Raw genomic sequence first — 72,089 nt, forward strand, 5'->3', positions numbered from 1 at the left:
GAGCATATGATGTCTGATTATGTTATTTTGTGTATCTCTGAATCTGCTATATGACCATGCATGTGACGTTATGGCGAAACTGGTTTGCTTTTGTTGAATTTGTGACACACCTGTTCTGCAAAGCATGGAATTCCATGCCTTATGATTTCTATTATTGTACAATTGCATGTATTACATGCTTGTCATTTAGATTTTGTATTTGCATGCCATGTCACATTGCATGGAGATGGGATAATATGGTAAGGAGGATGTTCTGGCACTTTAATGATCTGCACTATTTGGTGGTTTATCCACATTTCTGTCTAATAGCTTGTCTGCAATTAATATAGTGGCTCGACCTGTAACAGCCTAATTTTCAGTGGTATCGGGAATAGAGAATTGAGATCACCAAATCCGACGGTTGAGTTAAAAATTTAATAAATTAATACCTATGAGTCAAATGCGAATATAAAAGCATTTTTGAATTAGTGAATTTGGTGATTTAAAAGAATTAATTAGGTAAATTGGGTCGAGAATGAGGTATCGAGACCTCAACTTCATAAATCGAGCCATAAATATTTTTAGAAATATTTATGGAGTGTTGGTGAGGTAGTATTAAAATTTAGTTAGAAAATTTTTACGTTTGGGTGGTTAATTAAATAAGAAGGACTAAATTGAAAAGGGTGTAAAAGTTGCTAAAAGGATTAAATAGCTCAATTGTCAAACGAGGAAGGACCTAAAGTGAAAATAGTCCTAAAGGAGATATTTTGGGCGGCAATAGCTGAGAAAAATCAGGAAATGGATGAAATAAGGGCAAAATTGGAAAATTGCCAAAATTGGCTAAATAAAAATGGGATTAAATTGGAATATCTAGAATTCTCTTCATTTCTCTTCATATTCATCAGCTGAAAAACAGCCACGGAGGAGGGTTAAAGCTGGTTTTCATACTCTAGCTTCATGTAAGTTTAATTCTTGCTTTCTCCTTGAAATTTTTATGTTTTTGTGACTTTTACAACTAGGTCCACTTGTTGAATTCATTAGTTTTTGATTCTATGAAAGAAATTGAAAGTTGTTATGAATATGTGCTAGAAGTATATGATGATTTGGCATGGAATTAGAGCTTTAAATTATTTATATGCTGATTTTATTGAAAGAATTGAATAGAAAGTGAATGTTTGGGACCTACTTGTAAAAGAGTTTGAAGTTAAAGTTTCATATGGAAATTCTGAATTTAAATAGTTATGAAATAACTTATAATGTCTAGGAAAAGTGTTAATTGAGAAAATTATCTTAATTGAGGGGTTAATTGAGCAAGGACTGAATTGTATGAATTGTGAAATTTGGGACAAAATGGAAATAAACATTTTGCACTAAAACTGTTTTAGACAGCAGCAGTAGTCTAGCTTTGAAAAATCACTAAAAATTATAGAAATCGAATTAGAGGATGAATAAAATATGAAATTAAATCTTATTGAGTCTAGTTTCTTATAAAAGAAATTATGTAAGCAATGAAATTGTAAATCATCAGATACAATAACTTTTGTGAGACAAGGTCAGAATGATTTCGAGTTCCCCTGTTCTGACTTTGGAAAATCATAAAACATTGGATAAAAATAATTAGGGGCTTAAATTTATATTTTTAGAATCCTGAATGAGTCTATTTTCAAGAGAAACAAATGAGGACATTATTCGAATCCTGTACAAGAAGATAATTAATTTTTAGTGAAGAAGGGTCGGAACTGTCAGACAGCAGAACAGGGGAGACTTCAATGAATAAACTGTATTAATTGGCTCAACCAAAAATTATGAAATTTTTATGGTAAGAAGGTATATGAGTCTAGTTTCAGAGAAAATTTGCGGATCTTAATTTGGAGTTTTGTAGCTCAAGATAAAGATAATTTAGTGACTATGACACATATGGACAGCTTGAATATTCACATAAGTAGATAATGAAAATTATGGATAATGTTACTTACAAGTGTGTTGTTTATACTAAGGATGTGGATGGAGAGGAGGAGGAGGAAAAATATACATATATATGAATGACTCGTGTATAAATTGATCACATGCCCGGTTATAATCGATGAGTGTTGGATTAGAAATGATATAATGTTTTATTTGGAATATTTATTATGAAATTATGATTATCGTTATAATACAAAAATTGAACTTGTGAGTTTATATGGCTAAATTTTAGTGATTATTTGTTAATTTTATGAATTTTATGTTGAGTTATTTCATATGTATTGATGATAAAATCGTGAATAATGTAAAAGCATGAAAATTGAATAAATGATCAAATTGAGCATTTCAGTTCAGTGACAAGATGAATTGAAGGAAAAGACCATGGTTGGACCATGGAAACAAGTGATAAGTGATAGCTTCGGCTACACTTATCTGATCAAGGACAAATGAAAGTGATAAGTGATAGCTTCGGCTACACTTATCTGATCAAGGACAAATGAAAGTGATAAGTAATAGCTTCGGCTACACTTATCTGATCAAGGACAAATGAAAGTGATAAGTGATAGCTTCGGCTACACTTATCTGATCAAGGACAAATGAAAGTGATAAGTAATAACTTCGGCTACACTTATCTGATCAAGGACAAGGGAAAGTGATAAGTGATAGCTTCGGCTACATTTATCTGATCAATGGCAAATGACAACTGAAAAGTGGTAGCTTCAGTTACCTGATCAGTGAAAAGTGGTAGCTTCAGCTACCTGATCAGTGAAAAGTGGTAGTTTCTGCTACCTAATCAGTGAAAAGTGCTAGCTTCGGCTACCTGATCAGTGAAAAGTGGTAGTTCCGGCTACCTGATCAGTGAAAATTGGTAGCACCAGCTACCTGATCAGTGAATAGTGGTAGCTTTGGCTACAAATGACAAGTGACAAGTGACAAGTGATTTCTGTATAAGACCATATCTGGGATATGGCATCGGTGTGTTATATGCTACTGTATAAGACCATATCTGGGATATGACATCAGTGAGATATGTGATTACGTGTAAGACCATAGTTGGGCTATGGCATCATTATGTAAAGGTGTGTAAGACCATAGTTGAACTATAGCATCGAAAAAAACGAAGTACTCAATTCCGTAAGATGTTCACTAATTTGAAGAAGTTTGGTAAGTATTACATGGAATTATGTGACATAAGGAAATACGAGTTGATGAGACATGAGCATAAAACTTGGTTGATGGATGAATTCATTTGTGATTATATATTTCTACGCCTTGAGTGTATTATCCGTATGAACTGGTATTCCAAATGAGTTAATGAGAAAACTTCTAGTATGAAATAATCTGAGTTCGAAATGAAATATCATGAAAACGTACTTGAAATACATTGGTATGTATTGTATATGCTATTTGAATTCATAAATGTGGAAAGCAAATGTATGTGGAAATATAAGATGATGATATTTGTACATGGAATTTATTGATGAATACGTACATCAAAATTTATATGATAAATTTTAGTGAACATTGAAATTGGGCTCAATAAGTGATTTGGCAGTTTAAATCGTAATTGGTAGGAAGAGTTAATGAATTGCATATTTATGAATTGTTACACGTATTTGTCTGAAATACGAGGAAGTGATGGTAATTGATACATGGAAATATGAAACTATGACATATATAAAAACATGGAATATGTTTGATAAATGTGTTCATTCATAATTATAGAATTATGTACCTCATGTGTGCTATTTGCATAAAGATGATATTTCAAATACTTTAGTGAATAAAGCTTAAATATGAAATAGTATGAAATCGAAACAAATTGTTATGAAAATGTATTTAAATTATCTGTAAGTGTTTCGTGCTTCTCGGTAATGCCTCGTACTCTATTCCGGCGACAGATACGGGTAGGGGGTGTTACACGACCATACATATATGCTATGGCAGCTTGGTTGCAATATAGTGACGTGACCACATATATTTAATCTGGCAGTTTAACTATAACTCTGGTGGCATTGTCCACAATTATTTGTTGGTGTGTTTTTTGATGGACGAGTTCTAGGAAACTCTAATTTGGTTTGTATCGGAGTTGGGTAGGAAGTTTTTAAAAAAATATGCATTATGTTTTTTTCTAAAAAATACTGCATTGGCATAAACATGCATTTTCAATTTTGCTTAATTGATTGTTATGAAGTTCTCTGCGATACTTTGATCTGATTATTGTGTTATTTGTATTCTCTCTTTGAGTTTGGTTGTACACTTAGCTTTATAACTCACCCATCTCTTTTCACCATTTCAGGTAAACAACAGAATTATGATTAGGCGGCGTTTGAGAACTCGGATTGGTTTTTCGCTAAGATGGTTTGAATTATTTATAACTAAGTTTTCTAGATTTTTTATTTTTGGACTAGGTTTTCAGATTTGATTTTGGTTTTGGAGTTTTGTTATTTGACTTAAGTTTTTTTTTACATGTTTTCTATTAAGTTAAAGGAATGCTTGATTTTTTTTAAATTAAACAAAATATGAATTTTCCATTGCAAATTTGAAATAAGTTTTAGACAAGTTAATAACTAAAGTTTCAGAAAATGCACAATCGGTAAATATACGTTTTCTCTAATCTGAATCACAGTTTTCGAATTAGCTACTCCAAAATTTTCGTCGTAAATCTAAGTATCAAATTAGTCGTTTTTCCGTAAAATAAATAAATTATGCGCATGATTTCATAAAGGACTTGTAAGTGTTTTGCCGAAAATAATATTTCTAGAACTCACGATTTCCAAAGCTAAATTTTGATTTGGATTTTCAATTGGGAAATGTAATACCTCAAAATTTGATCATAACGTTTAAGCCAAGTTTGGAGTATTATAATTTTTTTCGTAATTTAAAAATTCTCATTGTGATTTTTCAAAAAAAAAAAACTAAATACAATATTTATTACATATTTTATAATGAATTGTATAACATGAATTACGATATATATTGCCCAATTACATAATTTCTTATGGCATGCATAATATATTTTGTAAACCCCTCGTAACGTGTTTATGTTGTTAAAATATATATTACCTGTTATAGTATTTATTATTAGCGTAATATGGGATCTATCAATTATTTTTATGATCAAATTAATTAAAATTAAATAAGTTGAAATTATTGAATATTAAATTTCCATTCACCCATAACTAATTAAATATTAAATTAAAACATCCTATAGATTTTTATACTTTCATAAAATTTGAGATTTATTTTTTATATTTAAAAATCAAATTAAATTTTTTATTTAAACATATCAATTTAATAATTAATATTTTTGGTATTTTTGTCAAAAATTACCAATATTGTTGCTATCAATAAGTGTGCTATTATAGTACCTGTACTTTCATAAAAGTTCAATATGGTATTTGGACTATCAATATATGGTTTATTATAATACTTGGTGCTAACACCATTACTAAATTGCTGAACCAACCAATAAAAATTTGACACGTAGAAATTTTTTCCAAACTATTATGACCAGATGGATAATATAACATGTAAGTTTAGTATTCATTTCTTTTTATTAACCATATGTTTAGTTATTTGTTTTTTAATTTAATTTAATTTTTTTTGTTTTATTTGATTTTTCATATAATGCTATATTATCCATGTGGACTACATGTTTTAGAAAAAAAATTCTACGAGTCAAATTTTCATTAATTGGTTTAACAATTTATTAATTGTGTTAACAACAAATACTATAATAAAACACATATTGATAGCTTAAGACCTTAGGTACGATATTAAACATTTTATTAAAGTATAAGTAATAGAATAAAATACATATTAACAGTTCAGGTACCACATTCCCCATTTGCGAAGTTTAATTATCACATTGGATATTTTATAAAAGTATAGGTACCAAATGTGACATTATCCCTTTAAACTTTGACTTTTAAAGTATAAGGACTAAATTAAAAACTTTTGTAAAATTATAGGAACTGACAAGATATTCTAACCTAAATGTGATTAACTTTTAGCTTTCCTTAGGTTATTAACTTTTAAAAAATAGGCGGTTTTCTCGCTATAATTTTTTTTAAATATAATAAATTAAATTAAAAACTCTAACGAGCCTGACTAAGCCATCGAGCGATGGATAGATAACGAAAATTAAAAAAACAAAAAAAAAAACCAGAAAACTTCAGCTCAGGCCTCAAAGTCTCAGACGAAGGAGGAAAAAGCTACGAACTGAAAGTAAAAAATTGAGAAGAAATTTTGAAAAATAAAAGCATTAATCTCTGTTCTTACTGATTATTTGTTTAACATTTGATTACTTAGGTGAACTTTTTTATTAATTCCCATAAGCTCTGCGTTTTTTTTTGTCTATTTATTTGTTTACGCAGTGTTATCGTTGTTATTTACTCTTTTTTTGGTTTTAATTAAGGTTTAGAAGAGGAGAGAAGTGATAATGGAGTCGACAGAGTCATCTTACGTGTCATCTCCGGAGGAAGCGAGGAAGAGATCTTCGCCGCCGCCTAGATCGCCGACTTCCGGTAATTTCTGATCCAATCTTCTTCTTTTTTTCGTCGAAGCTTTTCATACTTGTGTTTTTACTTTTGACTCAATGACGTTAATCTTAATTTTTTGTTTTATGTTTCTAATGTAATGATTGATGTTTGAAATTGTTTGAATTTCGGATTCTTTTCATTTCGCTTATTTATTTACGTAGCAGTTTTCCCCTTATTAACGTGTGAAATTGTTTCAACTTTTCATATTTTCCAAAAAAGGCAAGATCTCATGAACTAAAAGTGATTAATTCTTCTCATTCTTCTTCTTCTGTCAGAAAACGGGGAGAAGGCTACATATATAAGGTTTCTTGTCTCCAATGCTGCAGCTGGTTCTGTAATTGGGAAGGGTGGTTCAACAATTACTGATTTCCAGTCCAGATCAGGAGCTCGAATTCAGTTGTCACGCAATCATGAATTTTTCCCAGGAACATCAGATAGGATTATTATGGTCTCTGGAACAGTTGATGAAGTACTCAAAGTTATGGAACTTATCCTTGGAAAATTATTGAATGAGGTGATCTTTATGATGACTTTTAACTCTATGAGATTTTCTGTCTTTCAGATTATTACAAATGTTGGTTTCCCTTTTGTCAGCTCAATATTGAAGAAAATGATGATGTTGAACCAAGAACAAAGGTGAGGCTAGTTGTTCCCAACAGCTCTTGTGGCAGCTTAATTGGGAAAGGAGGGGCTACCATAAAGTAAGAAGTCTGCATGAACACTCCGATTATTCCAGATGTTTTTGTTGATATGTTTTTGAAAATTCACCTGTGACATAATATTGTTTTGCAGGCTTGAAATTAATGAAAATTCTTTAACATCAATTCTTTAGTTTTTAGTAGTGTCGACAAGCATCCTGAGTAGGCTCAATTATAAAAGTGCAATTTATTCTTCCATTGTTTTGTATATTTCCAGGGGATAAACCTCGTAAAAGTTTTGACCTATAGTTGATTTATAGCATATGCAGATAAGCATTAGTAGTGACTGAAGCACTTTTTGGAATTGGTCATATGTGAGAATGTGTGCAATGAAAGATATATTTGACTGGGTTGTGGATTATTTGGCAATTTTGCACACAAAGAGCTGTTTATGATGAATTTGGGGGATTACTTTCAGGAGACAAGGTCTGGAAAGGACAATTTCTTGGCAATAGGACTAAGTTTAGTAAAAGTTACCCTAGGGATAATTTTGTTGCATCATAGTGAGTTACTTCTGTTGAGTTGTCTATTGAAAGCTTCTATATAAACTTGATGATGATGGCTTTAGGGCATAAACCAGTCAAGTTGCTAGTAGTTTCCCGTCTGGCCGAGGTTCACTCTAGATTGTGGTTAAGTCTTACATGGAGTTGACTTGGATGAGAGTTGAAAATAATTTTATTTCATGAAATGGTTAGTAAAGATTAAAAACTTGAGGTCTAAAATTGTGGACTTAAGGTTTTTGAGAAGAATGCTTTCTAACATGCTGGTCTAGCTGGCATCAATGTCTGAACTGCATGATATTCTGCTATATTTGTCCTCTGTTTTCTATTGATGCACACTTATGTTTTTTGAGATGGACCAACCTCTTAAAAGTAACTTCCATGTCTGGAAATAGTAGGATCGGAGCCCTGTGCTTTTCTGCACTAATATTCTACTTCGCATAAAGTAAGCATGCTGTGACTGAGATGTCGTTCTGATCCAGGAAGTATAACTGCTTCCCCTAATTGGTTTTTGAGATGGACCAACCTCTTAAAAGTAACTTCCATGTCTGGAAATAGTAGTATTGGAGCCTGTGCTTTTCTGCACTAATATTCTACTTCGCATAAAGTAAGCATGTTGTGACTGAGATGTCGTTCTGATGCAGGAAGTATAACTGCTTCCCCTAATTGATTATAGCTACTACTTGTGGTTTGAGCCCTGCAAAAAATTATGACCAAATACTAAAAGCTCAAACAACTTTCACTTCCTTGCGTCCTTGTAAGAAAACTATCATTGTGAAATGTTGTTTTGTGCTAATGAATCTGAGGAAATGAAAAATGAGAATGTAATACAAAAACACATAAAATGATGGTTTTATACATGTGTGGTGTGTGGTCAGTTACTACCGAAGTATTATTGGCTGCCTAAAACAGATATTGCCATTTTTAATTGTTATTTATGCCTTTCTGTAGGTCATTTATTGAAGAATCTCAAGCTGGCATTAAGATATCTCCGCAGGATAATAATTTCAATGGCTTGAATGATAGGCTAGTGACACTGACTGGCACTCTAGACGAGCAGATGCGAGCAATTGAATTAATTCTGTCCAAGCTTAGTGAAGATCCTCACTACTCACAAGCTATGCATGCTCCATTTTCATATGCAGGTGTGTTCTCTTCTTATTTGGCCACTGAGTCTTAAGAGACTTTCACACTGCATCACTTGTTTCTGCTCCATGAACACCACTATTGCTTTTTATATCATCCTTAACAGTTATATTTTAGTCCTGATATGCAAGCACTTTTTTTACATTTCATGTTTGGCTAAGATAGCTTTTTAGCTGTTGTATGATGTTAACTATTAAAGCTTAGCTGTCAGAACATTTTTATTCCCTTTCTTTTATTTTTGTGTCTGGGGTTGTTGGTGGCTGGGGATACACACTTTTTCCTCTTTAATAGTACTAATTTTTACACTATTCCATCTAATATCTGTTACTAAGTCCAAGCCTGGCGGAAATCTTCTATGTCATTAAATCATTTTTCATGTCCTATGAAGTTAAATGTTAAAACTTAGTTGTCATCATGGTGTGTTTCTTTTTGGGGAAACACACTTGTTCTTTAATCTGTAATAATCATTTTTACACGATCCTATCAATCAGTGAATTCAATCCTGTCTATTCTGGGGCATAACTGAACCGAACACAATCTGTGCCTATGTTTAGAGGTAATCATAGAATTTAAGAAAATGAGGCCAAAAGAGCATGACACCTCATTCAAGCTTTGTACATGAGACGGTATGGAATTTTCTTACGTTTGTTTAAAATCCAGTGGCTCGCTTTGATGGTTTTCTGGAATGCTGTTATGAGATACTTTTAGTTCTTCTAGTCAGATTCTTGATCATATTTTATTAGTGAACTGTTCTTAACGTGCGATTGGTATTTTTCCTTTCTGTAATCATTACTATATGCTACAGTAAGATTTCTTCAACTTGAAATTTAGGTGTTCTCTTCTCTGGTTTTCATGGTATTCCACATGCATATGGGCTTCCTTCTATGGCAACAGCGACCTACAATTCAATGAGCTATGCACCAAATGGGGCTGGAGGGAAGTTTTCGAATCCCAAGGTTCATCTCTTTCTATCATGTTTTATCAATAACATGTGATGACTTATGCTATTTACCCTGCTTACTGTTTAGAGAAAATATTTTAATTTGTTTTATTTTGACATCCATATAGTTCTAAAGATCAGTCCTATGCTCATTTTCTCTTCTGTTTGCAGACTCATAGAATTACTTTTTTTAATAACTCATTTCACCCAAATTATATCACATTTCTTCTAGAATTGTTGTATTGCAGTATTTGTAATGTCTAACCCATTTTGATATCTCCTAAACCCTTGTTGTTTCTGAATTAAACTGAATAATGTTTCTTACCCAGGAGGATCGTAGCAACTCCATCACTATCGGTGTTTCAGATGGCCATATTGGACTGGTTCTTGGACGTGGTGGAAGAAATATCATGGAAATTAGTCAGGTTCATAAACGATAAAATATCATTTGGTTCATTTATTTTACTTATATTCTAAACATGAGCGCTTTGTTGTTGCAGGTTAGTGGGGCCAGGATAAAAATATCAGATAGAGGTGATTTCATGTCTGGAACAACCGATAGGTAACGATCACAGCTTTATCCTTATGCTGTCTATGCATCGAGTCTGGTGGTGATTTTTTCCTTATTAAAAACCTTTTCTATCTTTCACCTTTCTTTGGCAGGAAAGTGACAATCACCGGATCCCAGAGAGCAATTCGACAAGCTGAAACCATGATAATGCAGAAGGTAGCTAATACCACTCAAAGGGTAATGGCTTAGTTTTCCAGTTATCAGAACCATTCTTTTTTGAATCTTTCGATGGAACCGCTTAGAACTTCCTCGTATAGTTTGACTAGAAACATATCCTCATTCATTGGCACACTACGAATCGACAATGCCAACAACATGACGTTAGCAACAAGAACAGGAAATTTTTACTCTAGCAGAGCTCTAATCAGGTACTCTTCGGGACACATGGACAAAAATTGTAGATTTTTTAAATTTTTTTTTAAATTTTAAGAAAGAAAAAAGATGATGGAATAGACTTTGGCATGATTACTTGACTGAGAATTGGAATTAGCATAATGTGCTTTGGTTATATAATTGTAACAGATATCCGTGGTTAAACTTCTGGTATAATATGGTTATGCTTCATTAGAAGTTAGAACATCTAAATAATTATAATTTTGAAAAGATACCCTCTTTTTTTACGTTGAATTTATGCAACTTTGCTTATTTATAGATGATTTCATTTTCATCATACCTTAAAAGAACTTGTGGCTTGAAATGTTGCTCGGTGTCTAAGCCTGCTCATGGGCTGGGTGTTTGAAAATAGGAAGGTGGTTCGAAAAATGAGTTTGAGTAACATTGAAGGCTTGATTTTTTTTTTATGTGATTTGGGCATTGGACAAGTTTTTTTACTTGAGCATGGCTCAGCTTGGCCTAAATATATTATGTCATAAAAAAATATTATATTAATTATATATATTTATATTTATATTAAATCACTAATCTAATAATCATTAAACTCATTACTTAAAATCTAAAAAAAGCTTACCCAATTAAGTAATCCAACTTGACTTTTAATATATTAGAAAGTTTTTATTTTAACGCTTTTTTAGTAAATTTAGTAAATTATATTTTAAAAAATATTTTTAAATAAAAATTAATTTAGAAAAATTAAATAAGGGCGGGCCAAGTTAAGTTTACTTTTTATAAATTGGGCCAGGTTTGGATTAAAAACTAAGTTTATTTTTTAGACTAAATTGAATTCGAACTTAAAAAATTAATCTAGATATTTTGCATGGGTTCGATTTAAACCCGGTTTGGCTCAAGAGCACCGGTGTCTTTAATAAATTTTTGGTGTAGAGGTAAATATCAAATCAAGATAGCTGTGGCTGTAAGCTCAACTCAAGGCCGATCACTCCTAGTTAAATTTCACTTCTAAAGCTTGTACTTAATTGTAGATAAAATAAAGTTTTATATACTGAGAATTGATTATACCAACTTAAATCTCTAAACCTATTCAACCCACCATACCACTTTGGGCTTATAATTAATTGCCCAAGTGCTTTTCCTTTTCCTTTTATATTGACTTATAGAATCTCCTCAATTTTTTCCATGCATGTTAATTGCATTATACATCTCTAAATTATTATTTTTATTTTAAATTAATCTCTAAATTTTAAAACATTTTAATTACACCTTTAAACTATTAATGTTATATCAATTAGGTTCTTTTATTATTAAAACCGTTAAATAACATGTCAATCTTATGTAGTATAATTTAAAATAATTTTTAAATAAAGCAAAACTAAAAAAAGAGATTGAACGATAAAACTTTAATAAAAGTTCTGAAAATTTTAAAATTAAGATTCTATTCACTTTCTTTAAAGTTACTGTGTCTGATATCCTAAACTACTTTTATTCTAAGAAAATCCCTACATTAATTAGCTCAAAAGTAAAAGCAGAACTGCTTATGAAACACTTTTAATGTAAGTTTTTTTTATCAAATAAATTGACTTCTTATCTTTTAACTGGACCTACTTTTAATTTTTTGAAAAAAAAAACCTTTTAATATAAAAGTTTTAAAAGCCTTTGTCAACTGTACTATTTTATATTAACCTTTCTTATTTTTCTCTTTGAAAACATTTCACATTTTCAAACGTTTAAGAATATTTAATTTTTCTCAACATTTAAAAATTAGAGAAAAGAAGTAGAAACCACAACAGAAAGTGAAAACCCAAAGCTTTTAATTTTTTTTTTTTGGAACCGTTTCATAAGTAGATCTGGTGTTTTTACTTTTCTTTTCCAAGACTATTTTTTGAACTTCAATTTCCTTTTTCCATTTACTTTATTTTTACCAGTGCAGCCAGTATTCTCCTAAAACACCGACAGCATTATTTAAAAAATAAATTTTTTTGTTCCCTAACGTACCCATCCGGATAGTGGCCTTCCCTTGGAGCGAAGAAGATGATGCCCCAAAGGTATCGAATAAGCTAGCCCCTCATTATTTCAACAGCCGGTTTACTAATTACTACAAGGCGGTGGTAGACTCATTTTCTTACTCATACAGGGTTGTTTTAGGGTAGGCTTATCCTTATTCTAGCACACAAGCGATGGGAAAAATGAGGTGGTGCCTGTGCTGTACGGGCACCGTGCATTTTACCTATTTTCGTCTTTACCATTTAATCTATTCCATTTTGATAATTATTTATTTTATTTCATATTATTTATATAAAAAAGCTGAAAAGTTGAGGAATTACATATATAGAATGGTTCCTATGTAGCATAACATAAGAATAAAAGATGCATCCAAGTGATTTTCATCAAACATCAACATCTCACTTAATTTACACTTACATTATGTTTCTCATCTTCATTTTAAACCATTTCATATAAACTTCAGAGATCACATAAAACAGTGTAATACCATATTTATATGGAGGACTTCAATTTTTGATTAACCAAAGGAAGGGGAAGCTTAAACACAGGTATCAATCAATGACTTTCTCATCTCATCAACAATGGCGCTAGGTTGCGCTTCTCTCAACTTGAACACACTCTCTATCACGGAAAGCTCCGTTGCAGTGGTGTCTGACCCGCAAAAGGCCGTCCAGTCATTTACGGTCATCCCAGCGGCTATCACTTCGCTCCCACGGTTGATAGTGCCAGCTACCAATGGAACCTGAAGAAGCGTTGAAAGTTCATCCAAGTCTTCAATGGATGTATGAGGATGGACCTGCACCATTCAACACCCAAAATCAGAATACAAGTGCGTACAATATGAGGCAACTATATAGCTAAAGGAAGAGATTCAATCTTACCAAGCCACCTCTGTTAGAAAAGGCACAGTAGCTCCCTACAAGAATATTACCAGCAATTGTCTGCCTGAAAACTTCTACGCCGAGAACATCAGCGATTATCTCCTCGGTTTCCTGATTCAAATTGTGGATGAACAGCATTATAAGCATATTGTAACATCTTGAGATACACAAGAAGAATACCCATTTATGCCTGTTTCAACCATCCATGGCATGGAAGCTAAAACAAGGCACTGACTGCAAAAGAAATGCTTTAACAAATACCTAAGATTTATGCTTAGGGATCAATGTCCTGTTTTCTTTTCCTTGATATTCAAGTTATGACATTGAAAAGGGAAATAAATATCGAGGATATTGAGGAACAAACATACAATCATCACGGATTAAAGGATAATTCGAAAGTTCAGATATCATTTCAAACCAAGATGAAAAGACACCACAACCAAGTCATAATCTAGTCAATAATCAGTATCCATAAGGAACTACAACTTATAATCGGACAGCGAAGTCGCAAGTTCAAACATTTTCTTACCCATTCGCAATAAAAACTATTAGTGACATAGAAATTTACCTTGTCTAGATCAGTGTGTGTCAGAGCAACATGGTCATTGCAAGCTATACAGTTGCCAAGAGCAGATAGTTTCTCCTCTATGCGCCGAACAACGACTTGATCCGGTAGACTATTCCGCAAGTGTTGAAGTTCTTCAATAAGAAGGAATAAAAAGAAAATCCAACATCAATGTTAGAAACTGAGTTTAGACTTCAAAACTAGTGAAATATAACAAATGTAACAAATGTACAACATTTTCCTATGGTGACAAGAGAATATGATCAAATAGGTTTTCAGATCTGGCTCAGTAATAAAAATAATAGAAGCAAGTCAAACAACTTTATCATTCTTCCTTTTTCAACATAACTCATAAAATTACCTTGATCGGTCGTGTTGTGGGGTACAAGTAACCCATTCTTATTTCCTGTTAAAACAAGAAAGCTCACATAAGCGAAGTCAGAGGCATCTAACAGGTACAATCAAGAATGTCTTAAAAAAGTTCGCACCAGCACATAGACGTCCTATTATTCTGGTGCCAGCAATAGAGGTCTTAACAACTGGAATGACATCTGCCAGCTCTGACTCAAAAGTACTGCAAGGTGCCATTATAACCTAAGTACATCATCGAAAATAGGAAAGAGAAGAAAACTTTAGAAGACATGCTCACCTATAGAAGTTTTCTGACCCTCCAATTGCAACCAAGCAGTAGGCATTGGTCAGCTTGGAAAAGACACCAACGTCACATGAATTTTCAAATTGAAGCCCTGCAAAAATCCACGATATAAGACTTGTGATTGTAGACCTATTTACTCCAAATGTTGCAAAACTAACAAATAATATGAGTACTGAATTTAAAGAAATTTAACCACAATGGCAATCTATACAAATATAAGAGATACAAGACATAGCAATAGTATGACTACCTTAGTCACATCAAAAGAAGATTAAATATAAACATACTGAAGGCTGAACCGAAACTTACTAGTTGCCATTATCAAGCAGAGACTTGATCAAAAAGATAAGAACAGAAAGGAAGAAGCTCTGCGATAAAGAAGCTGGGTTTAAATCAACCTGACAAAAAAAGAAAAATACAATTCTTAGACTGAAAAAGAAAATCATACTCATCCTACAGTCATGCATAATAATATACTACAAGTCTACAGCAAGTAACCCTTTAACAAAATTTGTGGTCGAATTCAAGCAACAACCTTCTCATCCATTTTTTACCCATGAAAGATGGTGCTATACGAAAACATGTGATCAAATTGAAGGCTCAAAGAGAACTTCTCCAATGAAAAAGTACAATCTAATAAGACATTATACTAATTGTTTCTACTTATCTCAAACCATCTTTCAACAGTTCTATCAAATAACAAAAACATATAAAACTTCTTTCGAAAATCTCATCATACATCACTTCCAGAATCCTATATAACAGAAATACACACACAATTAAAACATTTTTCCTTCACAAAACTTGAACAATGTTTGAACAACAATCTGAACTTCGGTCATCTTCATAAAACCAGCTCACCTATATATGTTAAAAAGGTCTGAAACCTGCTAAAAAGAGATACGTGAGCTTATCATTGGACTAAATGCTTAGCTGAAACTGTATCTCACTAAATCAATTCCTTAGGAATATTAAATAAACACCACTAACAAGCAATTCCAAAGTGAACCTTAAGCATCCATAAACATAAAACGGCAACACAAACACAAATCCGTAAACATGAATAGGATTCATTAAAAGAAGAACATATATATGTGTGTTTTTGTGTGTGTGTATATATATATTTACGGTGTAGTTTTAGTTTTTCCAAGGAAAAAGATAAAAAAGGAACAAATATAAATGGCAACTGAAAGTCTCAAAAACCTTACGTCTCTTATAGAACCAAAGAAACCTGATAAAATAGAATACTAATACGATTGCTTAAATTTCAAAGAGAATGAAGTAGGGTTTCAAATAGCGGTGGCCTAACAGTGCGGCGTTGCTGCCACCACTAAAGACCTCAATAGCAGTGTGAACAAATTCGACATCAATAACAGCAAATCGCGGCGTCATATAGCAATTCAACATAAAATAGCGGTGATAACAGTCCCCTATTTCCGGTAAGCCGATACTTATTTTTTGGAAAAAAAAAACCTTTCTCAACAAAGTAAAACAGAGAGAGAAAGAGAGAGAGAAGCAGTAGGATCATAAAACAGGAAATCAAATAATAGGAAAGTGATGCAAATAACTCAAAAAGTAGAAATCAAATCAAAACTTCAAGTTTAGGTTTCAAAAAATTACCTTATTTGATTTTGCTGCTCTTTTCGGAAGGCAAGAGAGGGATATAACAAGTGGAAGACAAATGGCTCGGTTGGCGGCGGAGGATGTATGTGTGAATCGAAATGAGCGTGGGTCGGGAATTTTTAAAGCAAAATTTATTAAAGAAAACAACTTTTTGATATATATAATACTTGGGGAAGATGCAAAAAAAAAAGCTTGGAGAAGAGGGTTAAAAAAGGATTTATTCATGATTTAGTCCCTAACTTTTCCTCATTTTCATTTTAAAACTTTTTCTAATTTCATTTTGATACTGGAATTAGAATTTGGCATATACTTATTAGATGGAAATAGGAATGATAATTAATTAATTAAAATATTTAAAATATTTTATATTAAATCTTAAAAATTTTGACTCAAAACAATTAATCGTGACTTTCTTACTAAAATCGAATAAGTAAAAAGATTGGTTTAGAAAACTCATTTTTTATAATCTAAAAAACTAAGCTACATCTATTCGAATTTAGTGTCACGAATCAACAGACACCAACTCGTTAAGGAAAAAATAATAAAATCAATAAATTTTATGTGAATATTTAGTACACTAGCAATACACATTTTTAATTTCACAAACAAAGCTATAAATTTATCACCTGTCTCATTAATTAAATAATTTAAATTATATTAATAGTATACCAAATATTTTTCATAAATTTTAAATTAAATAATGAAAATTTGAAAACCTGTACTTGTAGTTTTGATTTTCTTCTTGAAAATTTACCCTTTAAAATATTATCTATTTTTCCAATAACTTTCCATTTTTTAAAGAGAACTCCTCGTGTCTCTTTGAAAAGAGAAAAAAATAACTATATATATTTACAACATTTTATTTTTAAAAAATATATTTATTTACTTGAACATTACCATTTTATTTTTTTTTCAAAAATTATTATTTAGAATATTTTTTACCCTGATCTTATAAATAATTATATAAAAAGAAAAAATAAAATAGAGGAAATGAAAGGAAAGTTAAGAAAATATTATGAATTTTTATTTTGTTTAGATATATAAAATTAGTAAATGAAAATAAAATAAATGATTATTTACAGTTTGATTAAATTGTGAAAGTAAAGGAAATAATCTATTATGATTTTTTTTAATTATGTCATTTTATAAAATAGCTCATATAAAAAACTAATAGGATAAAAATGTAATTTTAAATTTTAAGAATGTGATTGATGGGAAGGTTATTTTACAATTTTTAATATATATCGGGGGCTAGTAGGGCCCGCCTCATAAAATGATTTTTTTTTCATTTAATCCTTTATAATTTACAAAAAATTAAATTAGTAATTGTAAAATTATACTTTATCTCAAAAAATGATAAAAATTTAATTTAATCATTTAAAATTATAAAGATATAAAATATTAAAATAGCTATAATGTATTTTTACTATCATAAAAATGTATAATTTAATTTTGATCCTCCAAAAAAATATTTAGACTTTATTCTACCCCTTAAATCGTAATTCTGGGTTTGCCTTAGTAGAAAAGTATTAATTGAAAAGCCAAATAATTACATTAACATGTTTAGTACACTCAACACTTTCTTGAGAATGTAATGATACTTTAAAAAATTACCCTTATAAAATAAAGGATAATATTCATATATTTTAGCATTTTCAATCATTTTTATTTTTAACAAATACTTGAAATAATCCGCAAGATATTATTTGCTCACGTTTTGGCCTAATCAGTTACATAAATACATTTGAAAAACCACTCCTATATTAACTCAAGATTGTATAGTTGTAAATTTTGTAAAATTTTTCTCACTTTTTACTTTGATTTTCTTTTACTAATAGAATTTTTTTTAATATCAAGTTAACCTATCTAATACATTGGTTCTATAATATTCTGTTATTTATAATTTTGGTTAATTCGGTAAATTATTCAGTTTCAAACTGAATTAATTGTTAACAAAAATTTTAAAAGACCGGATTAGATTTGGTAACCAATCGATTAATCAAAATAATTCGGTTGAATAAGTTAATTTAATTAGAACCAAATTATGCACACCCCTAAAAATTTCTAATAAACACACTTACTATGTTAAGACTTCTTTTTATTGGAAGGAGAATGATGATGACAAAATTTGAACTCTTATCATTTAAGTGCCTAATAAAAGCTCAATAGTGCTCAAAACAAGTGTTGGCAAAACGCTCAACCCTCGTTGGATGTGTGTATACACGAATGATAAATATTGAAATGAAATGGCAACTTCATGCAAGAGGATGTATAGAACGAACTTGATAACCTTCTTCTTTTTCTTTTTGGTTCAAATGAGATGAAATTTACAGCAAAAAGGTCCGATACCCAGAAAGGTGATGAAATTTACAGCAAAAAGGTCCGATACCCAGAAAGGTACAACAAGCAAAGTCCAACCAAACCCACTACCCCACAAGCCAGAGGAGGGAGAGAGCACCGGGAAACAAAAAGAGAGGCTGTTGCACGCCTCTGGTAAAGGCCATGTCACCATGAAGCCCCAAAAAATCAATCCCAAAGTTGCCTTGGCATTTGCTAGACCACCGATAGAGGTGGAGCCAAAGCCGAACATCGGCTACAACAGCCACCAGATGCTAAATCTTCAGATACGATGAAACCCCGGAGAGGTGCCAACATCTTAACTCCATAAGAGCAAGGGAACTTCACCAACCAAAGATAACAGCAAACAGAGTCCATCAAAAAGCAAAGGTCATAACAGAGACTTGGGGCAAACGGACGGCCACAACCATGGGAGGTGAACCCATGTTTATTTGGTTAGATTTAAAATGCAACTAGGGCTTAAAAAATGCAAGAAAGCTACAACATTGTTCAACAACAAACAGAACCAAATGCTAATACCAATTTTACAACTGCGCTGGTGAACTATTATTCAATGCATAAAAATGCGAGTACCAAGGCTTCGCATGCTACCCGTCTCAGTTGCTCCTCTTTAGCTCCTCGTTCTCCTTGCTAAGGGAATCTATTCTTGAATGGAGAATGTTGATCATAGTTTGAGCACTCATCATTTCAAGCTTCAATGACTCCCTCTCAACAGAAATCTTGCGGATCTCTTTCTGCAATTCATTGATAAGTTTCATGCAGCTTGGAGGCACCACAGAGTCTAGATTAGCAATGTCAAATGTTGGTGGAGGAACGCGATGGTTATTCTCTTTCAGTTCTAGAGATTCCATTAGAGAAAATTCCAAGAGTGCAGAAATCGCCGTTGTTGTCGCAGATGATGGCGACGTTGTGGTTGTTGTCGATGAGCAACGATCCTGAGTTGTTCGAGTTGAATTCTCAGAAGCATTTGCATGGTTGGGACCCAAATCAGTATGCCGTCTTCTCTTGTACCGGAGTAGTGGCAAGGATGCTTCCCTGTTAAGCATGCATATGGGAGGGCAATCATCGGGTCTCTCAACCTTGCATGGAGGCAATGGAGGACAGTCATCTGTTTTGTCATTTAGCATCTCTCTTGGGACCTCATCATTAGGCAAAGCATCCTTACCGGCATGTTCAGTCTCCTACATTTTAAAAGAAGCTTTAGAAGCAATCAAGACTTAAGAAAATGAGGCAGATGACTTTTCGATAATACAACTGTATCTGTCCAACTTGCATACAAACAGGAAAGGGAAAAGTAAAATGAAAGATGGAAACACCAAACCTTATACAGAGATGATAAAACTAAACTAATAGTGTCAACTATCTATATTTCTTGCACGATTAGGGTTCCAATTCTACATTTTGTTGCATATAAAACTTTGCATTCGTCATCAGTACTAGAAGGGTAAAAAAAAAAGGGAGACATTGTAACATAGAAATAGAAGTAAATTCACAAGCAAGCATCATTTATCATTTAAGCCAAAAAGGAGAATGTAGAAGACGATATACAAGTGCTGCATGCTACATGAAGAGAAGCAGAACACAATCAATTCTGTCTAAAATACCCAATATCACCACCATTCATTGTAAAGATGCCTCGGACCATGATATAATCAGCTTCTCGTGTTGCATCACTTGCAGGCAATCATACATTATGCTGGCCTTTATAAGTTGGAGAAATTGTTATAGAATACTTTAAAACATGTGAAGTCATCAAAATGAGGATCTAAGGAAAAGTTCAACTGTGAATATGATGAGCACCTATAATAAAGATCAATATTTTAAGAAATGCAATAGCAGAAAAAAAATAAAGCTCAAACCTGCTCAGAACCAATCATATGATCAGCATTGTTTTCAACTGCTGCATTTTCAGTAGTTGCCACATCATTGCCAGCAATCGCAACATTTCCAGCTACACCATCATCCCCAGTATCTACTCCCAGAACCAAAGGAATTGAACCATCATCCCATTCCGCCTCAATAAAAGGTGCATATCGGTTTCCATTGGGTGGTCCTATATTGTTCTTATGAAAAACTCTACATAGCACATACCCCTGCTCCACTCAAAAGATAGAGAAAAGAAAAGCAAAAAAGGAAGAAAAAAAATTTCTTATAATATTAGTTTCCAAGTTATAAACAATAATGTTTGGTTGTAGAGAAATTTCTAGGACCTCAAAAGGTTTCAAAAGTACTAATGGATCCCGTAGAGTAAGGTCTGAATTCTACTTATCTCGAGCTATAAAAAAAAAATCATAATATATGATATCCAGAATCACATTTACCGTCCATTTTCTAAATTGTGTAGCAGCACATATGCAACGAAACAAAAGCAAAAGATTTACAACAATTCAAGCTCATGTTCGCGTTCGTCTTATCCCCTATCTCATATCTTTCCATACAGAAAAATATATATCACAAGCATGTCAGTTCTTCAGTAAAATCAACCAATCCATCACCTAGGGCATAATGTACTAAGTATTTCATGTTAAAATTCGAAATATTTCATCATCTAAAATATAGCTGAAATCTACAGATATCTTTAGCATGCATAAAAGTGTAGGCCATAACATCAATACACACAACCTTATTAACAAATCATAGTCACCATGGAGATCAGTTTATAAGGTCTCTAACCTGTAATGCCCCAATTTTTTCCAATTCTTCTTCAGCAAGCCGATACTCATGCATGACCCAATTGGTTCGCATCCCATCTGGAGCTCTCCCACTATGAAATACAAGCGTCTTTTTCATCCCAATAAGCTGTGTATTGTGTCGGACTTCTCGATCCTTCCCTGTGGCCTTCCAGTACCCTTGGTTTGTAGCCCTATTCATTCTCCCTCCATTCCCATACTTTTTGTCCAATAAACTGAAAAAATACCACTCTTGGTCTCTGGTTTGCAACTTCGCCTTGTCTGAAAAACCAATCACCAAGAAGAAACTTTAGGACCATCTAACGTTGCTCAAGACTTTCACTTTTCTTGACATATCTCGTATCCAACGGGTATATAACCTCCAAGTATCCTCCAAATATATGGAAAATCTTAGAAAAGTCTAATCATACCCGTGTTGGATGCACACCCATATCCAACACTCACACATGAGCCCGAGTAACATAGAGCACCATGGCTCAAGAATGAACTAAAACCCACCCAGTAAACCTTATCAAAACAGCATAAAAGTGATAGCAAGGTTCTTACAGAAAACCCAAAAGAATGGAAAGACAACTAATATCGAAATATCACATTTCTTATAAGAAGAGATAAGCAAAAATACTACATTTAGCTACTAAAAGATATACTGAACATAATAATAAAAACAGACCCCAAAATTTTCATATATTCTTAAATTTTTTTAACAGATAATCCATCTATTTTTTTTTAAATGAACTATACTATTTCCCCAAGTTGAGATATTCAAAAAAGGTAAACAAAAACCAAATATTTCGCCATATTCTACCCAAAACAAAAAAACTTTACCAAAAATGAAAAAATTAGATTTTAAAGACACCCTCTTAAAATTTCAGCAAAATCTCAACAGTCTATCTAAAAATAACATGGAGAACTGCAAAATAAATAACTCAACCTGAAAGGTCCCAAGGTTCATGTTTGTAAATATCGACTTCAGCCATAGCGTTGAACCTGACAGGCTTATTGGAAACCTTTCTTTTCAAGTAATAGCTAACCAACTCTTCATCTGTTGGGTGGAAACGAAACCCAGGTGCCAACGCCGTAGCTGAACCACCCGTCTTCGCCGCCGCCGCCGACGGTGGCGGGGAAGTTGGTCCTGAAACTAAAGTTAAAGAAGTTTCACCACCCATAAACGACGATAACTTTTGGGGGAAACCAAAAATAAGGGGTTTTTTTGAGTTGAAAGCAGAAATGAAAAGAAGAACAAAAGAGATACTGGGACAAGTTATTGATTGAGGGTGAAGAAACAAGGGTACCTTCAATAGCAAGAAATTTCAACTTATAATTTTGTTTTGTATTTTTGGGTTTTAGTGGAATTGAGTTAATAAATTAATTATTTTTATTGGTGCGTTACTCACTCTGCATTGTTACAGTGTGTACTGTCAACTGTGGTCAATATATGGTTAAAAAGAATCGAAAATTCATTAAAAAATCCAGTACAGGATTTTGTTTTTAATGATGCGATAATATAATTTCCAAAAAGGAAAATTTAATAAGTTTCTTACCAAATAAAGGGAAAATTAGTTATTTGGACATAAATTTTTTGTGGTATCTCAAAATCATACACGAACTTTGATTCATATAATTTGATACACGAGACTTTGATTGTGGTTTCAATATATACATAAAATTTTAATTTTGATTCAATTATATACATTTAAATAAATAAATATATCAATTTATTTTTATATCGAATGAATATAATTGTTTCTATATGCAATATATAAATACAAAATGATGTTATATCGATAATTGTGTTAAAATTTGTGTGAATTGGATCAAAATTAAAATTCCATTTACAAAATTGAATAAAATCAAAATTAATGTATAAAATTACACATTAAACCAAAGCCCGTGTATAATTTTGAGAGTTATCCCTATTTTTGTTTTTGCAATTACTTATAATTTTAAGTGTAAATACCCCTAAGAAGTTGAAACAATTAAGTAAGGTCTCGGATTCTAACATTATGAATAGAGAAAATAATATAGGAAAGGCTTTGTTTCAATTTAAGGGTTTAACTCGATTCGAGCCTAAATTTAATTAAGATCTGATATAACTACTAAATATCGAAGGGATCTTAGACAAAAGAAAATAAATTGTTCGTAAATCTTGGTATTTGATTTTGGGGTTAATAATTTTTTTTCGAGAAGAAAATTTAACTAAATGTTTCAAAAAATTTAAAAGAATTATTGAGAATTTTCAAAATGTTTAGTAAAGCAATATTAATATTTATTTTTTTAATAAAAAAACAATATTTCATTAAAAGTTTATACCTATTTAATTATTTATAAATTAAATAATTCATACATAATTACAAATAAATAAATAAATAAATGGTTTTGCCTCTACCTAAATCTCAATCACTTCCTAACATAGCTTAAATTTGATAATCACAAATGTAAAAGTAAAGATTTGATTTCGTAAATTAGATATCTAAACTTGACACTAAATGATCAATGTTTATAAGATACCTAAAAACAAAAAGACAATTAATCTCCTTTTCAATATGCAATACACGAAGTTCTCAAAGTAAAATCAAATAATCATCGAGAAAAAAGTAGCGAGATATGACAAAAACAGCAAGCAATAACCTGATCTAAACTCCGAAAAAAATCTAAAATTTAAGATCTACATTACCACATAACGCGAAGATATGCTTCCACCACTCCAATTTGGGACAATTGAGAAATCACATCTCTTCGGCCAGAACTCAAGAGAGTATACGTGATATGTTTCTAAACTTTAGAAAGGACATTGTTTATTGACACAAAAAAAGTGGAGGGGGGCGCCACCACCCACCCCCAAGACAAGATCCGAAGAAAAAAGTTAAAGAAAAAGAGAACGCGGAAAAAGAAAAACGAGATAAGGAAATTTATAAACCCTTAATAATACATATTACAATTTTTTCTAATTTAATGAAAATAATGCATTAAATATATTTAAAAAATAATATATTAGTTATTCTTATACGATGTTAATTAAAAATGCGTTAATTAAACAACTGATTTGAATACATAAACAATTGGACACTAACTCAGTTTGATAGTAACAAAAAAAAATTACAATGTAAATTGTATTATTTTGAGGATATTTTTGTCATTTTGTATTTTTATATAGAAAATATAAATATATACAAAAAATAGAATTTGAACTTAGGTTTTTATAGATCTCAACCTTTGTACTTTAGCACTCAACTAAAGCCTTATTTGTTATTTATATAAGTTTTTATAAATATAATTGTTACATAATTCTTTTTTTTTACCTATATTATGGGTGTGTCGTAATCTAGTAATTAATAGTCTATATTATTAAAATATGACATAAGTTCATGTACTCTTCATGAATTTAGAATTTAGTCCTTGTTCTTTTTATTTTTAGGAATTTAGTCATTCTATTTTCTAATTTTCAAAATTCAGGTCTAAATGTAAACACTATTAAAATTATTTTATTAAATTTAAGTTTATTACAATGTCATTTTTTTAATTACATGGTTACCAAGTGAATATTTTCTTATTTCAAAATTTCATATTAACAAATTTAATAAAAGAAATAATAACATTAACAATTGTTCCTAACTTTTGAAATCTGAAAAATAGAGATTCAATTTCTAGGAAAAAAAAGCATAGTGATTAAATTTCAATTTTGTAAAGAGTATAGGGACTAATGGCATATTTTAACCAATTAATGTTTTAGTTAAAAGTTTTAAAATTTTGGAAATTAATTGTGAGGATAGATGTATATTAAAAAATAAAAATATCTAAAAATAGAATATATATTCGGAAATAAAGAAATGTCCATAAATAGTAGAAATAAAAAAGGAGGACGAAAATGTGAAAAAGAAGAGGGGGACTGAATTTTGGTCGATTTCTACAAAAATCCACTCAAACCCTAACAATAGGATAAAAGTTATATCATCCATAATCCACCAATTTTCATTTCTTTTTTTCTATCCCATGCTTTTCCGATAAGGCAAGTATTACGTTTGTGGGACATGCTGCCTTTTATTATTTATTATTATTATTTTATTTTTTTCGAATTTAGGGTAGGTTTGGATGGATGTTTCTTTACCTATAGTTAGTGTAAAAACAATAGTGGTGGTGAGATTAGATATTATAGTATGAGACAAAAAGTAAACTAAATATATCGCACCTCACCCCACCACCCATCTAAGCTCACCATTAGATTTTATGGGTTTTAATTACCGAAAATATTTTTGAATATTTCAATTATTATCCGTTTTATTTTTTATATTTAGATTTAAATATTTGAATCTATTATATGATTTATATTTTAAAATTTTATTTTTAAAAAAATATTTATATTATTAAATACAATGTTGCTTGAATTAGACCGATTGATTGAACCGAGAATCGGTTAAAGTATTAGTCCAATTAAAAGGGTTAGACTGGTTGATTCGTGAATCTGCATGGATTAATTAAATTGTGTTAAAATTGAACGTAAATAATGACAATAAATCACAAAGAAAGAGAAAAAAAATACACAGAATTTTACGTGAAAACCTTTTTGAGAAAAAACATGGGTAGAAGGGAAGAAAGTTCACTTTGTCGAATTCGAATGATACAAGAGGAGAGACGGTTACGTCTATTTATAGATTTAAAAATCTTATTCTAAACAAAGTCAAATAGAACTAATGCAGTAAGATTAAATTACTTTATTCCAATCAATATCAAATAGAGGAAGTAAACTTTTATATGGATTTTACTTGTGCAGCTTGTACCATATCGCAAGGGCCGAAATATTTTGCTTATTGAGGATCTACAATGGGTTGCGGCCTTTGGCATCGTAGATCTCCTATCTTGCCACTTATATTTTATTTTAATAGGAATTTATGTCACATAACTTCTAACAATTTGAGCTTAAAACATTGATTAAACTAGTTGAACTAGTTAACTTTATTTTTATTTTTTAATGATTTAATTAATCAAACCGGTCAAATTAGGAATCGTTGGTTTGACCGATTTGACCATCAATTCAATTTTAAAAACTTTGACTAAACATGGATATTTAACATATTTGAATATTTTGTATGGATAATTTATTTAATTTGAATTCGGATGCTAATACTCGAATTTAATCTAAATAATAAACAAAATTCAAATTTTAAAGCGACTTTGCAAATTCAAATTTTATAATAAATACTAATATAATGAAAGAGATTCACTTACACTAATATAAAAAAAGTTTAACGGAGAAAGGTTAATTTTCCTCTTTTCTTTCCTAGTTTTTACCCCCAATAAACAGATTCTAACTATGAACTTGTATACTGTTTTCGCTTTCTTAAATCCCTCTTGCTTTGGTCTTACGTTGATTGTATTGACATCCTCTTTAACGTCCTATAACTCCCGGGTTTGAGTTCCAATTTTTGTGTATAGTTGATATTAGCGTAAAAAAATTAATAAGTTTTAGATCAGTGTAAGTAAATCTCTCTTGAATTATAAATTTTTAAAAATTTTAGTTTTTAAAAAAAATATTTAAATTAATTAATTATTATTAAAAGTTAAAAGAACACACTTTTCAAAATTTTAATACATATTTTTATAAAAAAGTTATTTAAATTATAAAATGTGAAGAGGAATATATTAGGACTATATATATAACGGTATATGGTCACCTTTCCGTGATCTTTCCTGCGGTGTGATCAAATCTAAGAGCACAGAGGAAAGCGGATGTTTGGCGTTAGAGAATGATCAGGAAGGGTAGCGTGAAAGGGGCAAGCATTGGCATTGCGGATGGGGCTCAAAGATCAAGGCACTGACCAATCGGCTGCTAGATTCTTGCGTTGCTTGTTGTGTGGTTCGTCGGTGGCTGGCTACTGCCTATTGGCTAATCCTTCACTCAAATTTTTATGCATCTCTCTTGCTTTTTTTTTTTAAGTAACATTAGTTACTAAATTAAAGTTATGTTGTCGTTTAGGTTATTTAATTAATGAGTTATTCAAAAGTTTTCATTAAAGTTATTAAACTGTTAAAATTAAGACTATATGACTTCCTTTGTTCCTATTAGAGGTGATCATGGACCGGGTTGGGCCGGGCTCAAACAAAATTTTAGGCCCGTCTACTATGCCCAGGCCCGGCCCAGCCCGAAATATGGGCTTAAAATTTTGCTCAAGCCCGGCCCGAAATAAAATTACTAAGCCCGAGCCCAGCCCAGCCCGACCCATATTAATTTTTTTTTCTTATTTCATTAAATAAAAAAAATTTAAAAATATAATAAATCAAATATATTTAAAAACATAAAAACAAATATTAAAACAAATAAAAATAACACTAAAATAATTCTTAAAATAATACAAAAATTAACAATATAATAAAAAATATTTATATTAAAAATTTAAAATAATTAAAAATAAAATAAAAATATATATTAATATATAATTCGGGCCGGGCTCGGGCTAAAAAACTCTTACCCGAGGCCCAGCCCGTTTTCTAAACGTGCCTCATTCTTTTGCCCAAGCCCATTTTTCGAGCCTATATTTTTACCCAAACCCTCCCATTTTTTGGGCGGGTCTTCGGGCCGGGCCGGGCCGCCCAGCCCATGATCAGCTCTAGTTCCTATTATCTATATCAATCGAATTTTTTTTTTCTTTTTTTTTACAGTTCAATTTCTTTTTCATAAAACAACTTTAGACGTCACGAATTTATAAACTAAAATTTAAACAGTTTGTTTTTCCAATCTCCAACATTAACCATCACATTGACTCAGATATAATATATGTTCTTTTACTTGTCGATGGATACTGATCTATCGTACAAATCATCACTTGGAGCTCATTGGTGAAACTTAAAAAAAAAACTTAATAGTCCAGTAACTTAAATAAAAAAACTTTTAAATAGTTTAATGACTTCAATGAAAATTTTCAAATAAATTAGTAACCAATAAAAAAGTTTACCAATAATTTAATAACTAATAAAATAATTTACCCTATTTTAGTTTTTTTTACCTATTTCTTATTATTTAATTTTGGTTGATTTAATTGATCTCTACTAAATTTTTGTTCTACTAAAAAACTCTTTTGACTTGCATTTGGCTCATGGTGGGTTTGGATGGAAGCTGCATTTACCTGCGGTGAGTGTAAAAATAGCGGTGGCAATGAGATTAGTACTATAACAATACTGCAGCGTTAAACAAAAAGTAAGTTAAATATAACGCACTGCACTCAATCGCCTATCCAAACCTATCCTAACACCTCTTGAAGTAAATTGCTACCAATTAATCCAATACAAATAAAGTTTCCCTTGTGATTGGAAGCTTTAAAAGAACTTAGTAATTTTAATATTTACAAATCAAGTTTAATTATCATTTATATATGTTTGGTTTAATTCATAAGAAAATATCATTATTATTTGAATGGTATCAAATTCTATATTTTATTTAATTTATAATTAATTTTAAATATTTTATATTTTATACAAATGAATAATATTTGGTACACTATTATGGGAGATTTTAGACTTTACAAGTAAAACCAGTAGTTGACAAGTGTTCTATAGAAATATAATAAAATATTAAAAAAACATATGATAATTTTCTAAAGCTATTTGTGAAATAATATATATTGCCAATGTACTAAATATTAACCCTTTATATCATATACAAATAAATATTATGTATAAATTAATGGAAATAAGTAATAATTTTCTAAAGCCATTAAGTATTTCAACAAGTGGTTAGGTGTAATGGTAAGATACACTACACTTTCAAAGGGAGAACGTTGGTTCGAACTTTGGAAATAATATTATTAGCAGAGGTTGTCATGAACTCCGAACATGATTCATAAAACGGACATGCATAATATAAAAAAAAATAAGTGTCACTAAAATTAATGTTGATTCACTTCTTTAAAAAAATTAATGATTCTATTTCCACTTTAGAAATTCAAATCTAGAGGAATGAAAATAAAGAATGTTCCGGGGGAAAATACAGGGCGGCCCATGACCATCAACATTGCATGCAATCATAAGCTTGTTGGAAAATCTTACTTCACGCGTGGATTAGAGAAAATTAAATCATATAATAGCCTAATGTTGTATCGGATTAATGATTGAATCCCATTTTCTGGTTTAATAATAATAAGTATTCATTTTATAAATTATAGGTGTAGGGGAGTAAAATTAAGTTTAAGTTGAGTTAAATTTTACAATTTGAATAACAGATTAGTGTAAATATAAGAGTGTTCAAACGGTTAACCAAATCGAATTAGTATAGTAGTATTAATCGAATTAACCGAACTATATAATCTTTTAACCATTAACCGAATCAAAATTTATATATTTTTTTGTTAAAACAAGTATAAAATATATCAAAAAAAATATTGATGATGTTCGTTTGTCTTGAAAGTTAACTGAATTAATTGAAATTTTAAGTCTTGAAATACTATATAATTAAGTTCATTTAATTATTCAATTTCAAACTGAATTAACTGATAACCGAACTTCTAAAAAATCATTAACCGACCTCAGACCGAATTAGATCGATTAACCGACCGAACTGATCTAATTCGATTAATCGGTTGGTTAATTCGTTTTAATTGAAATTTGAACACTCCTATGTAAATACTTTTTGGTTCTTGTCAATTCTAAAAATGAGCAAATTGGTCTTTGTCAAAAGAAAATAACCAAAATCATTTTCAAAAATTCAAAATAATTTTTAAATTCTAAATTTTATATTTTTAAAAAATATAAAAATTAAAAAAAAAACTAAAGAGTTTTGGCAACTTAAATAAGTTAATTAATGATTCATGTTTATCATATTAAAATATTTTTTTTTCTTATTTAACTTTAAAAAAGTTTTCAAATATATACGGTTTCAAATTTATATACTCTAACATAAAATTAGTTATATTGTTACAAGATTTTAAATTGACATGTTCAATTTAATTCGAATAATTTCACTCGACTCGACTCGGCTTGACTTGAATTTCATTTCATTATACACAATTCAAAAAAATTCAAATCGAATTAATATAATAAAATAAGATTCATTAACTTAAAATTTTTTTACTTAAATCGATCGAACACCCACCCTTACGGAAACTTGTAAAACATTGTGTTTAAGGAAAATTCCCCCACAATACAACAATCTCTTATTTAATAAAGAAAGAGAAAAGGTCGTAGGATTTAAAAAATTTGGGCCTAGATTGTAATTAGTGTAATGGGCCAAATACTTGTTATAAAATTTGTTGTATTTATAGGCCCATTGGGCTCAGAGTTTTGTTTAACGTACTGAAACCAAATTTAAAAATGTTTTTTTATTGGTCCTTGAAAAAGATTTATTTTATTGGTTTAAGTTTTGGTTGTTATAAAGCTAAAATTAAAATAATACAAATTTAACAGATGAAGAAACAAAAGGAAAGCGAAAGGGGATGAAATTATTATCAAAATAGGTGAGGCAAAAACTGTTGACCAAAAATGGTCAAAGGGATTGAGCTGACTCACTGTGTTGTACGGAACGTGTCAAGAAGGTAGGCGTTTTACATGGCGACGTGGCATGGTTTGGAACAAATTGATGAGGAGGCCGTTTTTATCTAACCATCACCCTCTTTCATTACGACTCACCCCTCTCTGACATCATCCTTCTTATATATATATTCCCCTTCGTTAAAAAAAGTTAACAAATATAATATGAAATTTCATTAGTAAAATATTTTTAATAAGATATAATTTATTACTTAAATAATCGTATAAGACACTTACATATAAAAAATAGTGAAATAAATAATATATGAAATTAAAAAAAACTTTTAATTTAAAGAAAATAAACATAATTATCTAAAAAAAATTATTTAGTAGAAAAACTTCTTAGTAAACAAACGTATGAAAAATTGAAACTTAAAAAAAAAAATTGAAACATTGAATTTATTCATTAAATCTGTTAGAAAAATCAAAAGTTGATGGCAAAAAAAAGTTCAAAAATACAATTAAGACCATTTTGACAAAACATACAAACATTAGTGGTCAAATTTATAATCAAGTCAATTTAAAATTTCCCCTGGCCTTCTATGGCACACACCCAAAGCTTATAGGTGCTCGTGGACAAGTATCATAAAAGTTTTTGTATTACGAGTTAAATTGTACTTAACCTTTTTTATTAACAAAATAAAAAAATTGGTCCTTATATGTTAAATTAAAGAGCAAATTAGTCATTTTTGTTAAAAAAATTATCCATTTCTACATTAAAAACTGGCCATTATATGTCAGAATGAGGTACACGTGGCTGCTTGGTTAATTTTTTAACCACACCAATTTTTAACAATGAAAATTTATGAAATTTTTAATAAAAAAGATCAAAGTTTATCTTTTGATCTAATATACAAAGATAAATTTACTCATTTTTTGAGTAATGCAATTTAACTTCTTATATGGAGATCTCTATAATATTTTTACCATGCACATCAAGTGTTTGTACTTTTGTTTAGTTGAAATTTCCTTTAGAAATAAAAAACAAGAACCATAGTTCCATTTAGGGCGAAGCCAAAATTATTTTTAGGAGGGCAAAATTATATTATAATTTTTATTATAGTAAAAATGTAATTTTTAAAAAATTAAATTAAAATTTTATCATTTTTAAGAAAGCTAAAGTGGAATTTTACCTTTATTAATTTAAAATTTTAAAAATTTTAAAGTACTAAAATTTTTTATTTTAGGGAAGCCCGGTGCCCCTGTTAGCCCCTGTTTCCATTAAGTCGTTGACATAGGTACAATTAAATTAATAGATATTTACAATGTGAGTGAAAAATTATATAATAGATATATTTATTAAAAAATTATATAAAAGAAATTCAATCAATGTTTTGGTTATACTGATAAAATCAATTGTTTCTCATATTTAGTATTATGAGTTTAAATCTCATTTTAATCAAAATTTTATCATTATATTATATAGAAAACAAAAACAACTTCATTTAAAATATAACTTAATTTATATATGGGAGGATGTTTTAATATTTTTATAACTTAGTGCCCGATTCATCCGTGATACCAATTTAATAAAACGCTTAAAATAAATATAGATTTATAAAATTTAAATATAGCAAATATTTTACTTATTTTAAATATTAAAAGTAAATTCTTTAAAAGATTTTATTTAAGATCGAAGATATTTATAAAATTTAAATTGATTGATGGATTACATTTAAGAAAAAATAGAATCAAACTGATAAAATAATTAAAGATTAAAGGGTTAAATTTATCAACAACTATTATTTTAAAAGATTAAAATATGTTAAAAATCCTTGTAGTTTTCATAAAATTAAAATTTAGTCCGGGGTTTGAGAAAAAAAAAAACTATGAAGAGTTCCGTTGAGACAAGCAAAATTTAACTGAGGTGAAGACAAAATTATTAAATGCCAAAAATCCGGCCACAGATTTTTTTTTTTTTTTTTAGAAATTAAGTGATATTTGCAAAGCAATCTAAATGGGGAGCCCACATATTACACCTGCGAGGGGGGAGCGTGGAACAATGACAACCCGGAAAATCATGCTTTACCTAAATCAATTTTTATTATATATTATAAAAAAAATTGTCCTAATAATTATAAAACAGATAAAAGTCTAAATTGATGTCTAATTTTAAAATAAACCATGTTTTATATATGCTTTAATATTTACATTTAACATTGATATTAAAGTCAATATAAGAAAAAATATTTTTAAGCATATTATATTTTTATTTAAAGAATAATATTTGATGTATTAGTCACATAGAAGTAACAAGTATTTTACATGAGTATAATAATTAAAAAAATAAATATTTAAAAATAATATATATTTTTTGTTTAAAAAAATCCGTACTTAAAAAAATAAGCAAAAGAAAAAACAAAATTATATACTTGAAAGAAAAAAAGAACAAAATTATTAAGAAACACTACCCGCCAACCCCACCATTGTCTCTATCTATTGTCTACTACTACCTGAGGAAATTTCCTTATTTCATTCAAAATATTTTTACTTTCGTTTTTTCTGGTTGTTGATGATCAGAGAAGAACAAAAGGAGATTAAGTTTTTTATTTGTTGCACTTGAGAAACAAAAATGTTGGGTTCTTCTTCTTCTTCTTCAAAGGGAGGAGGGAACAACAACTGTGATTATTCATTTAAGATATTATTGATTGGTGATTCTGGAGTTGGCAAAAGTAGTTTGCTTGTTACTTTCATCTCTAACTTTGTTCATGATCTTTCTCCCACCATAGGTAACTCCTCTACTCTCTCTTTCGACTCCTTTATTTTGTATTTTTTGCCATCTTTTTGTATTTTGCTTGTTGGTTTTTGCCTTTGGAATTCACACCCAGAATTTGCTTTGAGTTTTTAAAAACTTTTTTTGACAATAATTTTAGAAAGGATTGTTTTTATGCATTGGATTGGTAAAGGATTGAGGAGAAGGGATTAAAAGGAATACTTTTTTTGTTTTTCAATTGTTTAGGGAGTTAAGATGAGGGAAAAACAATGAACCAACAAACTTCCTTTCATTTAAACTAAAATTCTTTCCAAGTAGTTATGTTAATTGTTAAGTTTAGCCTTATATTATTCAGGAAATAGGTTCAATGGTTTAGGTTTCATCATTTTCGAATGGACTAAACAAAAATTTCTTATTTTTTTAGGGGCCAAAGTGCAATTTTACCATGTATTAACTTAAATTTTCATTATCTATAGAAGGACTAAATTGCATGATTTTTATTTCGGGTAATTCGTCCCTGACTCTAGCTTAATTAGCAATGATGGAACAGTGAACAGATGAGTAGCATAGGCAATTGTAAATTTTAGGCATGGAAACTAATTCAATTATCCTTGGAGAAAATTTTTGCACTTCGGTCTGGACTCTGGGCCCCCTTCCTTGTAGTAGCAGAAAAAAGGTTTGAAAGGAAATGCATGGCTTGGTAGTTGTAAGAGGAAACTAACATGGGAAAAGCAATGCCTCTTCTTTGTATTTTGTGTTCATCATCTTGTCCCATGCATTAGAAATATCTATGTTTAGCTTTTATGTCATATGTTTATTGAGTTCTTTTGAATGTTGTCAAGGGGTGGATTTCAAAATCAAGATGGTCACAATTGGTGGGAAAAGATTGAAACTTACAATCTGGGACACAGGTAAAATTGATATGATAAAGCCAACACTTTGCAACTAGTTCTTACTTGGTCCTTTATTTTTTCTGGTGTTTCCCTTGTGTATCTTGTTAGTTGCACGGCTGTTTTGCATGCGATAGGCTTGGAGTTGATGCTACTGATTTGTTTTGCTGATCTCCTCTGGAGTCTTCACTGAGAGAAAGAAAGTGGGGTTTGTAATGGTTTCATCCTTGTTAGAAGACAGAATAAAGGTTTAAGAATGTGTTTGAGTGTTTTCAGAAGTTAAGGCCGAATATATTGCTGAATGATATTAGTAGGATAGAAAATGTGCCTTAAAAGAGTGATAAAATCTAATGACTGCTTCTAAGGTGGCCAAAGAAAGCTTATTAAGTTGCAAGAAAAAGGACATCCAGGCCTACAATTTCTGAAATTGATGTACTGGTTATTGGGAAGAAAATAAATTTTGGTACTGCTCTAAATGTTGTGAGGATGAAATGATCCTGATGCAATTACTGCTGAAGCATTTGGGACTCATCTTCTGCTCATTGGAGTGAAGATAGCATTGATGAGTGCATATTTTAGGGGATGGTATGCTTGCTCTTTTATTGGATATGCTTTTATGTTGATGGAACCCAAGGAAACAGGTATTGTGGTAGCTGTAAAAGTAAATATTGGCCAAAAAGTTAGTGGAAAGCATGCCCGTGACAAGATAGACCAGAAGAATTTTGGTTTAATATAACTGAAAACATATAGCTGGAAGTGTCAGTAGCTTATTATACAACCGAGTACCTTCTAGCGTGTTCTCAAACTCATTGGATCTTTGTATGTTAACAGGGATCTGCATGTAGGATGTCATTGAAATTATGAGAAGAATTATAACTGAATGCTTATCGAGACTCCTCAACTAGGACTTGTGGTGTAAATTTTCTTTGAAACTTCAACCTGCTTATGCAGTCATATATATGGATATGCGTGTGCGCGCGTGCATATGTACATATCATTTTCTCAAGTACTAAAGTCTAACTCTTTGAATTCACAATGATGGTTGAAGCTAGAATTGGACCAACCTATTATGATATATTTGCTCGCCATTGCAGCAAAAGAGCTCCTAAAGTTTGTTTACTGATGTACTATAATCATATGCACTGTTAATTTTCTTCTGTGGCATTAATTTACATTTTCCTTTTGAGTGGGGTGTTTCATTGTTGTCAGTCTATCATAACAATCTATGTGAAGTTGTATACAATATGAACTGTTGGGTTCTGTCTTTGGGAAAAAAAAAGGTATGATTGCAAGAAGCTCCATTTTCATATCCTTGATCATTTCTAGCACAAATGGATTTTGTTTTAAGCATTATTTGCTGTTTAACCATTAGTGAAGTCAAAAGCATGATTGAAAATTATTAATAACATAAACCAGGAGCCCATAATTGCAGAAGCTTAGCCTTTAAGCTCAGATATATCTTCCGTACTTTCCATTAGAAGAATAAGAATCATCTGACATGATCCTTGCTGTTCGGTATAATTTTATTTCTTAGAGTAACCCTAATGATGGAGAAGTTCTTCCAAATTTTGTTCTACATCAATTCTTTTGCTACGGAATCAGAGCTCGCAACTTACGTGCACCTAGTTCTCATTTTAATTGTATCTTTTACCTATTGCAGCTGGTCAGGAGAGATTCGGAACATTAACTAGCTCGTACTATAGGGGTGCACACGGGATTATCCTTGGTATGTCCTTGCATATTTGAAACATTTAGTCCTGAATATTTGTTACTGATTTTATTTTGCTGAATATATGTTAATGAATGATGCTTCGTAGTTTATGCATTGGGCAGACTACAAGAACTATGAACCATTCTTTATGTGGTATTTGTCATTACGATTATGCATGCCCGGGATCTTTAATCATCATATGGTCGAAATAGATGTATTGCTAATATTTGTGAGGACTATTATGATGCCATTGCTGCTTGCATAGTTAAATTAAGGGAACTTGAACCCTTTTTTCTTTTGTTACTTTGAAGTATATGACGTGACTCGGCGTGAAACCTTCACCAACTTATCTGAAGTTTGGGCAAAGGAAGTCGAGCTCTACTCCACTAATCAAGAGTGTATCAAAGTTCTGGTTGGCAACAAAGTTGACAGGGTAAGCCCTATAAAATTATTAATCATAGGAATAAGGCAGTGCTCGGTTATTCTTTTACTAGGTAAAAGATGCTTAATCGAATATATATCTTGTTCTTATGAAAAAGAAATGTGCCATTTTCAGGACAGTGAAAGGGCTGTAACTCAAGAAGAGGGTATGGCTCTTGCGCAGCAGCTTAAATGTTCTTTTCTCGAATGCAGTGCTAGAACCAGAGCAAATGTGCATCAATGCTTTAAAGATCTCGTTTTAAAGGTAATTACCTGATGAAGAACTATTATATACGATGATGCTCACTGAGCAATTTCGAGTCCATGTTGGAAGCTTGGTTGTGACCTATGCTAATGCATTCTATCGGTTCACAGATTCTCGAGGTACCTACTTTATTGGAGAAAGGATCAACGGCGGTCAAGAAGCAGATTTTGCAGCAGAAACAAGTACGGAAACCACCCGAAAGCAATGCCTGCTGCTTTCAATGAACATTCTACAACACTCGAGGTATAATCATACACAATAATGTTACACCACTACATATAGAAAGTTCCACAACAGATGTTAATAGTCGCAACAAAGTTATTCCCGGATGCACCGATCGGACATCCGATCGTATGTTATAGATATAAAGATAGTTTCGTCGGAGACATCTTCATTTCTTCATTCGTAATTTTTCGAAATATAGGGAGATGAGGTTTCATCTTAGGTTAATGTAAATTTTTGTTTTACCATATGTTTTTTATTATCTTATGCTTTTTTTTTTTGAAAATTAATGTTTGTTTGAGAATTTTCAAGGAGTGTTTGTGTGAGGGTTTATTAGAGAATTTACATTAAAAAGAAGATTACGTATAATCTTTCAATATTGTATATTATATATAATTTTTTAAGTTCATCATCTACCCCCACACAACTCATTCATTAAATATTTATTTATTTATTTTATACCATATTTAGTGATGGGGATAACATGGTTCGGATTTATGCCAAAGTAATCAACTAATTTGTCAAATTTTAATTTAAAATAGTATGGTTAAAATATTATAGTCCATATATGGGTATTGTCTATTTTTTCATATTATGCCCCTTATCCTATGTTTGGAGATGAAGGTGGAGAGAATGTTTGTTATATAAAGTAAGAGCTTGATATGAATATCTCTTGTCCTATCCCTTAGGATTAGTAATAGGGTTTGTTCACGAAGTAATTTCATTGCTTTACTTGTTTATTTTTAGAATTTACAAATTTTTGAATAAAAGTATTGGGTTATTTGTTTTGGAGATATTTGTACAAGTTAAAGCCTGAAACATGAAAATCAATTGAGTTAAAGGTGAAAGACTTGAAAGAATGTTTACTTGAGGATCAAGTAAAGGCATTGGATTATAGCGAAGCTCTTATGGAATTATGTCGAGATAATCTTATGCCGAATTTTAGTTTTACTTTATAGAACAGTGATTAGACTATAACTCTTATGTAAGCAAAACTTAAGTATTATCTAGGTTAAAGATATTCCAAGAGATCGAGAGAGCATAAATTTATTCAAGTTAGAGATGTTTTATATGTGCATTGTTTTTGTAAACAATCAAAAGAATATCTTGTATTGCAAAACTAAGCTTTTGAGGGGCTTAGTGGAGAGTGATATAGTCTTTATACAATGATAAAGTTGCTAAATTAGTGAGAGTTAGCTCGATGTTAGGATATAAATCATTGGTTGTACTGTGAGAAAGATAGTGAGCATTAAGACCCAACAGACGTAGACTAAGATCAAACTATATAAATAATCTCGATATTTATCTTTACATTTATACATTTTTAGTTTTGTGATTAAATCTGTGGCTATAGTTTCAATCATTATTTTAGTTAGTTTTTTATTTGCTAAGCAAGTATCCCTCGTTTTTACCGGACTTATAAAACCTTGATAGCAAGCGGTTTAATGATGACTTTGGCAATAATGTGTAGAGTTGGTGGGAAAGTTATGGAGAGTCTTTTTGGAATAGGAAGGGACCTTCAAGTGGACTCTGATTGGACTTGACGTTGAGGCTTGACTTGTTGGTGGCCCATGTGAGAATTGAGGAGCATAAAGGAATCTTTAATCGAGCGAATCCTATTTTAGGCGAGCTAATGATTGACCTGATGAGGTCCTAATAAAAGTGGTTGGGTTGGTTCCATAGTTTTTCCTCTCTTATATGTATTATAGTTTTATTAGTGACAAAGTTTTTGGAATTGAGTTGGTAGTCGAATCAATCAGAATATTAATTTTCGATTTGATTAATTTCTATAATTTATTTAAATAAATTATTAAAAATAATAAAAGCGATTAATGAGTTAACTATTCTAATTCCTTTATTTGAATCGATATTTTATTAATTTTCACTCTAATTAATCCGATTGATGAGTCTAGTTTAATTATGAATACATTGCAAAAGACAATGTTCAAATATTTTTCTAAAAAGTAATTTAAGAATTGTTGATTCAAGTAAATCGTCCATTTAAAATATTTAAATTCTAAATATTTTTGTAAACATTTGTAATTTTGATGATTTTTTTGTTCAAAGATACATAATAAATTCAAACATTATCCATTGAAAACCAAAACACATAAACAAAACAGAATAATTTATTTTTGAAAAAAATATTAATTTCATAACAGCAAACAAAATATTTAATATCAAATTATTTAACAATTGTACATGCATGGTTGTCTCTTGTTTCTAGTGTACTAGTCTAATTAAATATTAAGCTCAATGTATTGGCCTATTAGCTCAGTTGGTTAGAGCGTCGTGCTAATAACGCGAAGGTCGCAGGTTCGAAACCTGCATGGGCCACTTATCATTTTCTTCAACTCATTTACGGAAACGGTGCCGTTTTTTCTTCATTCCAGTGCTCCGTTTAAGGCAGGGCTCAGGTTGCACGCAAATCCAATCTATACTTTTTGAAGTTCGTCTATTTTATTTTTATAATGGGTTTTTTTTTAAATTTTATTTTTTCAAATTCTCATTAAACATTTGACAAGACTCTTCAAATATTTGCGTAAATTTTCATTAAACTTTTAAATTTTTTGAATATTTTAATTAAATCTATCAAAATTTTTAAAAATTATTATTAAAATTCTCAAAAATTTTAAATATTTTAATTAATCTCTTAAAATTTAATGTCAAGATCCATCAGTAATCTATTTGATAGATGATCAGTATGGATTGAGTCCAACCTTTGTAAGGCTAATAGCATGCCCTAATCTTAGATTGAGATAGCATCTTCTCACCTAAACTTTTCAAGAACAAAAAATTTATAAATAAAAAATTATAAATAATTATCATAACTACCTCGCAGGTATCTATAAAAACTAAAATTTCACCCTTTTTTTTAAATAAATAATTAAATATGATATTTATAATTTTTATTATGATATCAAAAGTTTTTATTTAGAAAAAGGACCCAAAAACCTTATATTTTTCCTTAAATTTATGATTAACCCAACAAATAAATCTTGACAAGTTTTTAAAGAGGATTGCTTTATTGACAACTTTTAAAAGAAAAAAGTAATTATAAATTTTTGAAAATAAAAAATTACGTTTTCAAAAAACTAATATAATAACCGATTGAGCTTTAGCTTGATTAGAATTGGTATTGTTATCAGTGCAAATGAACGTGAGTTCAAGTTAGCTGAAACATATTATCCTTCTATTTAATGGTTGGAGAGAGGCTATAGACAGTTCTAGGCATTGAATAAAAAAAAAGTCGATATGATAATTAATTTTACGATAATTACAATCAAAATTAAAATTAAAAAAATAAAATAATTACAATCAAAATTAAAATTAAAAAATATAAAATACTAAGAAATAATAATCTTTTTGACCTTGCGTGAAGGACTCACAAGTTTAGAAGAATTACATTTTATACTGTCTATTTTTGAATATTTATCAAATACATGTTGAAATATGAATAAATAAAAGATTATCCAGAAAAAAGAATAAATACTTAAAAAATTCATATAACATAAATTAAGATATTAAGGTTAGAATTTTATATCCTTAAATTGTACTTTCTTTTTTTTTTTCTCAAATTTGATTCCACCTCCCTCAGAATTCGGATTTCAACTTCTGTTCAAGTTGGTCCATATATATAAATGGATAAAACGCAAATGAAAAAAAAATTAATTATCAAAAAGAAAAAATATATATTTTAAAATTTGGATGGATAACTCGGTAAATGTCACATGAAACCTCAATTATTAGGAATTAAAGAGTTAACTGTATTAGACATCTCTAAATTAGGATTCTTATTTTAAATTGATCCTCAAACTTTAAAATATTTTAATTATATCTTTTAAACTATCGATGTTATACTAATAAAGGCCTTCAATTATTAAAACTATTAATTTAGCCTTTAAATAACATATCATATATTATGTGACATAATTTAAAATGAAAATTTAAAGAAAAGTAAAACATTGTAGCATAAGTTTTAAAAGCCTCTATCACATGGACGAAATAGTTTTGGTTTACACAATAAAATTTTGAATCGAGGACACACTATCGCTCCAAGGAATTCTCCTTCAGTTAATTGGATTTATTAGCATACTGATGGAGCTGTTAATTTGAGTACAGGTTTTGCATCGGTAAGGGCAATGATTCGAATCATCAAGGTAACTGGATTTTGGGTTTTAACCATTCTCTAGGGATTTGTTCAATTTTTTATGCCGAGCTGTGGGGTATATTTGATGGGCTGATTCTTTTACAAGATTGAGGTTTAAATAGCATATTGATTCACACGGATAGCCTTGAGGTAGTTCACGCTTTGCAATGGAGTAATACAACTAGTTCGAGCTCTACAATAGTTAGGAGGATCCAATCATGATTTTAATAATGAAAGGACCTTATTGATATAATTTTGATAACTTAACAATACAATTAGAAAATTTAATGTTTAGAGCCAATTTAAAATGAAAGTTATAATTTGGGGATATTTGGTAGACTTGAAATTAAATATAAAAGTTGATCAATAGCTCCTTAGGAAAATGCAGAACTAAACCAAATAATTAGTGTACATATTATTTTGGAAACAAGAAGCAACGCCTATTAGCTCAGCTGGTTAGAGCGTCATGCTAATGACGCGAAGGTCGCAGGTTCGAGACCTGCATGGGCCACTTCGTTTGAATTTTTCAACTCATTTTGGAAACGTCGTCGCTTCTTTCAGAGCTCATTTTCAAAATCCGATCCATACGTTTCGAAGTTCCTGTATTTATTGTATTATTTTTTATTTTCATCTTGTCCTATTTATTTATTTGGAATATAGAACACGAAAATCTTTTAGTGACCAAACATAGAGTATTTTTTAAACAAAAATTTTTGAAATAAAAATATTTTCTATTTTCTCTCTTGTTCTAAAAAAAGTGTAAAATGAAATTGAGCATTTAATCACAGATAATTTATTAGTATTGTTATTTTATTTTTCTTTTAATTAATTCAGTTATTTGCAAAATTTATTCATTTATTGATTGTTTAGTGGATTGGGTTAAATAAATTTGTGATATTCTTTAGTTTATTTATTTTGAATATAAAGTTTAATATTTTAAAATTAAAAAAAATGGATAGAGTTTATATTAACTAAATTTGTACTGACGTATAAAGTTGATTCATGTGCATATTATATCAAATTGTTATAAAATTCATTAATCTTAATTTTAATATAGAATTGATTTTGACGACATACTTTTTTAATGTAAATATTAATATTTTTATTTATATTTGATAAATTATTTAATTTAGGACTAAGCGCACACAAAAAGAAAAAAAAAACAGAAAATCGATTCAAATCGTAATGTTGGATTCACTTTTATCAAATTCAGTTTAATTTTAGTTTGATCATTAGTTAAATTTATTTGCTTTAGTTCCAATTTTTGGTTGTTATGATAAAAAACTGCTATTATTCAAACTAATTTGAATTTTATTTCTTTTTCTATTTTTAATTAATTTATAATATAAAAATAAATATTTTATATAAATCAATGATAATAATTTATAGAAAAAGTACCTAATTTTTATTAAAAAAACTAATGGACCAGATCCAACCGATATGATTTCGATTTGTTTTGATTTTTTTTTTTGGTGAAAGAAGAAAAAAAAAGTTATAAAGAACTACTTAGATAAATACACAAGCTTCCATAGTTGCGTTTCAAAAAATTGAAAGTCATCATTATAATCAGCCGTCATTTTCGCTAGCCTATCAACATTTTTGTTGAGTTCTCTGGAAACATAATGAATCGACCAATGCACCATCTTAACTAATAACAGTCGGATTCTTCTGACCAAAGCTGAATTCAAACCCTTTGAAGACTTACTTTGTAAAGCTTGTACTGCCTCTTGACTGTCTGAAAAATTTATCAGCCTGTCGAATCATCTATCTAATGCAGTCATCAGACCCCCATAATTCTGCGTCTAAGATAGAACAAATTCCAATAAACCGGTTATAGCCAAGGATCCAACTCCCATACTTGTCTCGTAACCCCCCCCAATCATGGCAACCCCAAAATTCTCTTTTATTGCACCATAAGTGTTTAATTAAATCCAATTCTCAGATGAAGATTTGATTTTTTAAAAGGTAAAAAGATTGCAAGATAATTATACTTTTTTTTAAAACTGATTTGAACCGAACCATTATCACTTAATTTAATTTTTAGTCTTGTTAAAAGATAAAGCTTTTAAGATAAAATAATTTCACATAATATTTTACCTTTTTATTTGTTAGAAAATTAACCCATTTGATGAAGTTATTTTAATGTAATAAAATTTTTCAATTATAAATGAAATAAATTTTGATTAAAATGGCAGAAGTCCCTACACTTTTTTATTAAAAAAATTTGGTCCCTTTGTTTAATTTTCCATTAAAATAAACAAAAATAAAATAAAAATTTTAACCCTTAATATTTATATTTTTTTCAATTTCGTCCTTACCCTTTACAAGTATATATTTTTTTTCTAATTTTAAATAAAAAACAAAAAATATATAATTTTTTAAAAAATAAAAATTATATATATATTAAAATACAATAATACATGAAAAAACTCTTTAAAATTCAAAAATAAAAAAATAAAAAAGTTTTTTAAAATATTTTAAAATATAAAAAATCAATGTTATCTAAATTGGATCGGACCCATTGGATCAAAAATCAACTGGGGTATCGGTCTAGTGAGAGGTAAAATACTAGTTGACCCGAGAATCGATATGAACTGGTTGAACTAAGTTAACAAACTAGTTGAATCACTTTTTATAATTTGTAATATTTTATTTTTATTTTTTAATAATTTTTTTATAATCATGTAAAAGTATATTTATAAAAAAAATTAAAATCAAATGAAGATTTTACTGATAAACTTAATGATTTAAGATATTTGTGTATTGTGTTTAAATTTCATTAGTCATCATTTTATGTATTTGTTTTTTTTAAAATTAATTTTTAAAGATATAAAAAGATAAAAATACATGGTAATAATATAATATATGTTATAGAGGACTTAAATAATAATTTTCTATTTTAGGGGTAAGGTTTCTTTTTGTCTTCTGAAATTCACCTATTTTTTTTTAGTTATTTTTCAATTGAATTGGTGCTTATTTTTTTTAGTTATTTTTCAATCGAATTGTTGTCTTAAATTGTGACACCAATTCAGGAGCTTAAATATAGGTAGGTATAGAGAAAAAAAATTATAATTATTTATTTTCTATAAAAATACTTACAATATCATAAAGTAAATGTGTTTTTCCTTTCTTTCTTTTATATTCATTATAAGTATAATTATATTGATGAATTCAATAGTTAAATTATTTTAAAAAGATAAAAATAAATTCCAAATCCTTATATTCTTCGTATATTTAGAATTTAGGTCATTTACTTTTCGGATTTAAAAATATAAGTATAATTGTTAACACCATTAAAATTCTTTTGTTTACGATACCTTTTATTTTGTTACATGGCTAACAAGTAATTTTTTTTAAATTTCAAAATTGCATACCAATAAATTTAACAAAAAAATTAGTTCGAGTTAACATTTGTGCCTGAAATTTAAAATTTTAAAAATATAAGAACAAAATTCATGAAAATAAAGATAAATGGTTTAAATTCCCAATGATAAAAAAAATACAAAAACTTAAAATATATTTTAACCTTAAAAAAATCACACAAAAAGTTAAATTTTCCATACGTATAAGTGAATTTCTCCTGTATATTTTACCACCTCCACTATGATTTTTATTGTAGTTATTGTTCAATGAACCAAATCATGTGAATGTACACACTATAAATGCAATAACTGACATGCATGAGAATAGCATAGGCCATCCCATCATATGCATACATATATGCACATACATGTACTCAGCCAATGTATACTAATCAACTCACCCAAACTTTATTGAATTATTCAAAGCATATATGTTATTCAAAAAGGTGATAATGAGAGAGGGGAAATGGGTTTTCATGGGATAGTGGCATGAATTAGTGGAAAAATGTGTTCCTCGTTATAATTGCTTATAATTGCTACGTATGAAGTCATATAATGTGTTTGCTTCAAGTGGAAGGCAAGGGTTGAATACAATTTCTTTTAAAATAAAACAGATAAAATAAATTAACTACACTTGAATTCTCTAAATAAGATTGTCACCTGCAACAATTTTAGAAGAGTGTTGTATGACCCGAACATCTTCAAATATCTTTATATCCTAGTTTGTATTAAAGGTTATTTTGGCCAAGTAATCAACAATTTTATTAAAGTCTTTAGGAGAGTGTTGTATAACCCAAAGTCCTATATTTTGTAGAATATGATGAATACGTTTAATAAGGACAGAGTTCAAACTCGTCAAAGAAGAATCCTTAATGATCCTGATTGCCTCCAAGCTACCTATTTGAATCATCATTTCAACATATCGCTTGTCTTGGATGACGACCAATCCTTCAAGAATACCCCACAATTCAACATCAAAGATTGAACATGTAGAAGCCCAATTTTGCCCGGACCCAACCAAAAAAACCAAAACAAACAAAATAAAAATATAAAAAAATAATAGTCCACAGTCCATTTAAAACAAATGTAGCCCAATATGCATTAAACCCAAAAAGCCAAATTTATAAACCCAAAAACTAAAAACCCTAGGCGGCCCGTTAGCCCAAAAATTAAACTCAATTTCGGTAAAAATTAAACTCTAATCTCATGTGAGCCTCCAGTGCCGCAACCTCCTCGATCGCGCCGCCTATGTCGTTTGACACCCCTCTGCCACCACCGTTGACCACGCACCAATACTTATAAAAAGGACGAAGAAAAGACAGAAACAACAAAGAGATAACAACAGAGAACAGTGACAAAACAGTGGAAAAGAATAGTGAAAAACAACAGTTCGATTGTATAATCGCCTATAAAAGCTGTTGTAATGGCATGTAATCTTTGGAGGGAAAAAAATAAAAATAGATACAAGCAAAAAAAGGGCAGTTCATTCACTCGTATTTCATTTTCTTTCTTTTTCTAACAAAATAAAAATAAAAATAACAAAAACAGAAAGTTGAACGGTTTTACCTGAGTCGCCACGTAGCCGTCGTGAGCAAGGCCGTTAACCCCGAGGAAAGACGCCTCCTTTTCAACGCAAAAGGCCTTCGGGTTCCTTTAAACTCCTCGAGGTTTCGTCGGAGAAGGGAATACGAGGGTGCGCCTTCAAGAAAGGGGTCGAAAATGGCTTTAGAAGGCTTTGCCTTCGAGATTGGGGTCAAAAATTTTTTAGGGTTTTTCAGCCACTGGGTAAGGTGGAGCCGTTTTCGGCGACCGGTGGCCGTCGCAGTGGAGGCTCGCCGATAACAGGGCCGGAGGTGGGAAGTCTTGGAGAGAAATAAAGAGGTTTTTAGATTTTTTAAAAAAAAAAACTAAGGTTTGAAATGAATTTTTTTATTATTATTTTTCACTTACATAAGCCCCCAAAATGACATCGTTTTGAGCTTATGCTTCAGACACCAAAACGGCGTCGTTTTGGACCCAAACCCGGTCCGACCCAACAACTCAGCAAGATCTGCATGTTTTTTAAAGGGGGTCTAATTGCTGCTTTGGCCCTTCCGCTTTTTCCTCGTTTTTCAATTTGGTCTTAATTGCTTTATTTTTTTTCCTTTTAGATTGCACCATTTAATTTTATTCCGTTTTCAATTTAGTCCCCCGATTTGCCAAAAATAACGATGCGTTTAATATTTTTTGGGATATTTTCCCATTTAGTCCTTATTTCTTTTTGCGTATTTCATTTTGGTCCTTTATTATGTTTTATTATTTTTACAATTTAGGCCCCTAAATTCCATTTAAATTTCAATTTAGCCCTTTTTATATTTATTCATTTATTTTATTATAATTTAGGCTCTAAATTTCATTTTAAATTTCGATTTAATCTTTTATTCATTTAATTTCAACCTTTTATAGATTTTTATATGTATTGTTATGTTATGTTTAATTAGTTAATTAATATATTCGTTCATTTATTTATTTCTTTACCTTTTTTTGTATTTAAAATTTGTATTGTCATTTATTCCTTTATTTGCACATATTATTATTATTTATTTATTTTTCCTTTATTATTTAATTAGTATTAGAATAGTAATTAATAGGATTATTGCCATTGTTATTATTTGGTATTTTATTATTATTATAATTTTATTATTATATCATTCCTTTATTTATTATTTACTATTTTAGTATTCTAGCCATATAGCCACTTCACATTATTTCATTATCATTGTATTATACGCTATTTTTAAACACATTTGTCCGTTTTTCATACGATGCCCGAATAAACTAAATATATGTACCATTTTTAAGTGTTACATAATTTTTTTTACTCGATGCATAAAAAGAAAATTTTTAAAATTAAGGCAATATTCCGTATTTGGAGATTCGAAAAGTCTTTTCTCTTTGAACCTAGATAACCGAACATTCCTTTTAAAATTAAAACACATGAGATTTAAATAGTAATTAAAATAAAGAGTAAGCTTATTCTCGAGGATTCGAGATGTCGTGTCTTAACTTACGGGATATGACCTTTTGTTACCTCGAGATAAGAGAGCCTTTTACATACATTTTGATTTATTCAAGTGATTTTAATTTAAAATAACATTATGCAAAGTGAGATCGCGTTTTAAATTCTCTTCAAATTTTTAATTTTCGATTCTAAGACATCGAGTAATCAATTAGGTACCAATTTTGGGCGTGTTGAGGGTGCTAATCCTTCCTCGTGTGTAACCGAATCCCGAACCCATTTTCTGGATTTTGTAGACCAAAAATCATTGTTTTATTAAATCAAGCCTTTTATTAAAACAATCAAATCACGAGGTGATCCAATCACACCTTATAAAAAAGATTGGTGGCGACTCCCATTTTCATTTTCAAAATATAAGTCGATTTCAAAAAAAAGAAAGTTTTGATAGAACATTCGCCCAAGTATCTATTATATCCCATAATCCACTCACCATTTCCATTTATTATGACTTCCCTCACTGCAACAATTCCAGAAACTACCTGAGTCGCCCATCAGTACAAAGACTGATCCAATTTTTCGATACCTAGGCTACTGACCTTGGTTCCTCTTGTCTAGACACGTCCTCCCTATAAAAAGAAACAAACTGTTTTGCCCAAGTATATGATAGCTTAACTATCTCACCTATATTTCAAAAGACGCCTTGAAAAAGCAAAAGGTTCCGATTCTTCTAAATTCGCCAGGCAAGTAAACCAAATAAACTCGACCAATTTACCTCATCAACGATTGGTTTAGCAGGACTCTGCAAATTAGACTTTATCCACTAAAGAAGGTTACATGCAAAGAAACATCCATTGGCTCCATCCGAAAGGACTTGCATCCAAATTTCTTTAGCTGTCAGGCATTCTTTGATAACATGCAATATATCTTCAGAATGATGTCTACATATACCGCAAGATTTGTCATGCCCTATTCCCCTTTTAACATGCTATACATTAGTAAGCAAACATTGTTTTAAAACAAGCCATATGAAGAATCTAACTTTTTAGAGTCCTTGAAATTTCCACAGTATGTTCCACTGCACTTCCCTCGGCTTCCACAACCTTTCTCTTGGCATTAGACATTTGAGCGACCAAAATACCTCGTTTATGATGAAGCTGGGGTACAATTTAGTCTCTAGGGTTTGAGTTCTTCAGTCCAAATATGGTATGAAGGAGGCTTTATCGGATAATATCTTGTGAGGGAGATGCTCATTTCTATGGAGGGCCATTTCCAAGGTTTGGCCTTTAATTCGAGAAAATTTGCTTTAGTCTGTTGAAAATGCGAACAATATAAGATGTTCGAGAGATCTGTGAATTCCAAATATAGGACCTTTGTTTCATTGAATACCGACCCATGCTAGTATTAATTTGGATTGTCTACTTAGTGAAATGATCAACGAGGAGGGTTCTTGGAACCTAGATCTTTTTCGTCTTTGGCTATCGGAGGAAATAGTTAGACGTATTGTGGGTATTCCCCCACCTCATATGTTTGCAGGTTTTGATAAGATTATTTGGGCTCGGACTTCAAATGGTTGAATACAAATCTTATGCCCCATTGATAGTTAAATTGGTTGTAGTGTAAGTTTATTTAGTTGTAAGGTTATTATATATGATGATTGGTTAAATTGAAAAAAATCGATCGAATCGATAGAATTAACAGTTTATTAACTTCTACTCATTAATGATTATAAAATTACTCATTTAAGATATTTTTTTGAAAGAATTATATAAAACAAATTGTTTAATTATATCATCTAAAATTAAAATTCTAAAATGAAATGATTTTTTACCTACAAATTAATATGGATAATAATCCTTTAAATGTATCATTTAAAATAAAATAAAATAAAATAAAATAAAATAAAATAAAATCATGTTTTATAGTTAAAAAATAATATTTTAAAATAAATTTTAAAAAAGCTGAAAATATTAGGTAAAAAAATCGATAAAACTATAAAAAAATCTCTTCTTCTCTTTGTCGAAACCATTCTTTTGAAAACGGGGATCGACTTTGTTTGAAAGTGAAAATTAAAATGGGAGTCGCCATCAATCTTTTATCAGGTGTGATCGGATCACCTTTGTTTTAATAAATCAATTTTAGTTTACTAAAACAGGGCCTTTGGTCTACGAAACTAGAGAGAATGAGTTCGGGAGTCGGTTACGTGCGAGGAAGGATTAGCACCCTCGACACGCCCAAAAAATTGGTACCGAATTGATTAGTTAGTGTCTTAATGTCGAAAATTAAAAATCGGGAAGGGACTTGAAATACGATATTTTCTATTAATATTGATTTTAAAATTCTTGAATTAGCTTAAATCGATTTGTTTAAAGATTTCCTTATCTCGAGATATCGGAGTATCACATCCCGTAAGTTAGGACACAATACCATGGATTCCCGAGCACAAGGTCGTCTTTTAATTTAAATTGGAAATCCGTGCATTTCAAAACTCAAAAGGATATTTAGCTATTTAGAACCAACAAGAGAACCGAAACCCTGTAAGTTAGGGCACAATTCTTCGAGGTTCCAAAATGCGAAACATTGCCTTATTTATTGAAATTAGTAAAAATATGAATAAAATTTTTTAAAGTAATGAACAACAAAATGATATAAAATAGGCGAGAGACAGAAATAAACGAGTTGGAAATACATTGAAACAAATAATAAATATGACAACAATATTAAAACAATAACAATGCATGCGATATATTAAACGTAATAATAGTATCCAATGTGAAATAAAAACAATGAATATATACATAATAAAGATATTAAGACTATGTACGTAAAATATATATATATTTATAAATAGTAATAGTGTTAGAAATATACTATATATAGTGTTTGAAGTATATACATAAAATAGTGAAAATATAACTAGTAATGTTAAGATATATATAATATATACATATGTATGAAATAGATATAAAAAAAATATGTACATAATATAGTGTAAAAAATACATACATAATATAATTAAAATATATACATAAGATAACATGTAGAAAAAAAAATATAAATAATATAGTATTAAAGATATATACATAAAATAGTATAATATATATACGTAATATAGAATTTAGAATATACCTAATATATTAAAAGAATATATATAATATAATATTAAAAAATATAATAATAACAAAAAAAAGAGGGAGAGAGTGGGTGATTTCCGGCCACCGTCCGGTCACCGGACCGCCGCCGGCCACCGTCGGTGCCACCGTACACGGCAGCCGGACCTCAAAAAAACTTTTTCGGTAAAAATAGGAAAGCTTCCTCCTTTTATTTTTACTTTCGTATAAAAGAAACAAAATAAAACTGAAAGGAAAACAATAAGCAAACAAAGAACTTAAAATGAGAATAGACCAAAAAACCTCTTTTGCTTTGATATTTGATTAATCTCCAAAAAAAAAACTAGCCTCTCCAAAAACTAGCCTTTATAATAACTCTTCTCATTGATTACTCTCAAAAAACCTCTCAAAAATCCTTTACAATAACTTTCTCCCCCAAAACTTCTTCCTCCCCTAAATGCAAAATATGAGAAGGCCTAGCCATTTACAAAATATTTTTTATTGTTTATGTCTTCATTTGTAGGTACAAGTGGTGGTGGAGCAAGTGTGGCTAGTGGAGTAGGTGGTGGAGCAAGTGTGGCTAGTGGAGTTGGTGGTGGCAAAGGCTAGGATTTAGTTGAGAAAAGTTTAGGTTGTGGGTTAGGGTTTTTTTTTATTTTGATTTGGGCTTAGGGTTTGGGCCATTGGGATTTTGATGTAAATTGGGCTTTGGGTAGTTAAGATTTTAGGTTTTGAGTTTAATTTTGGTGGGTTAGGTAAGGTTAAATTGAGTTTTGGTGTAAATGGGTTAAAATTGGCCTACAACACTCTTTTTCAAATAAAAAATATAAATGTTGATTGAGTCTTAGTTTGATTGGCATGAGTATTATAGTCGATGTAGAAAGATGTAAGTTTAAGTGCATTGAAGTGCATTATCCTCCTATTCATAGGTTGTGAGGGACTATTGAAAATTTTAAACATTAAATAAAAAAAGAACAAATATAATGAAAATCTATAATAAGAGGATACACGTGTGAATATTATGTGCAAAGGAGGCGGGGCACCTCAATAGAACAGAGGATTTTTATTCGCAAGGGATTTACTCATTTCAGGTTTCCCATTTTAATCATTTTACTTTTTTGAATACACTTTATCTTTCTACTCTAAAAAGTTGAAGTAAGATAAAAAACAATGTTTTTCTTTGTTTTTTTTGAAAAAAATTATGGTTGGATTAATTTTTAATAGAAAAATAATTATTTGTTGTATTTGATTAAGTTTGAAAGCTAATTTCATTATTTAAAAAGGAATTTATTGTATAATATTTTTTGGAATTCTTTTGAGTTAATTTTAGTATTGAGGTATCTTAGAGAGTTATTTATAGTGAATTATATGTAAAGATAAAATGATTATATGAATATGATATATTATATAATTTATATATTTTTTAATAAGAGTATGTCACTTCAATATTTTCATCCTAAATTTCAACAAATTATGTTGAATTTGATTTTTTTCAGTATAAAAATGCTAAAATAACATGCTCTTGTTACGAAGAGATACAAATAACATGGTATCTCAATTTTATACCATTTCTTCTCGTAAAGATAATTAAGAGTTTCTTTACTTTTTTTTTTGTTTTTACCTTCCTATGAATTGTGAATGCTTTTCTGTTGTTACTATTCAATGCTTAATACGCTCAATTATGTTATCTTTGTAATTTATAATCAACTTAATCGATGATGTATTTTTTTGAAGTTTTTTCTAATTAATATTGGATATGAATGTTGTTAATTTTGACATTTTATTGATTTTTTTTGTATGTAGGTGTGACATGTGTGCAAAATATTAAAATACAAGTTTAAAAATGAATTTATTGTGGAATTAGTAATAAATTGATGTGACCAATTGAATTAGTGGTTGGATTCATCAAGGGAGTTAGTGGTTTGGTTTAAACGACCTATGTAGTCGAAGTTGTTGACTTGAGTTGAGTTTTTCTAATTTGCAAGGTTATCGAGTAATTAACTTGGAAGTTGCTTCATTTGGTAATTAGTTGTCAAGTAGTTCCTACAGTTAATTTGACACTATAGAGGAATTGAAGGTAAGACTATTCCTTGATTTCTATAACGACTTATTATCGAGTGGAGTGAAATCTATAATTTGTGATCGGTTCAGAATTGAAACCAAAATCGTATTTGGGGCTAGAGTTCTTAGTATATTGGTTAAATTTGTTTTTGTTTCGAATTTCCCTTATTTTAATTTTTATTATTTAATTACGTTATACTTTAATCCCCACAAAAAATTCTAGTTGTAAGAAATCTCTAAATTAGCCAAATTAATCTTTGTTGAATCGATCCTACTCTTTATATTGTAAATTTAAATTTTGTTATTTTAGATGAGCTTTTTAATTTTGGTGGATTTAATACCTATTAGTAATTTTCTTATTTTTAATTCATTTATCCACTTTAGTTTACCAATAATCGCATGTCATTGCATTCGGTAATTCAAGATTTATTTGCCTTGTTTTTTTTATATCTCCTGATATATCACTTGTTTGTAATTATATCTATTTATGAGATGATTGGCCTATTCAACCCGTTTAGGACGAACTTGGATAAGAAAAATTACTTGGATAAGAAAAATTATTTTGAGACTGATCCGATCTAGGTTGAATATAAATTAAATAATTTTAGGAATATTTTTATTTAATTTTAATTTTATAAATTTTATAAAAAAACAAAAATACTATTTTTACTATTTTTTTAAAATAATGAAGTAGACTATTTGCATTGGTTTGATGCTTTGGTTGTCCACAAAAAAACCTTTGTACAATCCCCAATAGAAAAGGTCATTGTTCCTAAAACAAGAGAGATGTGTTGAATGACTTTCATCACTTCATTAGCTCCCTTTTCATTTCTGTAGCGACGTAAAAATTGGTTTCGGGGTCGCTAATTGTGGCGATCTAATGAAAAAGTTTGGAAACTGAAGTTCGATTTTGAAATAAAAGGGGAGTCGCCACCGATCCTTTTTATAGGTGTGATCGGACACCTTATAAATTTATTTTTGAAATGAAAAGAAATGAATTTAAGTCCACGTTAAAATCCAGAGAAAAAATAGGGTTCGGGAGTCAGTTATGCGCGAGGAAGGTATTAGCACCCTCGCGACGCCCAAAATTGGTATCTCATAAACACGTGTTGTCTTGATTTTTAAAAATATGAGTTCAATATTAAAATTTAGTCGTGATCCAATTAAAAGAAGACGAGAGATTTTAGTTTATTCCGGTTTTTTAAGAAGGGTATATCGCTTTAACACGAGTCAATTGACGTTCACCCAACATAGCGATGAACTCGATGACTTAATGTTAAGTCGGTATATTGCCTAGATTGTTGAAATTAATTAGAAGGGCATGGATAAGATTCTTGAAGTAATGCAAAACAAAATTGAGATGAAATAAAAATAAATAAATGGAAAAATTAAAAATATGCTGAAGTAAATAACATATAGGGCAATAATGCAAAAATATTGAAAATATATAATATATATAACACATAGATGATATATGCATATACATTAGAAATAACAACAATATAAAAATGGACCTACTAATATACTACGTAGACATATACATTCATAGATATAAATAATAAGGATATTAGAAATACTAAGTATATAATGCTGGACTAAATACATAATATAAAAATTTGTAGAATGTAGTATTAAAATATGTGCACGATATATATACTTATTTAAAAATAATAATAAAACTGTTGATAATATTTCTCAAATATATATATACTAAAAATATACATAACGATATATAAAGTACAATATATTAAAAACGTATGTAAAGCATATAAAACGAAAATACATATGTTAAATAATATTAAAATATTTACATAATGCATACATATAGGGAACAAACAGCTAATAATACATGGATATGTACATAGGCATATTAAATATATACATATAATCGATATAGAAATATTAGAATAAAGTAATTAAAAAGTAATGCTATGCACAAATAGATATATACATATATAACGAAATATATACTATGGTTAATGATAATAACAATGACGATATAAAGATGTATACATACAACAACACATTCACTACATTAACAACCATAATAATAGTGACATTAAAATACGAAGAACAACAATGTAACACAAAAATACTATATATATAAATCTATACACATAAATAGAAGATATACACTATTGTAATAAAGATAATAATAAGTTATTAAAATATATAGAAGCAAGCATAACATTTAAATATTAAAATAAGGTAGCTAAAATACTAAACATAAATACGTATATGTATATACATATAATAATAATAATAATAATATGAAAATACAAGAAAATCTAAATAAGAATTAAAGATAAACGAAAAAAGGACCAAAATTGGACTAAAACCGAAGTTTTGGGGCCAAATCTAAAATAAAAATAAGCCACGGGGTCGTATTGCAACACGCGCGAAACATGGGGGACTGAATCAGTAATATTCCTGTTCTATCAAAACGCAGCGCATCAACAGGGAGTAGATTGCAAGTCAGATTAAATTTGAGGGCCAGATTATAAACAAAAATAAACTTGATTTAAAACACTGAAAATGCGGAAGGATCTAATGCGCAAATATACCATTGAGTTAAAAACACGCGGATCTGACCTGGTGCGGGTCGGGTCGACTCGACCCACGTCCAAAACGGCGTCGTTTTTAGTCTAAATGGAGGGGGTCCAAAACAGTGCGTTTTGGACCCCTATATAAGTCAATTTTTTTAAAAAAAAATTTCATTTTGTACCGTGGAGAGAAAAAAAGGAGAGAAGGGGAGAGGGAAGAAAGAAGAGGGAAGAGCACCGGCCATGGGGGTCGGTCACCGGACGGCCACCGGAGGCTCGCCGGCGTGCGGTGGCCGGAAAAGGTAAAAAATATTTTATTTTTTATTTTTTTATGTTTATATGTATATGCGTATATATATTCGTACGTATAAGAAAATGAGAGAAAAAAGAAAAATAAAAAACCTAGAACTCAAAATATGGAGCGTCACCTTCTATTTCCGATTCTGATTCTTGTATTCTGATAGTCAATACTTTTGGTGTTTTTGATAACTGAGATCTATTGCTCAATATCGTTGAATGTTTTGTTTTTTACTTTGAAAAAAAAAATCCCCCCCTTTTACAACCTTTCATTCGGGTTTTATAATCCTTTACATTTTATTTTTATATGATTTCTGTCTTGTTCGATTGCAGGAGATGGGCAAACGGTGGAGGTGACTTCAGACGGCATGGGCAATGGCTAAGTTGTCAGAGGCGTGCGTAGCAGAGTATGGGGCTAGGGTTTTTTTATTGTTTTGTTTCTTTTGATGTTGGGTTACTTTAGTTATTGGGCTGGTGGTATTTTGGGTTTGACGGGCTTTAGTGTAAATGGGTCATGTTGGGTTTGTGGGTTTTGGACTATGAATGTAATGTATCTGGGTTTAATTTGTAATGGGTTCAGGTTAGTTGGGCTGACGGATTATTGGGTTGTTTGGTTTAGTGGGTTGTTTGGTTTAGGGCCCAAAATTGGCCTGTACAATTTCCATCTTTAATTATTTCACCAAACGTTCATTCATTATCATTGTAATGTTGCAATCCCTCTCATATATTATGTTTCAAGCAACATGGACTTTAGCTAATGAAAAATGAGCTCACTCAAACCTCAAGAAAGGCAAGCTTCTTAACATTTGTATGAAGGCACATTCCAAACCAGCTGCTGTCTCCCTCATGAATGCTGATACCCTATTCATATATTTTTAATTTTTTGAAAAGAGTTATGTTGTATGTAAGCTATGAATTGGATGATTAGATCGGTTTTTAAATTAAGTCAATTTTTATTTGTGGGTTTGGGTGAGTTTTTGGTTCAAGTCATTTTGGGTTTAAGTTATTTGAGACTCAGGTTATTCATATTTAGATTTATCATGTCCTATGCAACTTGTGAATTGGGTAGGTTAGCTTGATTTCAAATTCAGTCAATTTGGGTTGAGACAATCGTTTTGAATTTGGATCATATGGGTTTAGGTCATTTCATGTTTGAGTTTTTTAGGATTTGGGTCACTCGGGTTTGGTAGCTGGATTTTTGAGTTTGAGTCATTTTAGTTTTATCGTTCATGTTTGACGCTTAGGTTTGACCGTTTGAGTTAGTGTAAGTTGTTTTATCTAATCATTTTGGGTTTGAATTATTTTAAGTTTAGGTTTAGTGTTCAAATCATTTTGGGTTTGAATCATTTTAGGTTCAGATCATTTTTTGTTCAGATAAAATTTATACCTATACACAGAGATAATTACCTGGTAATTATATCATTTTTGAATTATATCATTTTTTTTAAATATGAAGAATTGAACCTACTTGTGTCAAACACATAATATTATCTGGTAATTAATCTAATTACTCAAGTGTTTGATGTTAAATGTCTGCTTTTGTCTTCGAGGAGGAGCTAGACACGTTGGGGGCATTGTAGTATGTTAATAACTAACCCCAAAGTTCTCTTTCTGCCATACAAATGAACATGGTATTGCCTTATACTATGCATGTGAATGCTACACATGTAAGGATAGTGATAACTTTTGACATATACACCAATCATTCATTAAAGTATTTTAATTTGCAACCAATGATCGTTACTTAAGATATCTTCAATTTTTGCTATTTTCACAGTGTTTAGTTACACTAACTATGCATAAAACCATGCAATTTTATTTTATCTTTTTAATAATATTATTATAAGTTCTGATTATATCTGTTCTTTTTAGTATAATGTATAGAAAAATTCAGTCCCTTCTAGCCTATAAATAGAAGGATAATGCGATTCAGCGCACTCAGACCCCGTCCTCCTGCATTGGCAATAATACCCATACCAATCAAACTACGATTCAATAGGCTATTTTATATTATATTTATCTTACTGATTTACTCTATTAATTTACTAAACATGGCATCATAAACTGAGATCCAAAATTAATTTAGTCAAACGCCTTAAAACAATTTCTAAATCTCTAATTATATTACAATCATAACAAGAATTGACTTACTAATATTATTCTAAATTGAACATGTAAGCTTTAAAACAGCTTGGCACATTATTATTCTCTAAACCTCACAACTTGCACCTTATTTATTTAGATAAAATAATTGACTACTCAACACTCATAAAATTAGCACAGTTAATCATTAGCAGCCTCACAATATTATTGCATTCCTTTGTGAGGTAGACACACACCAAACTCTTACTTAAGAACAGCTAATGATATGCTTAAAAACAAATCATAGCTATCATAATAATAAAAAGTGGGTTTACAAGGCCATTTGTCTTCTTCAATTAAACCTAATTGTTTGGATATAATCGCCAACTTTCTCTTGCTTCTTACCACATAAGTTTAGTTGGGTTTTTGTTAGGTTAAATTATGGTTTTGGTCTGTTTATTATACTTAAATTTAAGATTTAATCCCTTCCAAAGGTGTAGATAAGTAGATAAGAGGACAAGCTGTGGCATTGATCCCTTAAAAATGGTAAATATGTCTTTTGGTTCCTTTGAAGTTTATGAAATTACATGTTAGTATGATGGTAAAATTGCATTTTACCCCCCCCAAAAAATTTATGATTCATCTTTGACCCCCTTAAAACAATTTTCTAGCTTCACCCTTGATCCTTTCACTTTAATTCGACATAATTTAGTGCATTTACTTTCATAGTGTTATTTGCTAGTTTAAATAAATAATACCGTTAATAATTCTAATTAAAATGCTGACGTGAATTTCTTTTTTCTTGAGAACACCCATTTCAATTCATTATGCCAAGATGACTCTTTTTAAGAAAAATCCACAGAAGTATTTTAATTGAAATAGTTAACGGTGTTACCTAATTGAACTAATTAATAACCTTATAGAAATAGAGAGACTATAAATTATGCCAAATTAAAATAAAAGAACTAGATCTGAAACCATAGTAGAAGGACCAAAACCATAAATTAAACCGATTTCTCAAAAAGTACTTCCAAAACTATGAAATCAAACTAGGGTCCTTGATTTATATGGTTAATTAATAGGCAATGGTATTTTAGGCATGAACCAATATCTAAATTGCACTAGAGGACACTTGAAAGATTAAAATTTTAAGCTGCCTCAATGGTGATTTGGAAATCATGATTATATTCATGAAATATTGAACCAAAAAAAACATTTAAGTAAAAAGAAAAAACACAAAAACAAAAATAAGAAAAGGGATATTTGATGTTAATTGATAATAAAAAATATTAAGGTTCTAGATCCGGATTTCCTTAAGAAGAACTAAGCTTGGTGTTGGTGTTGGTGTTGGTGTTGGGTGATTAGTTGTCATTGAGTATACAAGTAGCTAACAAGAAGAGGTGGAAGAAGCAAAGAATAGGAACAAAAATAGTAAAGTAGGAACGTGTATTAGAAGCATAAAATATTATCTTATATTGTATTATATTTGTGGATTCATTTGAGAAGATCCTTTCTGGCTTTTTTTTTTTTCTATTTTTTTCACCACCACTCAACATGAGAGTGAGAGGAAGAGAGAGAAAGAGAGAGAGAGAGGGGGCATTTTAGTAAATGAAAAATAAAATAAAATTATGAAAATTAAGCCACAAACATTTTTTTTAAGCAAAATTGGTTGTGGTGGTGACAAATCCAAGCCTAAACTCTCTCTCTCTCTAGTGTTTAACACATTGTAAAAGAAGAATTGAAACCAGAGAATAAAAAGAAAAAGAAAAAGAATACCCATCATAAAACTTTACACATATATATCACATTATTCATTGCTTTTCATCAAAGAATTCAAGTTTTCATATGATTGTCATTTGATCAATTAAGGACAAAAGAATCAAAAGAATCTTATAAAATGTTGAATAAATATAAAAAAAAAATCAAAAACACCCAATTCAGCTTTGGATGATATAATCATTTGTATAATATAAACGAGGGATAAGTAAAAAAAAAAATAAGAGTTAAAAAAAAATGGGATTCTTTAACCTTGTTTTAGTAATGACAATCCACCAAAGTGGGGGCGGAGAAGACAAGAGCTGATTGTTGTTGCTGCTGCTGTTGCTGTTGTTGTTGCTGCTGCTGCTCCTGCTGCTGTTGTTGCTTGGAAGCAAAGGAGAATTTCGGTTCCCGATGGTCGACATCATCGGGGGCCGGAAGATTGAGATCCAAGTCCAAAGACAAAACGTTCTTCGGTTTCTTAGGTTGCTGAGGTTGTTCCAATGGCGTTGCCACTTTCAACGACAACGCAGTGTTAGCAGCAACAACACTATTACTACCACCTCCTATGGACCCTCTATGCCTTCTCATATGTCCTCCCAAGGCTTGTCCCGATGTAAACTCCGACCCACAAATGGAGCATTCATGGACCTTATTAGGCTTACCATTATTATTGTTGTTGTTGTCTTTGTTGTTATTCCCATACAAAACCCTATTGTTAATGTTATGATTGTTGTAGTTGTTGGTGTTGCTCAATTGAAGGGAAAGAGATGAAACGTTGTTAGTGATCTTCATGAATTGTTGTTGTTGGTGTTGCCCTTCTTCTTCATCCGATAATCCTATCGTCGTCGTTCCCGCCGTGAATTGTCGTATTTTCTCGTCAACCGTTGCTGCCGCTTTTGGTTTCTTATGACTGGCACGATGACCGCCCAGGGCTTGGAACGAAGGGAACGTCCGGTTGCACGTTTTGCACTCGTAAACGTAGTACCCAGCCTTACCGTCCCCGTTGGAAGCGGCTTCCATGAACCTTCTGCTGTTGAATTTGTTGTAAACAACCCCGGAATCATGTTGTTGATGCGGATGATGATCGTCGGGTTGTTGTAATAACTTGAGGGGCGGCTCCCTAGATTGGCCTTGAGCCAATAGGATCAAACAATTAGCCATGTCTTCTTCTTCCTCGGTGGTGCTATCTTGGTAATTATCGGAGGAAGAAGAAAGTGACAAATATTCACCACAATTGTTGTTGTTGTTCTCCATGTTCACAACATTATCGCCATTGAAAATAGAATTGTTTGAAGCAATGGCAAAAGGGATAGGAGATTGAGGCCTTAAACGCTTGGTTCGCTTACCTTTAACGATGATGTTGTTGGTTTGGTCTTTAGACCCCATTGGGACTTCCTCAGGTGCTTCCATTATCTTCCCCAACACAAACCCAAATATAAAAAAAAAAAAACAATGAAACAAATAGGGGGAGAAAGATAGAGAGGAAGCAAAGGAGAGGGAAGTGGGGTGCAATATATAACCAAAAGGAAAGAAAGGAAAAAGACACATATGATAAAAAAGAAGAGGGAGAAAGAAATGGGCTTTTGGGGTCAGTTTTGGAGTCAAAATGGGGGAGACCCCAATGGAATAGTAAAAAGAAAAAAGAGAGAGGAGTAAATAAGTAAGGTCAGATTTTGTTGAGCTGACAAATGATTAAATGGGGCAAAAACAAACCAAGGGATGTAACTGAAAAAGAGGCAAAATTAGAAGAGTTGTGGAGAGGGTTTGATGAACGTAAAAGTCCCGTTTCACACTCTCTTTCTCACACTTTGCCAACGCACTTCACCATTAATATTTTAATTAACGTCAACAAATATTATAAATATTGTTGTATATTTCAAGTATAGCAACAATTATTGGTTCTGTATCCATATCATCCCATGCTTTGTTACACGATATAAGCATGCTTCCACTTACCTTTTCCTGTCTTAATTACATTTATAAATCATATGGTCCTTTCCTTTAGTTTGAGTGAGAGAATTTAGGCCAATTTGTTGAGATCCACATTTCATCCAACGGGGTAAAAACTGTAAATTAACCCTTGCAATAATTAGTTTTCTTCAGGGGCTAAACTGCAAGTTTCCAACAATTAGCTTTGTCCTTGGTTTAATGGCAACTTTGAGATCTTACTGTACATAAATACTATATGTAGATTTTCGGTTTAAATTTTACTCTAATTTAAGACTTATCATGTTAAAATGGTTGAAATTGAATTATAAATGTTTAAAGTGATAAAAAATGTAATTTATATATATAATTCAAAAGATAAAAAGGATTATATTGAATAATTAAAATTTAAGGAGATTAAAAAGGGTATTATACCCTTTAGTAAGGGTGCTAATGCCATTGTCTGCCCTCTTTGGTTTCTCTCATGTTTATACTTTTACTAGATATGTTTATAGGCCAGACCACTCAATCTCGAAAGTTCACTTGAAATTTGGGAAGATTTGGCAAAAATATTAGGTCTGTTTAAAATATGACCTGGGCTCGAGCTTCAACATTCAAGGCTTGAGCCTGACTTATTTTTATGTTTGTGATGTTCTATATTATGTTATTGTTATAAATTATGTAATGTATAACACATAAAAAATTAAATCTATAACACTACTATAATGTAAACCTTAAAAAATGAGTATATATAAAATTTTAGTAAACAAAAAATATATAAAACTATTAAATATGAAATTAAGAATAATATAAATATATATTTTTATTTTTTTAAACATGGGTAGGCCTAAAATTAGTTTCAGTTAATTATTTAGAAATATGAGTGGACTTAAACAAAATTTTAAGTCCATATTTAGGACCAAATCGAAAACTTGAACAAATATAAAATATATTAATATTATACCTAGACCCGACCCATGAACACTTCTAACTTACACATGTTATACTTATAACTTAAAAGAAAAAAAAAGCCAATTAGGTTATTAATAAAAATAAAAAATTAAATTAAATTGGTAAATTTTGATTTGTTTGTAATGAGATTTGGATATTTAGTTTTGTAAATACATATTAAAAGGTTGGACCATTATTAAGTCAAATGTATCTTTAATGTCAAAATGGTCATTTAATAAGTTTTAAATTAAAGTGGTCCAAAAAGAAATGGTAATAGAATGTGTCACACCGGTATGAGTAGAATTTTTTTTTACTTGCAATAAACTTGATATAACAATCACAAGGACTTGCCTTTCCCTCATCACAATGTTATATTCTAAAAGAATAAGATAGTTACGTAATGTAAGCATTGGGACACAAGTCAACACTACTTATTACTTTAGCATCACATTTTACCCGTTATATATCACTCCCCATGCCATCCATATCATGTTTCTCATCATTGGAACCCTTTATAACATAAATTAAAACTGTGTTGTTATAGATTCTAATTATATTTATTTTTTATACAATATGTAGAATATAATCCTTCCTCAACTTATAAATAATAGGATCATGTGTTTCAGTATACTTGAACACATGTTCTCTTGCATTAACAAGAGTGTCTATTCCAATTGAGCTATGTGTTTTTGAATGAATAAAATTTTGTGTTGTAAAGTAAAACATATGTTAAATCTGTTTAATAAAAATAATAACGCAATTTTAGGCCAAAGTTAAAAATTTTGACCTTTTTACTTGAGTTAAAATTTAAGATTAAAAGCATAATTTGGTTTGAAAAGCTACCTACTTATCATTGCTTTTGGATTGAAAATCACTTTTTAACCTCAATGGTAAACAAAACATTATTTATGGCTTGAGTTACTCGCTCATGCTAATAGATATGACTCATTTTAGGTCGGGTTGGACAGTTTTCTTATTTTATTTCAAGTTGATTTGAATATAAATTAAATAATTTGAAATTTTTTATTTACGCTTAACTGTAAAAATATATAAATACTAATAGAAAAATCATATTAAAAAAAAAAAAACTAAATGGACTGATCGACTTGAACTTAAAACTTTCATTTTAAGATCAAGCCATGATTCGGTCGGATGGAAGAAAGTTTGATAAGCAAATTAACTTTGGCTCAACGAATGTGTGTGTGGTGAGAAGATTGGAGTGGAGTGCAAGCCTGGAAGCCCCACGGAATCCACCCTGCTATCCCTGCCTTCTCTTTCTTTGCTTCTTTACTTATTTTTTCTTCCATCTCTTTCTTTTATTGGCATGCTTCATGCTCTCTTTTCATTACATCTAATTCCTTTCTACAAAATAAAATAATAAAACAAGAATGAAGCTATTCACTAAATTTGTTTGTCCATCCGGTTAAATTGGGTTGTATATGTCTAAATTCGACTCGATAGTAAGGGTGGAAAAAATTTATTCAAATTGATTTAATCAATTTTATTGATAGTCTTCGGTTAAGACTATTTGATTAAATTGGTTATGATGATTAATTTGATTTTGTAGATGATTAAAATAGATTATGGCGATCAGTTATTATTTATGAATTTTTATAATAAATTCAATTAAATTAATTGGCTTTTAATATATATTATAATATATGATAAATAAAAGTTTTAATTAAACCAAAACCAAACTTCTCTTGGTATTTTATTTTTCATATTTGAAAGGAAGCGAGAGAAAAAAAGAAAAAAGAAAAAAACAATTTAACCGACTGAATCGATTGATATTATTGTCAATGTTGAATTAGTTAAGAGATAAGCTAGTTAGAGTGCCGTTAAAATATGGATCGTTTCTTTTCGATTTCTTTAACCAAACAGACCAACCCGAGGAATTATTCTCCCCTACCCAATTACCCCTTTCTTTAGTATTCATATTTTATAAAGTATATATTATAAAATATTAGCAAAATCTTTTTATATTAGTATTTAATTGAATTTAAATAAATAAATATTTTTTATTTAATTTGAATCTCAATTAAATAAGACGAACCCGTAAAAGTAAAATTTTTTTTGCTCAAACCTAGTCTTAATTAAATTTATTGTGTCAAGATGGCTGTCTAGCTCTTAATTAGGTTTATTTAATTCTTTGATGGATAAAGTAATATATGGTAGGATGTAAATTATAATCTCAAAGTGAGTAAGTTTTAATGCCAAGATTTATTTGGAGTAATGGTTAGAACTCCCATCTGGCATTTGGATGATATGGGTTCAAATATTGTTATGCCTCTTTCCCTCTCCAATATCATAAATATTAAAAAAGGTTACTGTATTATTTGATAGTTGAGTTTAATATTTTTTTTCTAATGTGGTACTTTTGTACCCAAAGGTAACAATTTTAATTTTTTAGTGTTTAGTTCAAGCTTAGGGTTGATTTGATGAAAATATTAATTGCTAATATTATTAGGTTTGAGTTTTTTAGGCTTTTGTTAATATAAATTTAGTGCTAATTGTAAATTTATTTAATTTTACGTTTAATTTGTCAAATATAGTTTAATAGATATGATTTAATTCGGGTTTTACGATTGATTTGATGAAAATTAATTTAAAAAAACACTATTACTTTAGGTATCAAATTGAACCAAAAACTAACACATGTATTATTATTAAAAAAATGTCAAAGAACCCTAAATTGCAAAACAACAATAAATTCGTGTCGAATGCGACCACTATTTATTTATGAAACCCTCTTTAATTTAAGTTTTTAATGTCTAAAAAAATCAGCTTTATTTATTTATTTTTAATTTATACGTAGGAAACTACCAATAACATAGAATTTGCTCCTCCGTTACTTTAATTAGGGGTGTTCATTCGGTTAACCGACCCGAAATTACTATAACCGAATTAACCGACCTTCCAAAAATTTTAACCGTTAACCGAACCGATTTTTTTTTTAAAAAAATTTAACCGAACCGAAATTTTTTCGGTTAATAAGGTCGGTTAACCGAATTAACCGAAAATTATGTATTTTTTATTTTTGGTTAAAAATTACCCGAATTACCCAAATTAACCGAATTAACCGAATTAACCGAATTACCGAAAAATACCCGAATTTTTTTTATTTTTTATTTTTAAAATTTAAAAAATTTATAAATTATTAAAGTAAATTGGGTTTTAGACTTTAGTAAATTGGGTTGTCTTTTAGTTTTAGTTTTATTGGATTGGGTAATTGGGTAAACTTTAGTTTTAGTTTTATTGGGTTGGGTAATTGAGTTTGGGTTGGGTTGGATAATTTTATTTATTAATTTTTTCGGTTAACCGAAAATTTTCGGTTAACCGACTGGTTTCGAACCGAATTAACCGTTAACCGAAAAATCATAAAAAAATTAACCGACCCCCGACCGAAAAAATTCGGTTAACCGACCGATTAACCGAATTCGGTCGGTTAACCGAATTTTTTCGGTTTTACCCGAATTATGCACACCCCTAACTTTAATTACACAAACAGCTTGTAAGTGAATAAAGAATTACTAAAAGAATTGCAGAATTAAAAATTTTGAAAGTCAAACTCGTGTATTGATTTGATGATTAGAATGTTCATTGCTTCAGATGAGACCTGAATTTAAATCGTATTAATTACAAATTTATTAAAAAAGAATAATTTTTAGAGATTTAAGTACATGTTATGAGTGTTTTATATGATCCACACATCATCATGCTGTATTGATAATGACCTACTTATTTTTATCAAATAGCATTAAACATGTACAATGTCATTTATTTATTATTTAATTGAAGTAGGTAATTAATTTTTATTCTTTTATTACGATTATAGAGGAAATTTAGCTTTTAATTTGGTCATTAAAATACTAATAATTAAAAAGGCTGCTTGAATCGGCCAAAAGCCAATCATTAGCGGTCAGTACTTCAACTTGGATAGCAATGCATTGGTTAAAGATAATTAATTATTAACTTTTTTTTAAATTTTTTAATATTTATAGAGATTTTTTTATTCTATTTATACAACTCTTTTTACAGTGCATTTATTTATAGAACTTAAAAAATGTTTATTATTTTTAGTAACTAACTAACTAAATAGATTAAGGCTAACCATTTATATAGTTATTTAACTATTAAAATTTTTTATTTTAAATATTTGAAAAAGAAATTGTAATTTAGAAACTCGTATTATATAATTTATTTATTTTAATCACTTTCGTTAAAAATTCTAACAAAAATATGATATAATTTTTTTTACATGTAAACCAATCATTTAATGTCACATGGCCTAATTTACCATGCCATAAGTATTGTATACGACTTTAAAGGACAAAAATATAATTTGCTTAATATTAATTACTAACCCAAATAAAAGAAAAAATAATAATTAAATAGTTGGAAACCCGCAAACATCTGAATCTTCATCTTCTTCCTCAAAATTACCTTAAAATTTGAATGAAAAAAACCAAAGCATTTTATTATTTTCCATCTTCTTCTTCTTCATCTTGGATCTCACAAGACCGATAAAAAAACAATTTAATACATATGCAAAGGTAAATCCGATGATAAACAATCAAATTAGTGATTTTTTCTATGGATCTAATAGCAATAAAGAAATAATTATTGAGAAAGAAGGAAACCTGGATGAGCCAAAGAGCATCGGTAGTGACAACGATGCCCCACATAATAGTGGCTTGAACGTCGGTGAGCTGTAGACGTTGCCCAAGCTTAAGGAACTTCAACAAGGCCCTTTCTCCGGCTATTCCTGAAATCCCCACATCTGATTTGAAAATGAAACCCTAGCCTCAATTCCTTTGTCTTCCCTTCCCAATTCCTTCCTCTTCACTTTAATCCCCAATTCCGATTTGAAAATGAAACCCTAAACCAAATTCCTTCGTCTTCCCTTCCCGATTTCTTCCTCTTCACTGCTGCATTTGAAGTTAACACCAGAGACTCACAAATGCAAATATCCCAATTTTTAGGGTTAAACTCATTTAAATTAAATTAAAAGTTCGGGGACTAAAATGATAAATTTTTAATGAATAACAATGACATGAACTTTTATTTTACATGGAAAATAAAAATTTAAAAGAAAAAATACATGTCAGCTTGTCGTTTACCCATAAATTAAAAGCATGGACCTAATTGAACATGCTAAAATTTTCTAATAAGACTACTTGCATAAACAATAAAACGTCAGGGGCTGAATATGAAATTAACCCATTATTCATTTCCCCAAAGGCCTTGTCTATGGTCCCGTGGACAGGTCTCACCATGCCAATACTCAGTACACTCTTTTTATATATAGTTATATATGTATGTGTCTGCGTGCGAATCCAACTAACCATGTGCAGCAAAGTAGCACCAACTAATTAACTAATAACAAGAGGGAAAAGGACATAATAGTGCACATTATGTTTGAATAAATTGTGGAGATATCATATGGATATGATTATGGTGAACCAAAACGAAGATATAGAAGTATACTTAGTGGCCGATCACCACCCCCAACTGCTTTACTTCATTTTGCCATAATTTCCTTGAACCTAATGTCACCCATTAGGTTTGGTGCTAGTATTGGATTTTTAGATGAATTATATTTGCATTAATGGAATTTATAGAAATTTTAAGTTTGTGAATGATACATATTTTGGTTGGGATTTCTAAATTAAGCTAATTTTTTTTTACTAAAGTGGCTGATGATGGTTAAATTCAGATGAAAAATATGCATGGAAAAAGAATATTATATATTAACTTGAGGTAGATCCATAACAAATCTGTCATAGTACTACTATACATCAATTTTTTTTTTAAAAATTATAACATGATCGGACCCAACTTTTATTTGTGGAATTTAAAATTGATTGGACATATTAATATACAATCACAACAATAATACTTATCCCTAAGATATGTTATGTATAAAATAATAAATAGTATACTTATCATGTTATCAATATCAAGGTGGACTATCTCCATAACCCAAGTCATTGTTAATGTGTGAAATTGGTGAGATAATTCCAAGGAAAGACATGCTATAATTGGTGACCCAAGGAAAGACATGCTATAATTGGTGACACCTCTTGTTCAATTAAGACACCAATATATATATATTTATGATTTTAATATTTAATAAGTAATAAAAAAAGCTATAATAATATGCACAGATTGAATGTGGTTTAAGTTGTGGGGGCATGAAGAAAAGAGAAAATGGAAGGATAAAGGAGGGCAAGTTCTTGGGCATGAAGATAGTGAATATTAATAGTGTGGGGCACGTAAGGTTTGTAATTAACTCATCATCCAAATCAAAGAATATTGGGAAAGATTCCCAAGCAAAGGATCTATTCCTTATTTTATATCATGGTTAATTTGTAAGCTCTTTTATCATTTTATATCATGGTTTGTGGGCTCTTTTATCTCTAAGTATTCAACGATTAGAGATGTTAATGGATTGGATTCTGCATAATTTGATTTTTAATTTTTTTAAGTTTAAGTTTAATTGAATTTGATTTATTTGAATAATATTTTTTACTATTAAATGAATCAATTTCTACGTACTATTAAAAAAATCAAATAAAACAATTTTATTTAAATTTTTTAATAATATATGAATTGAATTCATCTACTTTACATTAGAACTAATTTGATTTAATCCCTTAATAGAGGAACCTATCAGGTACTTAACATACATATTATTGGAGGGATTTGTTGGGGGTACTTAACATACATACATATTATTGGAGGGATTTGTTGGGGGACGTAATGGCCTTGAACTCCAAAAATTGATTTTTTTTAACCTCTTAAATTATTAGGGAATTACAAATTAATTAAATGACCCCTAAATTTTTTTATTTATTTCTGAACCCTTCATCTATATATAGTGTGTGAGGGTAGGGGGAAAACTAGCTTGGAAGAGAATGCTTGGTAGCAAGTGAGAGCAAGTTTGGGCAGTGAAATTAGAAGTGACCATTTTCAATATTTTATTTCATCCATTAGAAAGAGAAAGAGAAAGAGGTTCAGTAGCTTCTGATCCACTCAATGCACCATGTTAGTAACAAGTTAGCAGCCCTCTAATCAATTCAATAAATTAATTGACCTTCAATAAATAAAGATTAAAAAAGAATGTATGACATCTTTAATCATTTGAGTCAACTATTACAATGTCCAGCTAGCCTAACCTAAATATAATATGACATTATGAAATGAGGTCTTATCTTATCTTGATATTACATTTGATTATATATGATTATTTTTATTTTGCTTTAACTGTTCTTATGATGTTAATATAGTTATCCATGTGACAATATTTTAGTTTGTTTTATCTCTAACTTATAAATAAGAGAATAATAAATTTTAGTGTACTCGAATCCACGTTCTCCTACATTGACAATAATGTCTGTGCCAATTGAGATAAAACTCAATCAGCGAATATAATCATTCTTTAGTTACACTTATTAATTTATTTCTTTTATGAAATGTAATACTTGATTAAAATTTTAGGTTTTCTTATATATAATAATTTGTCGTAATGGAAGCTTGCTTCTTTTACAAGGCAATGTCGATGGATAAAATGTTGCTTGATTTTCGTAGCTTAGGACATTTGATCACCAATAATTCCTATGTTACTTAATGGGTGTCGTTTAATATAATTATTATTGATTCATTTTCCTTATAAAAGAAGACCAATGATTTGTCAATGAAGCATTGTATTACTCTTACAAATTTCGAGGTTTTAGATGGGTAAGTTAATTTGAGTTAATTGTTCAATTTAGTACTTTTAAAGTTTGATTTTAATAGTAATTGTTGATATAATTATAAGTTGTAATTTAAAAAAAAAATCATGATTTAATATTTAATATTATTTATTAAATAAAAATTATTTAACAATATTAAGATATTAGAAAATTTTTAATATTAAAAAAAGAAAAAGAAAGTTGGTGCTCATGATCACACGTTTATCCAACATGTCAGAAGATGCATCTTGATGTTCTGAGTCACGTTATTAGCGTGTATAGACTTTGATCATATTGCGAGAGTATATAAGTGTCCTTTTGTATAGCTTCCAAATTGATAATGGATTTTTTATATTAGCAAGCATCTAATTCATAGGTTTACAAACTCATTCGCCTATTATATGTTTTGATATTATCTGTTTTTTTTACACAATGTTTAAAACTATCCATAACCCCTTCCTAATCCATAAATAAGAGGATAATGCGCTTCCACGCACTTGAATCCATGTTTTCCTACATTAAAAACAATACTTATACCAATTGGGTTGAGACTCAAAAATTTATCTGTTCCTATAACTTTTACATGATAAAATATATTATTTATAAATGATATTATGTTTGTTTATCTCTTATACTATCTAAATATATTTTCGAAACACCACGTAGAATATATATTTCTATTAATAATGTATATTTAATTATTAGATAATTACTTTTACATTTTAAGTATTTATCAATAAAAAAAATATTTTTTAATTTTACTTCCAAATTATAATTACTTTTAAAATATCAAGAAGTAAAGCAAGAGTAAAGACCCTTAAATTTGTGATGAACTATTAACTAAAAATCATATTTTTAAAAATCAATATAAAAGAAAATTGAAGAAGAATATATTTAATATGATTTGCATAAATACTCATAATCAACTAAACAAAAAATCTTGCAATATCAAAAAATAAATAATAAGGATATATTTGATACAAACATATACAATTCATGTAAATCATTGTAAATGAGAACTCATAAGAATTTACTATAAAGAGAAAAGACAATAAAAAGAGTTATGGAGAGAAACTAATTAGAAGCAAGAAAATTTTTTTAGGGGACCGAAATTAAATTGAAAATTTTATTATGGTAAAAATGTAATTTTACTTTTTGAATAGCCTATATTTTTATAATTTTTAAAAGATTAAATAAAAAAATTATCATTTTTAGGGGGTTAAAGTGTGGTTTTACCTTTATAAATTTAAAATTTTAAAAATTTTAAAGGGTTTAAATGAAAATTTTTTCATCTTAAGGCGGGTCGGGTCCTGTTAATCCCCCACTTTAGAGAGAAAAAAATGAAAATAGAAAGAGAGTAGCTTATTGAAAAGTGTATAAAATCCTTATATAATGTAATTTAAATGTAATTAAAACCTATAAAATGTAACTTCTATTGAATTAGTAGATAAAATGTAAATTTTTCAAAAACTAGAACACATTTTAAATTGAAAAAGAAAAGAAAAAGTTATGTATTCCTGTTTTTATACTTAAAAAAAACTTAAAATTGAATTTCATGTATAGACCTGCCAGTTAGGGTGTTTATTATCCCAGGTGTGGCTTAAATTCGAATCGCGCTAATTGCATTACTGTTAAGACTTTGCCTCACTTTTGTGATTTAATAAAAAAAACTTAAAATTCCAATATATAATTCAATATTATAATATATGTTTTTTAATTTTTTTTTTCAAAATATTTAAATTCTCTTAATTTTATGACTAAATAAGGAATTGGTTTTATATATTATATAAATCAACTAAAAATCACTTATAGTAATATAAATGTGGCAAATAAAAACCTAAAATATATAACAAACATTCGCTTATCATTTGTTCCCTTTAGACAAAAATAAGAGAGGCATAGACATGTTCTTTG

The 72,089-nt window shown here is 29.8% G+C and overlaps 5 protein-coding genes and 2 non-coding genes across 16 annotated transcripts; 4 read left to right on the forward strand and 3 right to left on the reverse strand.

The window, feature by feature from the left end:
* The first annotated feature begins 6,003 nt into the window (after positions 1-6,003).
* Positions 6,004-10,948, forward strand: LOC121207693 (protein BTR1). Of its 5 annotated transcripts, none has more exons than XM_041078052.1 (9): positions 6,004-6,258; positions 6,365-6,473; positions 6,764-7,002; positions 7,083-7,189; positions 8,638-8,831; positions 9,664-9,788; positions 10,102-10,197; positions 10,273-10,334; positions 10,436-10,948. In XM_041078052.1, the coding sequence occupies exons 2-9, from the start codon at positions 6,389-6,391 to the stop codon at positions 10,530-10,532; spliced, it is 1,005 nt and encodes a 334-aa protein (XP_040933986.1). In that variant the 5' UTR covers positions 6,004-6,258; positions 6,365-6,388; the 3' UTR covers positions 10,533-10,948. The 5 variants fall into 5 exon arrangements, with proteins under 5 accessions (XP_040933986.1, XP_040933987.1, XP_040933985.1 ...); XM_041078053.1 differs by having other exon boundaries at positions 6,052-6,258; positions 6,371-6,473; XM_041078051.1 differs by having other exon boundaries at positions 6,058-6,174.
* Positions 10,949-13,075: 2,127 nt separating this feature from the next.
* On the reverse strand, positions 13,076-16,577 carry LOC107915784 (eukaryotic translation initiation factor 6-2). 2 transcript variants are annotated; one of them, XM_041078056.1, is made up of 9 exons: positions 16,420-16,551; positions 15,661-15,686; positions 15,109-15,197; positions 14,794-14,890; positions 14,633-14,718; positions 14,506-14,550; positions 14,148-14,278; positions 13,580-13,690; positions 13,076-13,494 (listed from the first exon to the last, which is right to left on the reverse strand). In XM_041078056.1, exons 3-9 carry the CDS (start codon positions 15,116-15,118, stop codon positions 13,237-13,239), a joined length of 738 nt encoding a protein of 245 aa, XP_040933990.1. In that variant the 5' UTR covers positions 15,119-15,197; positions 15,661-15,686; positions 16,420-16,551; the 3' UTR covers positions 13,076-13,236. The 2 variants fall into 2 exon arrangements, with proteins under 2 accessions (XP_040933990.1, XP_016700455.2); XM_016844966.2 differs by lacking the exon at positions 15,661-15,686 and having other exon boundaries at positions 16,420-16,577.
* A 2,117-nt stretch (positions 16,578-18,694) lies between these two features.
* On the reverse strand, positions 18,695-24,354 carry LOC107915785 (NAC domain containing protein 50). Of its 3 annotated transcripts, none has more exons than XM_016844969.2 (5): positions 24,145-24,354; positions 22,402-22,608; positions 21,454-21,731; positions 20,640-20,873; positions 18,695-19,961 (listed from the first exon to the last, which is right to left on the reverse strand). In XM_016844969.2, exons 2-5 carry the CDS (start codon positions 22,445-22,447, stop codon positions 19,377-19,379), a joined length of 1,143 nt encoding a protein of 380 aa, XP_016700458.2. In that variant the 5' UTR covers positions 22,448-22,608; positions 24,145-24,354; the 3' UTR covers positions 18,695-19,376. The 3 variants fall into 3 exon arrangements, with proteins under 3 accessions (XP_016700458.2, XP_040933991.1, XP_016700457.2); XM_041078057.1 differs by lacking the exon at positions 24,145-24,354 and adding an exon at positions 22,763-22,872; XM_016844968.2 differs by lacking the exon at positions 24,145-24,354 and having other exon boundaries at positions 22,402-22,872.
* Positions 24,355-33,413: 9,059 nt separating this feature from the next.
* LOC107915787 (ras-related protein RABC2a) lies at positions 33,414-38,986 on the forward strand. 3 transcript variants are annotated; one of them, XM_041078059.1, is made up of 7 exons: positions 33,418-33,712; positions 34,539-34,607; positions 36,247-36,312; positions 36,609-36,730; positions 36,854-36,982; positions 37,093-37,225; positions 38,676-38,986. In XM_041078059.1, the coding sequence occupies exons 1-6, from the start codon at positions 33,556-33,558 to the stop codon at positions 37,204-37,206; spliced, it is 657 nt and encodes a 218-aa protein (XP_040933993.1). In that variant the 5' UTR covers positions 33,418-33,555; the 3' UTR covers positions 37,207-37,225; positions 38,676-38,986. The 3 variants fall into 3 exon arrangements, with proteins under 3 accessions (XP_040933994.1, XP_040933993.1, XP_040933992.1); XM_041078058.1 differs by lacking the exon at positions 38,676-38,986 and having other exon boundaries at positions 33,419-33,712; positions 37,093-37,613; XM_041078060.1 differs by lacking the exons at positions 34,539-34,607; positions 38,676-38,986 and having other exon boundaries at positions 33,414-33,712; positions 37,093-37,613.
* Positions 38,987-39,467: 481 nt separating this feature from the next.
* TRNAI-AAU (transfer RNA isoleucine (anticodon AAU)) lies at positions 39,468-39,541 on the forward strand. Its single transcript has one exon. It is a non-coding gene; the product is annotated as a tRNA-Ile (tRNA).
* Positions 39,542-41,791: 2,250 nt separating this feature from the next.
* TRNAI-AAU (transfer RNA isoleucine (anticodon AAU)) lies at positions 41,792-41,865 on the forward strand. Its single transcript has one exon. It is a non-coding gene; the product is annotated as a tRNA-Ile (tRNA).
* A 17,818-nt stretch (positions 41,866-59,683) lies between these two features.
* Positions 59,684-61,188, reverse strand: LOC107915588 (zinc finger protein ZAT5). The gene has a single exon (XM_016844725.2). It carries the CDS (start codon positions 61,111-61,113, stop codon positions 59,839-59,841), a length of 1,275 nt encoding a protein of 424 aa, XP_016700214.2. The 5' UTR covers positions 61,114-61,188; the 3' UTR covers positions 59,684-59,838.
* Positions 61,189-72,089: the final 10,901 nt, after the last annotated feature.

This window comes from Gossypium hirsutum, chromosome A10 (assembly GCF_007990345.1).
Source record: "Gossypium hirsutum isolate 1008001.06 chromosome A10, Gossypium_hirsutum_v2.1, whole genome shotgun sequence".
Taxonomy (NCBI): domain Eukaryota; kingdom Viridiplantae; phylum Streptophyta; class Magnoliopsida; order Malvales; family Malvaceae; genus Gossypium; species Gossypium hirsutum.

Excerpts from the sequence above, each read along its gene's own strand:
- LOC107915787 (XM_041078059.1), top strand. The coding sequence starts at position 33,556 with ATGTTGGGTTCTTCTTCTTCTTCTTCAAAGGGAGGAGGGAACAACAAC. Across the intron at positions 36,731-36,853 it reads TTGGCAACAAAGTTGACAGG|GACAGTGAAAGGGCTGTAAC; the intron begins GTAAGCCCTATA and ends TGCCATTTTCAG. Across the intron at positions 36,983-37,092 it reads TTAAAGATCTCGTTTTAAAG|ATTCTCGAGGTACCTACTTT; the intron begins GTAATTACCTGA and ends ATCGGTTCACAG.
- LOC107915785 (XM_016844968.2), bottom strand. The coding sequence starts at position 22,636 with ATGGGTGGTGAAACTTCTTTAACTTTAGTTTCAGGACCAACTTCCCCG. Across the intron at positions 20,874-21,453 it reads AAAAAATTGGGGCATTACAG|GGGTATGTGCTATGTAGAGT; the intron begins GTTAGAGACCTT and ends TGAGTGGAGCAG. Across the intron at positions 19,962-20,639 it reads ATATGATTGGTTCTGAGCAG|GAGACTGAACATGCCGGTAA; the intron begins GTTTGAGCTTTA and ends TTTAAAATGTAG.
- LOC121207693 (XM_041078052.1), top strand. The coding sequence starts at position 6,389 with ATGGAGTCGACAGAGTCATCTTACGTGTCATCTCCGGAGGAAGCGAGG. Across the intron at positions 7,003-7,082 it reads TTGGAAAATTATTGAATGAG|CTCAATATTGAAGAAAATGA; the intron begins GTGATCTTTATG and ends CCCTTTTGTCAG. Across the intron at positions 9,789-10,101 it reads GGAAGTTTTCGAATCCCAAG|GAGGATCGTAGCAACTCCAT; the intron begins GTTCATCTCTTT and ends TTTCTTACCCAG.
- LOC107915588 (XM_016844725.2), bottom strand. The coding sequence starts at position 61,113 with ATGTGTCTTTTTCCTTTCTTTCCTTTTGGTTATATATTGCACCCCACT.
- LOC107915784 (XM_016844966.2), bottom strand. Across the intron at positions 14,719-14,793 it reads GGGTCAGAAAACTTCTATAG|TACTTTTGAGTCAGAGCTGG; the intron begins GTGAGCATGTCT and ends GGCACCTTGCAG. Across the intron at positions 14,279-14,505 it reads CCACAACACGACCGATCAAG|AACTTCAACACTTGCGGAAT; the intron begins GTAATTTTATGA and ends TTCTTATTGAAG.